Source organism: Lotus japonicus, chromosome 4 (genome assembly GCF_012489685.1).
Source record: "Lotus japonicus ecotype B-129 chromosome 4, LjGifu_v1.2".
NCBI classification, from domain to species: Eukaryota; Viridiplantae; Streptophyta; class Magnoliopsida; order Fabales; family Fabaceae; genus Lotus; species Lotus japonicus.
In genome coordinates, this window is record NC_080044.1 from 9,499,281 (window position 1) to 9,570,985 (window position 71,705).

The following is a 71,705-nucleotide window of genomic DNA, read 5'->3' on the forward strand; positions in this document are numbered from 1 at the left end:
TAATGATATATAAATGCTTTGGAAAGTTGCTCCACTTTCTATGTGGGACTTCATTCCAATCCATTCAATGCAAAATCAACACACTTGTCATTTTGGAACACTATGTAATTATTACTCCTTGAGTAATTATTACAACATATGCATGTAAATTAAAGGAACGTGGATTTAACGGCTCTTAATCCTTGGTGAGGAACTTGTGAGTGGCATGGCATTATTGGCATATAACAGATGGTTGATTCGGTTTCAGCAACCAACTATAGGATCAAGACTTTCTTCACTTGGTGTATACGTGTATGATATTTAGAGCAAAAAGATGCAAAATCAATTCCTATGATCGAGCAAGCTTTTCCACAGGGATAAGAGATGACTACTACTGCTGCATCTCTATATAGATTCGAACTAGATTCTGTATTGACTGGGTGACAACAACACTTAGTCACTTCAAACAAATGGCTAATATGTTTTAACTTATAACAATAAACGGCTAATATGCAAGCTATATTTATTTTGAACTAGTTTAGTTTTTTATTTTTTTTTGGTGAAGGTTGATGAAAAGGCATTTTCTTATTGGATAAAGATCATGTCTTGATGTCATTGAAATCAAATTTGTCACGCAGAATGACAATTATAATCTTACATATGTTAGAAATATGATCATTCATTTATTTTTGTATCCAACTGTTGACGTTTTGGGATAATATTTCATAATATTATTAAGAAGACTTTCATTGACTAGAAATATTTAAAATTAAAATAGCTCTGACTTATATGAGAAGACAATCATTACCTCTTGAGATAGTTTCTAGGGCATAGTTAAGTCTTTCAAATTTTAATATGGTATCAGAGTTGTTGTTCAAAAGAAAATAAAATACAAAATATAGTATCAAAGTATATTCGAGATTTGTTAAGTACGGAGACCACTCGTTTATAAGTCATTCGCATATATGTTCATTCATGCATGTTCTGCGCTCCCTATGTCTGTTGTTACGGCCCTCAATTCTTCTAATAATTAAAAAGGTGAATTGTAGCAGCGAGTATGTGGCTATGTGCATTGTTCGCAGATTAAGCCCTATTGAATACTAGCATAAGGAGTGTGTTAGAAATATAATATTTCATTCGACCAAATAGAATATAGATATATATGTATATATATATGTATATATATAATATTTCCTATATTCCTTATTAGTTGTTACTCTAAGGTTTTGACACAAGTATTAAGAAAGATTACTGTTGTTCTTCTTTTTATTAAAAAAGTTATTAACTTCCCAATATACCTTTTATCACCCTTCAAAATTTTTACTCCTCAATTTTTCTATCACTGATAGAATATACAATATTGTATAAGAGTCTGTACGGTTAAGCGGTCTAGAGTTCTAGTACTCACTAAATTCCAGTCAAGCTTATTGAGAGGAGAAGGATGCAAACGAAAATCAAAGATAGTAATGGAACAAAATTGAGTGTGTATCTAGAAAAATGAAGAGAATAAAACAGAAAACAAACAGGTGTCTCCAAATGGCCAGTATCTATTGCATTACACAAAAAGAAGACAAACAAAATCTATAAAGCTAAAGATGATGTATTCCATTTTGGGAATACATGGGGCGAATGGCGTTGGCATTGCATCCTTGTCATCCATCCACCTCTGTGCCTGGTCTGATAGAGATTATCTGAGAAAGAGACTCCCATTCCCGTGAAGGGCGTTTATTTTTCTGAGGTGGATTTTGTTCATGCGGTGATGATCTTTGCAAAGAAAAAGTCTGGTTCATCTTCCAACATTTGATCATATTGGAATAAGTGCATAGGCTCGTGGCTATGATTTCTTTGTTCCAATCCTTCCATCAATTAAAATTCAAAGTTCTTAAAGGGTGTTTGGTAAGGAGAAGAAAAATGAGATAATAGAAAATAAAAATACAAAAAGAAAAAGAGTGTTCATATCATTCTTTGTGTTCTCTTTCTAAATTATTTTTCTATCCTATCAAATAATTTGCAAAGTCTATTATTTTTCTCTTCTTCTCTTCTTTTCTCTTTACTTTCTTTTTTTTTTTTTAAAACAGAATATATATATATATAATTATAAGGTTGATAGTACAGATAACACACAACGTGTGAATAGTCCACAATGCTACAATGAGAGTCCTAAGACTACTACCTGGCGAATAAACACCTAAAACCTACGAGAAAAGCATCTATCGGGGACCTCGGTGTGGCAAACGTCACACAAACCCAACAAAACTAGAGCTCGACTCGACATTGGGACCCAAATAATCACAGTACATCAAACAAATAGAAACCAGCAAAGTGATCACTGCCAGCTAAATCCAAAAGCTCCGGTTACAGCACCAATAACCCAAAATCACCAAGGACGCCCAAAATGTCATCACCAACCACGGACCCTCCACACTCACGAACACCAGAAAGGGTAAGGACCATCAACGCTGCCAGGGAACTCGAATCCATGAATCCGAGCTGATCTGGCCTCAACAGGCACGCACAGAACAAGGCAAGCAAAGAACAAGCCTCTCCAGGCAGATCTGGCCTCAACAGGCACGCACAGATCACCTCCAGCCCCAAGCTGTACACCCCACCGCAATCCCAACCTCCTCACCAACCGCGGAGGCAACCGCGAACACAGATTTATACACAAATCTGGCCAAGAGGATAAAGAAGGGAGAAGATGAGGAGCACAGAATAGCGCTCAAGGCTAGCCACTCAGGGTTTAGGTCGCCATTGGAGAGCCTTGCTCTTGAAGATGAAGGCTACGCAGAAGATGATTAGCAAAACATGAGGACCCGGCGTCGGCGACACTGAAGAAGAAGCCACCAAAACGAACCACCACCGAACTCCGCACCACAACAAGACAAATCAGCCACCTACGCCGTCAAAGCAGAACACCACCCCGCGGCGACAAAAACCCACCACCAAAGACGGCGGGCGCCGCACCCTAACACTGAAACAACGGTGGATCACAAGAAAGAATCCGCAAGGCAGATCCAGAAGAAGCGCTCAGCACAGATCCACCAGAGCAGTGAATGATCCAAAACCTCCAAAACTCGAGCCTAAACACGATCTGAAAATCGCTCTGCAGGGAGAGATCTCACCAGCAAGAGGGATATCAAGCCAGATCGCTCGACAAGAACGAGCAACACCAAGTGGAAGGGAGCGAACAACAGAAGCGGCGAGGAGGGCAAAACAAGGTCTTAGCCGTCGAGGAAGGGAGAAGAAACCCAAAGAATGGCCTCTGGTGCAGCTAACCCAGAAAGGAACCGGTTTATTAGCAAAGGAAGAAAAACTAAAGGACAGAAACAGAGGGAGAAAAAAGGGGGTTGCCGTCGCGCCGGGAGGAGGCGGCGCGGCGGCCACCCAAACTGCAGCAGGTCGAGAGAGAGGTTTAGAGAGAAGGAGAGGTTAACAAGATTTTTCTTTTTTGGGATCAGATTAAATCATTTTAGATATTTTATATGTTAATAACTTTTTCTAATCTAAATATATTGACAAAGAGTGTGAATTTCATTTGATAGTTGCATTATCTGGAGGATGCAGAGCTTATTTTTTATATACGTTATATTAGCTAAAACAGAATGTGATAGAACAATTCCATGGTGGAAGATTTGTTTTTAGCTAGATGGTGGTTTGTAATTCCCAATTGAGAGGGTTGTTCTCAAACTTTTAGTATTTCAATAATAATTTTCATTTTCAAGAAGAATATTGACAAAGAGTTAAGGGATTGAGCCTAGGGATAGAAAGCAAAAATCTGACAATAAAGAGGCCAACAAAAGGATAACAAAACAAAACTCTCCAACTCCACAGGTAAACACAACCTCCTAACCACAACAAAAACAACCCTGAACAAGAGGAAAAAGTCAAAAGGAAGCAATAGATACAAAGCCTAATACTAAAAACCAAGAGAGTCCCCGACACTCAGAGCAGTCACCACTCATTTCCTTTTCCAGGATAGTCCCGACCGTCAAACGTCAAGCCCACTATATACCACATCTTTTTGGCCCGCTTCCAGTAACCATTACCCCCAACAACTCCCCAGAACAAGCGTAGTATGGGGAACCGAGGATGTGATCACTAAATAGATCGTCATCATTTAGGATAATGGCTAGAAAACAAAAGCGCCTGAAGATGCAGTTAAGAAAATTTAAAATGAAAAATGGGTTAATTAAGCTTTTGATCCCTGTATAATAAGGTATGTTTGAAAATGGTCCCTCATCATAGTAAAGTTTGAATTTAGTCCCTACACCTATTCTCCGACAAGGACCAAGTCCAACACTGAGGTATTTTCCAAAAATTAGGAACTAAATTCAAACTTTACTCCGTTAAGGGACAATTTTCAAATATACCATTTAGAAGGACAAAAAGGCTTAGTTAACCCAAATGAATCAGGCACAATGTCAAGTATTTTTATGAAATAAATGAATTCATGTACAAAATGAAGGTCCCCGTAAAATAACTCAAGTGGTAGGAGTTCGGGGACATATGAATTGGGTAGGGGAAGGTCTAAGGATCGATTTCTGGCAGGTGCAATTTATCTTTCCGATATACCAAAAAACAAATAACAAAATGAAGAGCAATATAATGGATCTCTCAAGGCTCTACTAGAATGAGTGCCATACCACGGGGTTCAGGCCAAGATGTGATCGACCAACCTAAGTAATCCATGCTCCTCCTCCCTCTAAATCTAACATTGGGCCTGCCTAACCCATAAAACTGATTGGGCCTAGACCCAAACAAACACTAGGGATAAGGGATGCATTGATTGTGGAAAATAATAAATGGTTTTAGCCACATTAGAAGAATATTGGTAGAAGTGTAATAGAATATCCATCCAGCAATGCATCATGATTCATGAGTTCATGACAATCACTGACATCCAGGTGCAATCCAGAGCATCATAAAAAAAAAAGCTATGCATATCCTAAACTCCCTGCACTAGAAATACCTTAGAAGTACCCAAAGAAGTTATTTCTATGGGACCAAAATGTTTATGGAAAAAAAATTGTCAATTCGCTACTACTTAGTGCGTTAATCGTGAAGCGATGAATAAATTTCACAAATATTGTTGTGAGGATAACTTTATTAAGAAAAATATATATATATTTAAGTTCATACCTAGTTAGACCCATCAAACTCTAATTTGAATAAGTTCTTGACGACATTTAGTAGTGTGAGCCATGATAGACAAATTTTACAATTATTGTTCTTTTGTAATGACCTTAAAACTAATTTTATTTGAGTATTTTTTGTATTTAAGGTGCATCGCCCCATTTTGAAAATCGTCCTTTGAGACACATAACTTTCTCTAGGTTCAAACTTGTATTCTCTTCCAATTTTATTTCTCTTTTTTTTTGTTACAAAAATTTTATGATGAAATGATGATGCCCCAGTCAAAGGCAGAGAAAGCTACGGAGTTTAAAGAAAATATTTCTCATTAAAACTAAAAGTAAATTTTATCGTGTTAATAGGTACATAGATATTAAATTTGACCAGAATTCTTTTTTAAAAAAAGTGAAAATATTTATTTTAACAAATGTCACAAAGTAAGAACCATAGCTTACACATTTATTTATGAATAGAAAGTGGAAATTAGAAACTAAGAAAAATTTCTTACACATTTGTTTGGATCTTCTTTTCCGTCCGATCAATAAAAATGTGTCATGTAATTTCAAAACCACTCATGTAAGATTACAACTTTCATATCCGACTTTTTTTCCCCATTGGCACATGTGGTATATCTCACTTGATCACCCTTACTACTATTATAAATTTTGGACAAGAAAATGATATTTTGTCATAGATACAACAGAAGGTTTAATTTCAAAAGTTAAACCTAAATAACTTAATCATCTCCTTCTTCTCTATTCCTCTGGACAGCTCCAAAATGTTTTACTAGTATGTCTGCCACTATGGGCACCAAGTCCTTGCAAGGAACAGCCTTCTTATAAACCTCAGCTAAGTGTGAATCACTTCCTATCCTCCCTCCCAGGAAAATATCCACACCTTCACCAGGCTTACCATTCTCATCTCTGGCCATGCACCCCATGAAACCAATATCAGCAACCTGCACTTGCCCGCAGGTGTTGGGACACCCAGTCCAGTGCATTCTCACAGGCCTAGTCACTGCCACTAGTCTCTCCACTTCTTCAGTCACCTTCAATGCCCTCGCCTTTGTCTCAATTATGGCTTGCCCACAAAATTGGCTACCAGTGCATGCCACCAGTGTTTTCATTAGAAGGGAAGGTTCAGGTGAGAACTTTTCTTTCAAGAGAGGCTCATTGAGCAGGGCACTGAGTTTTGAGTTTTCCACATTTGGGATTATTATGTTTTGCTCTACAGTGAGCCTGAGTTCACCAGTGCCGTATTCATCGGCCAGACGGGCCAGCTCGTCCATCTCATCTGCTTGGATCCTACCAACTGGAATGTGAATCCCAACATAGCTTAAGCCCTCTTGTTTCTGTGGATTGGCACCAAAGTAATCTCTTCTTTCCCATTGTTTCTGAACCAGATCTTCCTGGGATGCTCTCTCCAGCTGCTGCCCTAATGGCATTCTTTTTTCCACCTCTGACCTGAATACTTCTATCCCCTGCATTAGCCAAACATTAATCAGTTGCCAAGTAGATGCATTTAATGAGAGCAGGGACGAAGCAATGATTTTATCAAGAGAGCCAAAATCAAAGAGCATATAAGGAAAAATTTAAGTAACATGGGCCAACTCATGTCAAGGCCCCTATGTGCCTCCGCTATTGTGAAAGAAGAAGTGCATGTTTGGATCAATGTTGTCAGAAATTGATTTCAGATAGAATTGATATTGGTAAAGTTGACTATGGTAAGAGTGAGTTGAAAGTGAAGTGATTTATGTTGAATACGTTCATAATTAAATCACCCCATATAATGTACATGTTAGATTTGACTTGAGAGCAAGCCAAAGTGGAAAATTTGAACAAAATGGCTACCTACCAGTTCGTCAATCAACCACATCATTCTTGTTTTCTGTCTGTTTCCTCTGGTGCCAAGATCCCTGTACATCTCGAGGATTGCTTTACAAACTGGGATTACATCTTCTGCAGAGACCCATGCATCAAGTGGAATTGCCTCTGCACATCGCTTGGGACTAAAGAAACCCCCCACCAATAAGTTGAATCCAAAACGACCATCTTTGTTAGCAGGCATGTAAGCAAGATCATTTATGTGGGGATGCTCAAAGAGATCATGAGAACCCACAACGCATACATTCCACTTCCTTGGCCTGCATAGGTCAGAAAAATTGAATATTAGCCTGTTCAAATATAAGGCCCCCACTCCAATGCTTGCTTCACTTAGACAACAAAAATTTATGTATCATAGATGAACAGTTAAGATTGTTCTATTTATCTAAACATATCCATCCATTGCTTGTAATCATGGTTTTAAATTGAAGGTCTGTCAACGCAATTGCGATTCTTCTATATATCTAAACTTAGAATGTTTGGATCAATTTCTATTTCTTCATAATCAACTCTGACACTCAGAAGCTACTAATTCATGATTTTCAAGAAATATCAAAATCACAAGACCGTAACCACAACCCCAATTTAAAATCTTGACTGTTATCGAGATTAACTATTTTTAACCATAACATTCACTTCTTTTGTATAAATAATCTATATACACACATTCACTTACAAGTTTGAGACGGTTGGGTTGCCACGTGAATTGGCAGTGATGAAATGGGACAACAAGTTCGTGTAAGGTCGGGTATCAACAATCTCATCAGGGTCAATGCCTGCAAGAGGGTTACCCACAGGGTTTCTTACATTGTCCATACCACTCTGCAGACTAGTCAAGCCAACCTCTGCAAGGCCCTTAAGAATTTCAGGAACATCAGGTAGCACTACACCACGAATTTGCCAATTCTGCCTTGTGGTCACATCAGCACACCCATCTTTCCCGTACTTCCTGATCACACTCGCCAAGTATCGTGTCTGCGCACTCGTTGTCACCCCATTTGGAAGTTTCAGCCTCATCATAAATCTACCATCTGGTTTTGACAGCAGAAATAAATCAATCCAACAACTTTAACTTCAATATAAGAGCAAAATGCAAAGTTCTAGTCTTATGTAAATGAAAGGGTATGTAATATGTTCAAATTCACAAAACAAATACACCCCAAAAGAGAGTTTGAAGTGCTCAAGTAAATTAAATGCGTGCTTGGAAACCCTTCTACAATTGATTCTGAAGTCATAATCAATCATGTGAAGAAGCTAGCTTCGAGGTATCAAAATTGATTCTGAAGTCATAAATAATCAATCTTGTCAAGAAGAGAGCTTCTAGATTTCAAAATTGGGCTTCTAAAATTTATTCTGAAGACATAATCAATCATGTCAAGAAGCTAGCTTCTAGATTTCAAATATGGGCATCTAAAATTGATTCTGAAGTCATAATCAATCATGTCAAGAAGCAAGCTCCTAGCTTATTAAAGTGGAATTGATTCAAAGTTCAAACATGCTATAACTATCATTATCAACTACTTAATTGATGCCTATGGTTTGAGATTCATACAAGTAAAAGGGTACAAATCAACTGCTAAATCAAAACAGTGAGAAAACTATGAATGAAAATAAAAAGGAATCTTGAAGAAATAAAGTCAAACTTACACTGATGCTTTCTCCTATGAAAAAGACCAAGCCATTTGAGCCTAACATCAACATCATCCTTAGTAAGCTTAGAGCTATCAAGCTCTTCAATAGAAACCTTAGCCAACTCATCAATCCCACCTTCCATAAAAAGGGCCATAGGCTCTTTCTCCAGCTTCACCTTTTCCTGCGGATTAATGCCACCCCTGTGCTCTTCCTTCAAAACCCAGTACCCATTTCTCTCCTCCACTCTGGGCTCCAACCTCGACACCGCCGCATCGGTTGGAGCCACAGCCGGCGTGGCGGCGGAGAGACATGACTTGGGGCGAGAGGTGGAGGGAAATGGAGGAGCGAGGAAGCGAATGGAGAAGGAAGAAGACATGGTGAGGTGAGGGAGTGTGGTGAGAGAGAAGAAGAAGAACGGTGGACATGGTTTTTGTAGGATGAGAGGAGTGGAACCTTCCGTGAAGGCAAGAGGTTCTTTGTTGCTACAATGGACCTTTGGTTGTGACAAAGGGTCGTGTTTGTGTTTGATTCAACTGGAACTAGATGTCAAAGCACATGGTTAGTCAAAATGGAGGTAAATTGGTGGCGGTGTTTCTTTGTCGGAGAAAATTTAGTTATTGGGTTAAATAGGTTTTTATCCCTACAAAATAGAGAAGTATCAATTTTAGTCCTGAAATTTTTTTCTTTGAAATATCTCTTCTAATTTTGAAAATACACATATTTGAGTCTTTGATAGTGAGAGGGACTAAAACCAAAATTCGATTTCAGGATTGGAAATTAATAAAGAAATTGTTCTCTAAAATAACTATTCCTGAATGTATTGGTTTTTCTAGGCCCAATATATGAGTATTTTTAAAAATTATGTGTTTTTAAAAGAAAAGTGTTTTGAGGGACCAAATCTAATAACTCACTATCTTATAGTGTCCAGAAACATATTTAGTTCTTTTATTTAAAAAATATCCAGCTTTGTAGAGAAGGAAAAACATTTTAATAATGTTGCGCATGTGAAACAATGATGATAGTTATTTCAAAAAAAACAACGATGGTAATTGGTCCAGAAATGTTTGGGCTTAGCAACATTGCAAGGATAGTACTCAACTAGTGCAGGTTGTAACTTGATTCTGGAATATCCTTTGGACCTGGCCTCAAACACTACTTGACTAAGTCACTAGTGTTGGAGAATTGGTTAATTTATGCAACCGAATTTGTGGTGTTGGGTGAAGTCTCATGCGTGTGGCATGTTGGGAGTGAAGTTTGTTTCTTGTCTTTGGAGTCTTTGAAAATGGCGGAATAATATGGGTTTTGAAGACTCCCCTTAGACGGCTTAGGAAGCGTGGTGCCGTATTTATTATGAGCATGATCAAATTGTTTTCATCCTCCGTTCTCAGAGGCTTGATGACAGCAATAGGTGGCTTTCAGATCGTTGGGGCGCGGTGAAACTCAACATAGATGGGAGCTTTAAGGAGATGGAGATTTACATGGGTGGAGGCGGTTTGGCTAAGGATGCTAATGGTTCTTGGTTATTTGGCTTCACTTCTTTTGCTGAGGGTGGTAATGCTTTTCTTGCGGAGGCTCCTGCGTTGAGGGACGACCTCTTCCTACTTTGGGAAGGGGGGTACATGAACGTCATCTGTGAGGTGGATGAGAGCACAAGGTTCTGCCCTATTTTGAACGACATTAGAGCTTTCATGAATTGTGATTGGCAGGTTGTGCTTGATGGTATCAATAGACTATGGGGAACAAAGGAGGAAATACAATCGATTCCTCTATTTAAGTGGTTCTCGCTTCTCCTTGTTCCTGTTCCTAACTCTTCCCCAGGTAGTTCCCAATGTTTGGTACTTTCTATACTTCGTGGGTGCAACATCAACAAATTCGCTCATGATCAAGTTCATGGTTTTTGGGTTTCACGATTAAGTGTTCAATGCATTAGAGTTCAAGGTATCAGAGTTTAAGGTTCCAGGGTTTCAGAGTTTCAAGGTTTCAAAGTTTCAAGGTTTCAAAATTTTAAGGTTTAGGATTTAAAATTTCATAGGTTTTGGGGTTTAGGGTTTCGAAGTTCAGTGTTTCATAGTTTCAAAGTTTAGTTTAGGGTTTAGGGTTTCGGGTTTAGTTTATGGATTCGGGGTTTCAAGATTTCAAGGTTTAAGATTTAGGGTTTTGTGGTTTCAAGGGTTAGTGTTAGGGTTTAAAGTTTAGGGTTTAGGGTTAGGGTTTAGGGTTTAGGGTTTAGGGTTAGGGTTAGGGTTAGGTTTAGGGTTAGGGTTAGGGTTAGGGTTAGGGTTAGGGTTAGGTTTAGGGTTTAAGGTTTAGGGTTTAGGATTAGGGTTTAGGGTGGTTTAGGGTTTAGGTTTAGGGTTAGAGTTTAGGGTTTAGAGTTGGGGTTTAGGGTTTAGGGTTTAGGGTTTAGGGATAGGGTTTAGGGTTGGGTTTAGGGTTTAGGGTTTAGGTTTAGGGTTTAGGGGTTTAGGGTTTAGGGTTTAGGGTTAGGGTTAGGTTTAGGGTTTAGGGTTTAGGGTTAGGGTTTAGGGTTTAGGGTTTAGGGTTAGGGTTTAGGGTTTAGGGTTTAGGGTTTGGGTTTAGGGTTTAGGGTTAGGCTAGGGGTTTAGGGTTTAAGGTAAGGGTTTAGGGTTTAGGGTTTGGGTTAGGGGAGTCGAATTTAGGTTTTTTAGCTGATTTTAGGGTTTATGACCGATTTTAGGGTTTGGGTTTTAGAGTCAATTTTAGGTTTTTAGCCGATTTTAGGGTTTTTTCGGCCAATTATAGGGTTTTTAGTTTACAGTTGATATTAAGGTTTTTTTACCAAATTTTGGTTTCATGTCGGGTTGCGGGTCGATTCTCGGTTTTTCGACCGATTTTATGGTTTTTGTCTGTTTGCACAATTAGGGTTTTGTATCGATTTTAGTGTTTTTTTGTTAACATTAAGAGTAAAAAATTATCATTGTTTTTGTATTAAAATGAAGGAAATTCAAATTTTTTACCAATAAATCCATAGTATATACATTCAGGAAGAGATCTCAGTCCAGTCATCGCATATGTGGCATCTCCTGATTGGTTAATATATGAAAAAATCCTACATGGCACTCAAACATGCATTCCTCTTATCCTACACCATTCTCCTTATCCTTCACACATCTGTCTTTAATTCCATATATTGATATCAAGACGCGTTTTTTCCCCCTCTCTCATCTCTTTTCCTTCTCTGTTGTTTCAACCCTCAATCCATCTCTTCCAGTCTCGATTCAGGTACGTATTTTTTTTCTTCCAATTCTTCCTGTCTTGATTTTGGGTTGTATCTGCTTCTGGTGGCCTTAACTGGTTTAGGGATTCAATTTCCAGAGTCAGAGAGACATGGTTTCTTCATCTTCAGTGCCATTGCCACCGTCATCGGAGGAGGAGATGCCACTCAAGGTCAAATGTAGCGGTAAGGATTACACGGTGCGAGTCTGCGGCGACGACGCCGTCGGCGAACTCAAGCGTCGAATCTGTGAGAACCATCGTTTTACCCATTCGCCAGAAGCTCTTATACCCTAAACTCGGTTACAAGCTCAACGACGACTCTCTCTAACTCTCTCAACCTCTCTGAATTCCTCACTCAAGTTCACCATGATCGGGTTCGCACTTCGCTCTACCTTCCTTTTCTTTCCTCTTTGTTAGGGTTTCATATTCAAATAATCACTCAACAAAATCAACATCTATGAATTTAATTTCATTTGATTTGCATTGCAGGACTACTGAAGAAAATTTAATTGTTGATCCAGTGGAGGCCCCTGAGATTATTGATGATCTTGAGCTTCCTCAAGAAGAAGCTATTGACATCAAAGACATGGAGGTCAACAAGCACAAGTTGACCAGGCGCATTAAGGTACGTTTTTTTTGTTCTCCAAATATTCATGAATTAAGTTTGGGTTTTTGTTGTTCATGACTTCTGGTGGCTTTTGTTCGCATCTTGATTTCTTCGTTTCTAGGTTCCTTTTTTTCATTGTGTTGAATCACTTGCAATTACTCTAAGTTTGAATTTTTTGAGTCTATGAATTGATTAGGTTTTGGTATGTGTCAGGTATCTGTCTCTCATGTAAAATCTGTCCATTTCCTTTTACCTTTTTTTTGTGAAATCTGTACAGTTCCTTTTACCATTTAACATCCACTAAGGTGTATTTTCTTCTGTAAATAATATTTACAATGCGTGCATCTGTGCCTATTTTCAGTGCTTTGAAGGAGGTTTGATCTTTCCAAAGTGAAATATGACGTGTCTAATGGAAGGTGGATCAAGCTTCAGAACCTCTAAGAAGGTTTAATCATTGATTCCCTCTTTGGTTTTGGCTTGCAGTTGTAGGGCTTGAGACTGGATGGTGTCAACGTGAACTGCTGAAGCAGTTGAAACTGCTTCCATTTTCAGGTACTATTTTCATTTTCATTGTCTAATTTTCTTAATCCTTCTGTGCCGCCACCATGGTATGCAGAGCTACTGAAACCTTAATCATTCATTGTCTCATCTCTTAGACTTTAGTGTTTTTGAATTTGAATTTGTTCTTGACCATAAATTACTCACTCCATTAATTGATTATTTACTGATAAGTTTAATTTAATCGTTTATTAATTTTGAATTGAAAAGGATACTCAATCTCTAATTCCTTTCTGCTGATTCCCTAATTTTAGTGTCCATTAGCAAAGTTGTTGATTTTGTTTCCTTATATGAATTGCTAAATTTACTTACTTTTTTCCATTTAAAACAACTTTTTAAATTTGAAATTCTATCTCTTAATCACTCCCAATTAACTCTGATTTGTGTAACAGCTGCTCAAATGCAATTTAAAATTCCAATCCTATTTTCCCCGGAAAATTTGGCCATGCGTTTTTTTTTGTAAATAGCAAGGGCCTGTTTGATTGTGTTTTTAATTTTCTTGTTTCCAAAACTATTTTGTAAAACAATTTTTAAAAACAACTTTTCAGAACAAGAAATGAAAAAAAAAAACTTGTTTGGTAATATTATTTCAAAAACAGATTTAGAAATAAAAAAACAAAAAAACTTGTTTGATAAACTTGTTATAAAAACATTATTTAGAGGAAAGAAATCAAAAAGCTTGTTTGGTTTTATGTTTATTTATTTATTTTATGAAACTTAAAACCTTTCTTCCAACAGCAAAATTGCAGCACGTGAACATAACTAGTAGGGACGTCACCTACTTGCACCAAAATCCCTTTCCTTTATGGAGATACCCACAGCCTTGCCATTGAAACAAGAAGCAATTTTTGGTTAATTCTTCACGACTCTAAGTCAACATTAGTGCATAACAAAGCAATTTAAATAGCATTGTGCACAAGTGTTCAACAAAGATCATGTGAGCATTACTTTTTTTTTTGAAGAGGAAAGTGAGAAGGATAAGTCATAAGACCTGCTGTGCATTCACTGCATTGATTCATGCGCAGCAAAAATCAGATGAAGGAAAGGGACCTCAGAGTGGAACTATGGGGAATCAGACAGAAAACAAAGATTAAAAAGATAGCATAAATGAGACTCTCTGATTCAGCAATGGGGACAAAAAAAATCATCTTCCTCCTCCAATTTGTTTTTCTTTTTTACAGAGAATATCATAGAACTTCATCCTTCATCATCTCCCACCTCAACCCTGGCAGTTGCATATAAACCCCATGAGTTTCACTACAAACCATTTTCTCTCTTCCAATAATCAACTCTGTTCTGCACAAAACCTTCAACCACCAAAACAGAGCCACAGCCGCCCCCCATCACAAGCTTAAACCAGTACCTGTCTGCCTCTCATGGCAGCCCCTTTCCTAATCTTCACTGAATCACCCATTCACCAGAAACCACCATAAAAAAACCGACCAAAGAGCCTTTTCCCCAAATTGATAAGCCACCAGTAACTCATGATGAAACCAGTGACCCAACCCCTCTTTTCTCCGCCGGAAACCTCAGCACCACTGTCCGATCCACCTCGCCCCCTTTGCTCTCCTCGCCGCCGTGCGCCATGCATGCTGCCACCTCCTGCTAGCCGCCCTTGGACCCTCGTTGCTCCCTCGGAGCGCAAGCCACAGTGAACGGCCGCCGACCACAGGAAGAGAGCGACAAAGAGGAAGAGCGTGGGTTCCTTGCGTGTTTTAATACTCTAATTCCGTTTAATTACAATCATGCCATTAATGAAAAACAAGAAAACACATTGTTCTCCGTGTTTCATTGTTCCAGAATAAAAAAGTTGAAAAATAGAAAACAAAAACAACTTTTTCTTGTTCTGATTTTTCTGTATTAAAAACAAAAAAATAGGGAACAGTTTTTAAAACAATTCTAAGAAAATAATTTTATCAAACAAGTTTTTTTGTTTTTTAATTTTATAAAACAGAAAACTGTTTTTAAAAACAGAAATCAAACAGGCCCCAAAGTCCTATTTTCATCCCTCCACCCCTTCCCTTCATCTGGCTCCAGTGTTTTCTTTTCATTTGCTTTAAACTCTTTTTTTTACTGTTGCTCTCTATCTAGGATTGTTTCAGATTTCTGGTGGTGGTGCTCGCTTCAATGCAGGGGCAAGAAAAGAGAAGAATCGACATATCAGAGTTGCAGTTTAGTTGTTATGAAAGAAGGTATGGCTATAACAAAATAACAAAATAATCTCAAAGCAAAGGTAGCCTCACTGTTTGCTCTATGGTTCATCTTTTACAAACCTGTCATTCTTTTATGTGTTTTCTTCTTTTATTTTCCTAGCTGTGTTTCCTCTCTGGCTTATTACCTGTGCATTCCTTGCGTTACTGAAGCATTAGTTTTTCATGACTAATGGATCTGCTCATATTCATATCAGCTAAATTCTTGTGCTGCAACTCTTAATTATAGTTAGCTTTTCTCATGTTTGGTATTTGATAAAAAATACAGATTGTTGATGGGGGAGGGATAATCTGTACTTGGTTTTTGTATTGCTGATCTGCGTTGGTTTCCCTTGCAATAATTTGCAAGATAAAGTGCATAGATGCACCGATTAGTGGCTCAAATCTTCATAGTATGAAGCACCCATAGGAGCAGCTTGGCTCTCTCTCTACGGTCCTGAGGGCTCGACCAAGGCTTCCTCTTTCGCTTGCATCGATCAGTAATCTCATGATCGATGAGATTGGTGTTTGCTTCATTGGTATTTAACCTTTTGATTCCTCTTTCCTCCACCCTCTTATGTTTGTTTTCCTTGCTATAATCATGCCAACCTCTTATGAAGAATTGTTATTCTGCCTCTAAATGTTGCTCCTTTGTGCAGAAAAGGCCAATTGTTTGTGGATGAAAAACATTTTTGTAACTCTTAAATATTGGCTCCTTCTAGGTAACACTTTTTCCACTCGATCACCTTTTTCTCCCCTTCCGATTCTTCTAGGTAACATGTTGCTTGCACTCACTTTATGTATACTAAAAAAAGACTGCTTAAACTAATAGCATTGGAATACTAAAATTACATTATATAAATATGAATACATTTCATACAGCAAGAAGTTTAGGACCACCATCAATTTAATATGTCAAATAATATATTCTGAAGACCACATGGTGTATTATACTGACGAACTGATCATAGTCTAGCTAGCACCATCCACTTCCAGATCATATAAATACTAAGTTAGTAATTTAGTCAACAAATTCAACCAATTAGGCATTGGAACAAGGCATTATAATACTATGGTCAATAAGAATTGACTATTTATTGTGTTGAAGTGTTTGATGCCATGTTAGCTTACTATCAAAAAGAAAATCAGATTATTGACTACTACTATAAGGCTTCTTTTATATATAGCCTATATTGACTTTATGTTCTTAATTGATCAGACTAATCACACAAAGCTGAAGCCTCCTTATTTTGATCCTCTTGAATGTTCTAAGTATTGCTTAAGTCATTGGTTCTCAGGCCAGTCCATTACTTTTTTTGCATTTCTGAGAAACAGGGTTTGTCCTTTTCATTTATATTAATTATCATTCATATTCATTTTTTTTACAGCTTCTTCTTACATCAATTCTTAGTGATGCATTCTTGGTTCCTATTCTAATGAGCCATATGGGAACTGATGATTTTGCACTTTTCAAGCCTACTTTGAGGTTGCTAGAGTCACAACTCACAAACAAATTGTTCAGTGTATTCTCACATGATCTCAACAACGTTCTTTTTGGTTTTGTTTATATATGGTTTTAGTGGGCTGATTTTTTCCCTGATGATATATGGGAACAAAAATGTTCTGTGTTACCTAATCGGAAGATAAAAAAAAGTTTTCTTTTTTGACCCTGATGGTATTGCCTTTAAATTTTGGCAACTAAAATGCAATTTGATAAAATGCTTGCTTTGTATATCCCTTTTTTTATATGGTTCATCCATGCACCAAAATAATGTTGTGTACTGATCATGGCTATCATTCTGTTCTAGGACCAACCCAAATATACTCGGTTTAGGGAATCATTTAGGGAAAGGTAATTCTTTTCATTTATAATGTTTATGTTTGATTGAATGGACTTTTTTTCAGGTTTTAATTTGATTTTTTTGTTATATTGAATGGATTTTGATTCATGATTCATTTTTATTTTTAGATTTCATTTGTTTTATGTATACTTTATTTTGTTTCACTCTTTATTAGTTCTCTTATAAGTTCCACTGTTTAGAATTTGTCCTTTTGTTATCATGATTTACTGGAGTCTATGGCGCAATAGACATTAGTATCATGTTTTGAAAATATTGTCTCAGATTTATCTTGATAAAAATAATATATGAGCTGCAATACATCATACAAAGCTAATTACATATCCATTATGTTTCATTTTCAACTTCCGTCTTTGAGGTTCTTAATATATATATCTAATAGTGCATGTAATGAAACAAACCTGATTCATTTTTGGACAATCGAGTGTCAGAGCATATTTTGTCTGTAAGTTCAGTCCTGTCCTTTTTGTTTCAGTGCTTGCTATTACATATGTTGTTCATATTTCAATCATGGTTGAGTGATGGCAAATGTTTTAATGATTTCCACACCCTGAGTTGTAATCTACCATCAAAGTGTTTTTTTCTGCTTCTACATCCTAACTTTGAATATTCATTTGCTATCCTCATAAGCCTAAAGAGTAATAATGCTAACAGAGAAACAGTTGATCAATGAATGAATTTTTTATGGTATAATGATGTACTAAGTTTGTCTAAGTCCATCATATGGGATTAGGCTTGATTATTGTTGATGACTAGATTTTACTCTGGTCATAACTTAAATCGAATTCCATCTTCTATAATTATTGGCACTGGCTTACATTATGGTAATTATAATTGTAAATGTCCCTTTTCTTGAACATTAGGTGAATCAAATTCTTCATTATAATTGTAAATGTCCCTTTTCTTGAACATTAGGTGAACCAAATTCTTCATTATAATTGTAAATGTCCCTGCATCGTGTTGTTATTTGAAAGAAAAGTACCTTATGTTTTAAAGTATATTTGGGCTTTTGTGAAGTGGTTTTGTAAATGAAAATTGGATAATAGATTTGAATTTGATCAACACTATGCAGGAGGCTAGAGGCTGATAGGTTCTTCGCAAGCAACTTAAATGCGCATGTATACTCTAAGAAAATGCTAGAATGGGTGAACACGTCCAAGAGCCTGAATGATGTGATTGATGAATTTGTTCATCTATTTGCCTAGACCAATAAGTTTGGTCAAGTTGTTAGAACCATGTTCACTGATTAGCTGGATTATGTTGTGTTTATGTAATTCTTGCTCTGGCAGCATTAGAGAAATATACATGTTTTCATAGTATCGTTGCAGTAATTATTCTCTTTCAAGAGTATCATTCTATCTATCAGTATATAGAATCAATGTTTTGCTTTAACCATCATCATGTTCTATGATACATTGGACTCTCATATTGACCATGCATGCATGCAGGAACATGGCTGTATGCCATCAAGAAGAAGCAGCAGCATGAAAAGAGGGTAGATAATTTAAACTAGGAGCAGTGCTGATTGGTCCCATAATTTGAAATCATCAAGCTGCTAGAGGGTAGATAATAATCTAAGATATTTGTTCAATTAAAAAATCAGTGTTGGGGTAGCTAAATTAGTGCGCACTTTAAGTTCTAATGTATTGGTGATCTATCTAAGTGAATAAGTGATAATTGGTGATTTTGTTTCCTTCTCTCTTAATGTGAAATCTGCCAATGGGTTTCAAATTCTTTATGGTTGTTTGTATAAATTTTCTCTATCTTTTTAGTGCTAAGACTTAAGGCTGGAACCTCATTCATTTTGCTATGATGCTTTGATCTATGATAATCTAATATATTGTACGTAGATTAAAAAAAACATATATTTGACATTTTTTATATTTAAAATATAGAGTAAAAATGTCTCACAGTGAGGGGGAATACTTTACTTGAGATTTAAATTTACATTTAAGTCTAAAAACAATTCAAGCTTTGTTCTATGGAAAGTTCAGCAAAGTGTCTTTCATTCAAACACTTATGGAATACAAAAAATCTAAAAATAAAGAAGTTGAGACCGTTATTCGCTACTTTGCTATTCATGTGCACAATGAGTCGACCAAATTTTGTTTTGAATGCTACGTGGAGATTACTAGCTGATGGAATTTTTGCATGAAAGAAGGTGAATACTTCAAATACCAGGTTGTTCCAAAATATTATTTTTGTGGTTTTTTTATTTTATTTTATCACCTCAGTTATCTAATTTTGTTTGGAATGCTACATGGAGATTACTAGCTGATGGAATTTTTGCATTAAAGAAGGTGAATACTTCAAATACCAGGTTGTTCCAAAATATTATTTTTGTGGTTTTTTTTATTTTATTTTATCACCTCAGTTATCTAATTAATCATTTTAATTTGAATTTAACATTGTCATTTTCAAATCTATGTATAGACGATGATCAGTTGCAAAATTTGTGTTTGTTTTTTTATTGAAAAAATACTCCAACGAAATGGTAAATTTCTAAAAGATCATAGTTGTTTACCATATCTGATATTTGATGATGTGGATTAGTTTCAAAACAAGTTCATAGTAGAAGAGCTTAACTACAATAAAGAAGAAATTGCAACTAAACATGCATCCTTTCTAAATATGATGATAGTTGAACATAATGGTGTAGATGATAACATAATGCAGTGAGTGTTGTCTAATAATGGTGGATTTTTCTTTTTGTATGGCTATGGAAGAACAGGAAAAACTTTCGTCTGGAATACTTTATATTTAGCCATTCATTCAATGAGTATGATTGTTCTGAATGTAGCTTCAAGTGATATTGCTTCATTGTTGTTGCCCAACGGAAGAGCAACACATTTAAAATGTTGCATTCCTTTGCAGACCGATGAAAGAACTACTTGCAACACCAAACAAAGTAGTATAAGAGAAAATTTACTTAAGAGGAAGCTCCTATGTTAAATGAAGCTCCTATGGATGAAAGAACTATATTGCTTCATTGCGTGCTAAATTGATCATGTAGGATGAAACTCCTAAGTTAAATAAGAATTGATTCGAGGCACTAGATAGGACTTTGTGAGATATAATGAGAAAAGAATATGAAAGCAACATGGACAAGCCATTTGGCGGTAAGGTTGTAGTTCTTAGTGGTGACTTCAAACAAATTCTATCGGTCATTCCAAAAGGGGGAAGACAAGACATCGTATCGGCTGCGGTTAATTCTTCTGATCTTTGGAAACATTGTAAGCTTCTAAAGCTTACTAGAAACATGAGATTAGGCACAGTAGGTTCACCATAACATGCATCAGAGATAAGAGAAGTTGCTGACTAGATTCTCAAAATCGGTGATGGTGATTTCTATTCAAATGAGCGTGGTGAATCAGATATTGAAATTCTAGCAGATCTTTTAATATTCAGGTGAAAATCCTCTTCTCGATCTGGTTGATTTCACATTTCCCAATTTGGTGCAGAATATGAAGATTGACAAGTTTTTGGAGGAACGATGCATATTGTGCCCTACCTTGGAATCTGTTGAGAATGTTAATGATTTCATCCTTGAATTTCTTCCAGGTGATATTGATGAGGACACCGAAAACGAGTCAAAGTGGTTTACTATTGAGTTCTTAAATGATATTACATGCTCTGGAATACCGAATCACAAAATAACATTGAAGGTAGGTGCTCCGATAATGCTTTTAAGAAATATAGATCAAGCAGCCGATTTATGCAATGAGACGCGACTAATTGTGTCTGATCTTGAAACAAATGTTACACGTGTCACTGTACTAACACGAACTAACAATGGAGATGACATTTTCATTCCAAGAAAGGACATGGTGCCATCTGACTTAGGTTACCTGTTTAAGTTTGAAAGACGTCAATTTTCGATCAGTCTGTGTTTTGCAATGACTATAAATAAAAGTAAAGGCCAGTCATTGTCTCATATTGGCTTATACCTTTTTCACCCGGTCTTCACACATAGTCAATTTTATGTAGCTCTCTCAAGTGTAAGGTTAAGAAATGAACTCAAATTATTAGTTATGGATGCAGAAGGAAAGGTGACAAACAAAACAAAGACTATGGTTTACAAAAAAATGTCTGACAATATATGGGATTTGTAATCGTTTTGCAAATTTAATAATTCAATTGTCTATTTTTAGCTGAATTATCCAATACAAATTAGTTATATCAAATTTCTCACCATTTGTTATCTAATTTTTAAACTTATATTATTTATAAGATTATTAGATTTGAACCTTTTGTATATTGAATTTAAAATAAGATAGATGAAGAATAAAATTTAGTTTATTTGACTAATAGATGATCATTTATTTTGGCCTAAAAAAAATTTCTAATAAGAAAATTAAAGTGATTGCGTAGAAAGAAAGAATTTTTTTAAATAATAAATAAATTTATTATAATTTGCAAGATTTACAAAAACCGAAATATTTTTTACAAAATAAACAAACTCTTAACTAAAAACTAAATCTTTTTGAATGTTGAGATTTGGTTTAAATTTTAAATAATTTATGATTATCCCATCAACTTATTTAAAATAGGATGCCAAGTCAAATCCGTAATTACTATTATATTGATGATAAACTATTCAAACCATTAAATTAAATTTTGAATGTTAGGATTTGGTTTTAATTTAAATAATTTCAAAATGAATTACGGCATAATGCACTTTAATGCACAATTTGATGGGAATTAATACTATTTGACTATTTTATGCATTTTTTTTCTCCTTTGGCTACCAGTCTCCACGGGGGAAAGGGGCCCCACGTGACTAATCTGGCTCGAGATACGGTAGTCATGTCCCTGGCCAGAAATTATTGTTCCTGAAGGAAAATATGTCTTTTTTAATATGCATATTAGGTGATATTTATATGATAATTTCAATATCTTTAAATATCAATATATATGTAATTTACTTAAATGAGAGAATAATTATTTTTAAGTTTTAAATTTTTCGTAAATTAGATTATTTTTTCGTTTAGATTTAATACAAAATTATTGGAAGGAAAAATTTTGTTTTAGTAATTTTTTTAAAGGGTATAATGAATTTAAAGCATAAATTGATTATAATTATTTTGGTTTAAATATTTTATGAATTAAATGGCAGTGACAATTTTAAATTTGTTTTAAAATGTGTATTTACGAAGTTTTTTTTTCGAATCGTATTTACGAAGTAAGTAAACATAAAATTTCGTTTGTTTTTGTCATGATTATCATGGCTTTATAAAAATGGAAAAGATATACATTACTAAATGTGAATTGAAATTTGAAAATTATTTTAATTCTGAATCCTTTTTCAAATAAATAAAATATCAAATATTTAAAAAAAACATTAAATTTAAAAATATGATATATAAAATCAACTTATGACTGAAACCAATTTAATTCACTTAATTTCGTATCTAAAATCAACTTATGACTGAAATTGTGTTCCTATTTGTTGAAAAATTAGTCAACACATTACATATTTACATAAATTACTAATCAAAGTTAATCAACATTTCAAAGATTTAGAAATATTTTAAAATAATCAATATAGAAACTTTAAAAGGAAGTAAATTTAATTGAATTATGAAAATTTAATTATACGTTAATATTCAGTCAAAATTTCAATTAACTCTATTATTGACTGTTCTATTCTTTAATTAGTTTTAATTTATTTTATTTTAGATTATGGATCTTAAATAAGCATTATAATTTTTAAATTAGGATTTAAATTTAAAATTAAGCTAATTTGTTCTTTTTTACTTAATTTATTAATTTATTCGTAAACTTTCTTTTTTAGATATACATCATATTTTCTAAAATACTTGATATATTATAAATATATTTTTAGATAAAATTAATTATCAAATCTTAATTTCTAAATTAATATCATAATTTTGAATTAATTAAAAATTATCATGTATTTAAGTAGAAAGAAAGTGATAAATAAAATGCTTAATATTACGAAAATGAAATGTGCAATTGTTATGTGGCATCATAATATCATGGTTTTAGCCACTATTTTGAATTCTTCTCTGTTTAAATTATTTCTACTGATTAGTCCTTTCTCATTTCGGTGGTTTCCCTGTAACAAAAGTTAAAAGACATCATTATTTGGACGTGGCAAGGTAAATGCAGAGGAGAAAAAGATCGAGGACGAGAGGAGGTGAGTGGGAGCGTAGGTGGGGGAAGGGGAAGGCAGGTGGGGGAAGAGAGAGGTGGTGGGGAAGGGGGAGATAGTGGAGGAACAAGGGTTGAGAGAGAGGAGCATGGGAGGAGAGGTGGAGGGGAGGAGGGCATTTTTGTAACATTCCTTTTTTTATTTTTTTCTCAACAGGTCACTACCACCTGCTATAGCAGGTAATTTAACTTTTTTATATGTGAAAAACTTGTCACTATCTTTCATCCTAGAACCCACTTTTAAATAATATTAATTTTGAAGTCTGAGAATATGAATTTATTTCATAATTTTGAAATTACCTAAAAAATCATGCAATAAGAATGAATTCACTGTAATTAAAAATAAATAATTATATTTCAAATCGAGTAATTAATAAGAATGTATTTATATCTATTTGAAAAAAGAAGATATTTATATCTTATTATCTGTTTGTCAAATAATGAATGTGGTAATTGATCGTCTTAATATTGCTGAAGAAGATGAATTCCCCAAACTTTTACCACACACAAACATTAAAATTTTAGTGGAGTGCAAATCAATATGTTATTATCACTTTTAATAAATATTTTATTTTTTACTTAAAAATGTTTTAATCCATCTATTTATTATTTACAACGTACTATATTCATTGTGTTTGAAACGATTAAGGAAATTGTTAGTGCTGATGAATGGTTCTATCATGATTGTAAATGACTAAATGTCACAGAGCTGCATACTCTGACATAACACTTTTTTTTTTATTCAAACGATAACATGCACATCAATCCTACCACCCGGTAAACTTCAATTAACTTTGTATCTTAATTAATTTGTTTTATATTCAATTTGATTTTCATTTATGTTTTTTACATCACTGGTCTTATTCGCGATAGTTATGCTCTGTTCAATAAAAAAAATCAACGAAATACTGGAAAAAATGAAAAAAGTGAACATATCCATGTATATACAACTTCATTTCAATTTATCAATAAATTAATTAGATATTGATTTTTTTCGTTTGTTTTCACTTGATCTAGAACGGTTGCATGACACACCCTCCTAGATAAATATGTGATTTAATTCACAAAAAATTCATGTCCAAAGTTGACGTGAATGACAAATTCGGGAGGACATTTGATTCAGCATTTAACGTTCTGAAAATTTTCAAAGACCCAAGTTTAATTTCAAAATTCAATTCCAATGTTAAATTATATTCTTCTATTGCTAAATCATGTCTGTTTAGATAATGGTTGCAGTATTGATTTTTTTTTATAAATATTTCATGTCATTATAATTATTTATCTTTGTTGTGAACATTATAGAGTTTTGAACTTGCGTTTGGGAAAAAATTCAGAAAGTTGTTTGCACATTTTATCTAATTATTTTTTGGTTTTTCTAGCATTTGAATATTAACTAATTTAGTATGGCATGGCACTTTATGAAGGGTTCATTATTTCAAATGAATGTCTATAATTAGCTCAAGGGGTAAGAGTTAGGACATAAGGGTGGGGAGGGGAAGGTCCAGGGTTCGAATCCTGGAAGGGCACTTTGAAGGGAATTTCTAGCTTACTAACAACTAACCACTAACATTTGCCTATAAAAAAAAAAAAATATTGTTATTTAACCACAAGGGGTGACACAAGTGGTGAATGTGCATTTTCTTAAGAAATTTCTCCTAGACTTCTGGTCTGGGTTCGATCCCCCCTGAGGTCAAAAATTGAACTTTTGTAGCTATGGACATCACTACCGTATCACAAGCCAAATTAGTCATGTGGGGCCTCTTTCCCTTGTGGTGACCGGTGGCTAAAGCAAAACAAAATTTATATTGTTTATAGTAACTTTTGTCATTAAACAAACGGACAAAACTTAAGTACACTTATAAAGGTATTGTTTTTATTATTCTCTATTTATGCCATGTCACATGTTAGAAAGTAGAAAATTGAGATAAATTGTCAGATTAATATATACTATGAAAGTGGAAGAGTGGCTTTTTTATTGTGCAATAGAACAAACAATACCATTAAGTTTTTTATCCGAAACATTATATCACTTGGCACACCAGAAGTGAGAAAGGAACCATACCAAACATAAGTGGTCACTGCCCCACATAGGGCTGAACAAGTTACATGGTGGAGCCGGGGATAGACCTTACATGGTTGCCAAGAGTCAGCTCATACACTCATGTTCTATCTCTCATCGCCACATCCTGAACCAAAGTATGTGGAATTAATAATTAACAATTTCATGTTAGCTTCCAACAATCACGATCAAGTTTAATTGATCCCTCACCTTTTTGTAAAGGGAAAGACTTGCACTTCTGAATTGCTGAACTAGCTCTAGATTTGAGAGTATTTTCTAGGCTTAATACACCATAAGGCTCCTGTAATTGTAAAGAGAATTAAATCCAGGGCCTAGAAAATTTTTGCATCAAATTGGGTCCCTAGAAAAAAAAATTTAATTCAATTAAGACCAAAGTGTGTCAGCCCTCAATTTTATCACAGTCATCAATTCCACGTGGCTTTTATTATTATTTTTTAATTACAAAAATAATAAAAAATTATCTTTAATTCCAACTCAATTAAAAAAATTAAAAACTTAATAAATAACCTAATCTAATAATCCTTTAATTAACAAAATCAATTCCCCTCAAATCATCTCCATCTTCATCAAAATCAAACCCATGTTCATCTCTCATCTGAATCAAATAAAAAATCTCAATATGCTTCCTCTCTCTTTCCAACACAATTCTTCAACTTCTAAAAAAAAGTCATAATCTTCCATTAATTTGCTGCAAAACCAATACAAAAACAAGGCAGAAGCAAGGCGCATCAAGCCAAACAACAAGAAAAAAACGATCTCCCCCAGAGAGGATTCCTTCACGCAGCATATCCTTGGGCTGGAAACCAGTGGAAGAAAAAAACATGATGCCAGAGCAGAGGAAGAGGCAATACAGTGCAGAGAAACCAGTGAAAACTCACTCACATCTTCATCTACCCAAATTCATCTCACCATTCTACCCTAAACCCAGCCACCTGCAAGGCTGCAACCTCAACCCTAACACCCACCACCTGCAACCTAACCCTCACCCTCACCCAACTGCAACCTCACCCTCCCCCAAACCCCAACCCGTTGCAACCTCACCCTCACCCACCAGCAACCTCACCTCCACCCCCAAACCCTAACCTGCAACCTCACCCTCACCCTCACTCGCACCCCCCAAATCTCACCCTCACTCGCACCCCTAAACCCCAACACCCACCCACCTGCAACCTCACCCTCACTCGCACCTCCAGCCCCAACCCCGCAACCTGCAACCTCACCCCCTCACCCCAACCCGAAACCCAACCCCCATCACGAAAAAGAAAAAGAGAGAAAGAGGAGATCTGGGTCTTTAATGATGAAGGAGATATGGGTCCTTTGTTGATGAATTAAAGGATTATTCGAGAAGGGTTTTTATTAAGTTTTTAATTTTTTTTCCTGATTAAATAATTGAGTTGGAATTAAAAATAATTTTTTTATTTTTTTAATTAAAAAAAAATTATAAAAGCCACGTGGAATTGATGACTGGGATAAAATTGAATGCTGGCACACTTTGGCCTTAATTGAATTGAAAAAAAATTCTAGGGACCCAATTTGATGCAAAAATTTTCTAGGCCCTGGATTTGATTCCCTTTACAATTACAGGGGCCTTCTGATGTATTAAGCCTATTTTCTAATATGGTTCTTTTAAAAAACTGACCCAAGTTTCCCTTTTGGAATTTAAAGTCTCACCCTAGGTTTTGTTTGAAAATTTATTGTCTTTAATGAGTGTAAATCCGGCCGGAAAACCGCAACAATTTCTAACAATAAAATATTTCCAGAGTTCAAACATAAATTCTCACTCTTACGAGAATCTAATTTATTTATCTATCATTAGACCAACACGTGTTTGTTTTAAAGAATCTAAACATTCTTAGAGAAGAGGATTCAAAAGGCAAATTTCATCCTTTTAAAATGGGTATTTATCAAAGGATAAATGGTCACTTTGGTCCTTGAAAGTGTCCACCGACTTCACATTCGTCCCTGAATGAATTTTATTCATCCTGCGGTCTCCCAAAGTGTCAAACGTCCGTCACTTTAGTCCATCTGTTAAAAAAAGTATAACGGCCGTTAACAATTTCCTTTTTTTTAGGCTAAAAAGTATTTTTGGCCCCTGATGTTTCAAGTTTGTGCAAATTCTGCCCCTACTCTATTTTTGTCGACGTTTCTACCCCTCATGTTTTTAAACAGTGCACCGTCTACCCCTCCGTTAGTAAGGCTTTCTCAGGAGAGGTTCCTGAGTGGATTGGAGAGATGAAGAGGAGTATATGAAGTTGATGATGATCAAGGAAATGATATAAATTAAATTTGCTTGATGTATATATCAATTATGTATGTAATTGAACTGGTTAAATGCATGTTTTTCTACTTACAGGTCTTGAGTTTGAATCTCTCATGCCGCCTTTTTCCAATTTCACTTGTAATTTCCACGTGGCAGGTCAAAAAAAAATATGTAAAAAAAAAGCCAAATCAGCTTATTTCGTTAGTTTTTTATCGTCTGACTGACGGAGGGGTAGACGGTGCACTGTTTGAAAACATGAGGGGTAGAAACATCGACAAAAATAGAGTAGGGGCAGAATTTGCACAAACTTGAAACATCAGGGGCCAAAAGTGCTTTTTAGCCTTTTTTTAATAAAATAACAAACTTTTAATTATTTTCTTCATCTTCATTCATCTGAATCTTGATCTCACTCTTCATCTTCTTCATCAAATTCTTCTTTTTCATTTTACATCAGACTAAACAATATCGTTACTCTTCTTCTCCATTTTCTTCCTATGCTTTGGTCCCTCTGGACTAACCCCCACAAATAGATCCCTTTGCTGCAGATCCCAACCACCATCGCAGTTACCATCTTCATCGTACATCAGTAGCCTCGCCAACAATCTTTGCAGCAGACCCACTAGTGGTCTCGGGTCAAAGGCAAAGAAGGGAAGAAGAAGGTTGTTCAGATAGAAGGCCAAATCCAGAAATCATACAGATTGAAGGAAAAATCCAGCAAAGTTTATCCCTTTTTTGTTCAGATCTGACCATTGAACTCAGAAATCTCTCTTCTTCGACCCGGAAACCCTCTTCTTCGATCCAACCCAGATCTGCGCCGAACATGAAAGATGATCAGTGAATTATCTGGTTCATTGGAAAATGAAGAAAATAGTGTGGATGAGTCGCTAGAGAATATGAAGTTGTGATGGCTTCCTCTCCCTTAAACTCGTTGGATTCAATGGGTATGTATTTGGGGTTTATTTGAGGGAGGTTGATGGTGGTTAGAACTTAGAAGCTTGTCTGTGGTGGTGGGTGGTGGTTTCGTAGTGGTAATTTGAGGATGAAGATGATGATGAATAAAATATTGAAGATGGAGTTTTTAATGGATTTAGTTGTACAATCTGGGGTTTTATGGGTGTTGTTGTTGTTGAGGATGGGGATGAAAAATGTTGAGTGGATTTGTTTTGAAAGTTTAAATGTTCTTGAAATCTGGGTTTATAGGATGAGATCTGGGTTTGTGGGATGAGATGTTAATTTGGTTGGGGATTCTAATCTTCAGATGAATGAAGATGAAGAAGATAATTAAAATTTTATGTTATTTTATTAAAAAAAAGAGAAATTGTTAACGTCCGTTATACTTTTTTTAACTGAAGGACTAAAGTGACGGACGTTTGACACTTTGGGGGACCGCAGGATGGATAAAATTCATTCAGGGACGAATGTGAAGTCGGTGGACACTTTCAAAGACCAAAGTGACCATTTACCCATTTATCAAATATTCTCCCACAGTTCCTTTATTCCATCAACAACCCATCAACTATAAACCACCATCAACAAGGACTGACTAACTACCACTTTGCCTCCCTATAACCCTCCTCACTATTCTAAAAACCTGCACTACCCCCAAATGGGTTTATTTCCCTCTTATTTTCTTTCCATCGCTTTTTTTCCTTATCCAAACAAACAGTTAATATATTCATCATGAATAGAATACCCATTGTGTTTCAATTAAATTTTCACTCACAGTAAGTATATAACAACTGTTGTTTAAAATAAAAAAGTATATAACAACTGTCTTGCTCTCCATCCATGTCATTGTATATCTAGATTCTCAAATAAAAACTCTATAACTAAACATTAAATACGGATCTTCACTTGATATCTCGCACAAAAACGAGTTCAAATGAAGTCAAATATATTTCAGATGTAAAAATCCTCAACGAGAGCACTATAAAGCCATGCCAATACCATTGCCATGCTCATTCCTATAACCTCAGCCCTCAGCTTGAGTAACATTGCTAGATATTCGTGTAGAGCAGTTAGTTAGCACATACTAGACAAAAATGACTTCGAACTTGGCACAAGGATTACTTTCCAAGTGAGTCCTGAAATCCGCATCGCCATTGAAGTTGAAGGTGAAAAGAGCTTCTCTCTGTGTCAACCCAACAGGGTATATTTTGTGAACTTTTAATTCATTGCCCCATCTTAGCTTTTCGGGTCGTTCTGGCTTCCATACAGGTTCATGATTCAGGGATTTGAACTTCAATGCAGCAGCAGATTTCAAGGCCTCCAGGGTTAAATTGCTAGACCTGCGAATTGATGGCATAATAATGAGTGATCATCCTGGTAAATATCTCTTGAAATTCTTCCTAAAACGATGGAATAAGCTAAAATTGGAAGATTAATAACAGATATTCAATTGGTCTGGCTCTGACCAAAAACATCTATATGATATTCTTTTTTATACAGATTGGCTCATAAAGTGAGCGAGTCATTTCAGAGGATAAAGTAAGTCGGCAAAACCATTGAATCAAAGTCTGAAATTGTGATCAAGTACTTGTTCATGCATAACAAACTATAGTGCTCTCTGATCAACCATTAATTTCTTAATCATTGCACTTTGTCCTTTAGGGAAGATAAATCCGGGCAGCTATATACAGCTTATGAATTACAAGCAGCCAGGCGATGCCAACATGTTTGATTAAATGTCCTGAAAGCCTAGCATTTTCATACCTGATTGATTATAGCTTATGTAGGATTATAGCGTAAAGAATAAATGACTAATCAAACTAAATAGTATACCTCAAGTAAATGGACTCCATCTCAAATCTTCCCCTTTCTCTCACATAGATATGATATACAGTTTCTGACCCTCGAGTGCATTTGCAAGGGCGTTTCTTAAAACTAGGGCTCTTTTCTTCCTTGTCTCTATTTATTGTGGCCAAGTGAATGCAAAGGCGGCAAGATGAATGTACAGCTGCCATATCCACAAGGGCCTTGAAGGAATCAGATGGACCCTCATACTTCCACCTATTAATAAGATATTTCAGGATGCATTCAGATTTTCAAAAAATGAAGAAAGAACACAACACAAAATCCATTCACATTTTGAAACCAGATAAACTCGATGCCCGCAAGATACCATGACACTGCCCAGATTTTATACTTCAGTATTATAGGATTCAATTTTGGTGTTAAGTCATTGGGAAGAATTAGAAAACTAAAGGAACTTCATTTATTTTCTTTGTGTAATTTACCTCAGCGATTCATTATATGCTTTAGGGTTTTCTGCTAGGTATCTCATGGTCTTGGCAACAGACTCAGCATCCTCCAACTCTTTAATGTGTAAAACTGAACCAGGAGAAGGGGCGAAATCTAGAATATTTGGAGCACCAACAACCACAGGGATAGTTCCTACAGTAAGAATAATTTCAGGAAAGCAGCATCGTGAGCAGATATTTGTACAAGTTTACATGGAAATGCATACTTCTTTTTCTACATATAAATTCAATGATGGAGCATCCAAGAACAATAGACTAATATGACTCGATAAAATATTAACATTTATCATTTATTGCATTGACATATTAGAGAAAATTTTAATTTTTAGGAAGTTGCTTTCACCATCTATATGTGTACAAAATAAATTTGTAATCCATACCAACAGTACCAAACTATCACAAATGTACCCTGCACACCAGTCTATTTTAGGATCATCACCTCACACTTTTTATTTGGTTCATCAGTCATCACCTCAAAGTTCGTTCACGAATGCAGAGTGATTATGCAGGCATTGCAGACATTGCCAATAGGCACAGAGAGTATATCAGATTCCACTGAGTTTATAATTTATAACTAAATATTGTATATTATCTCACAATTATAAAAAGGACAGGTTTATAAATAAGTTTTAGGTCGGAACAATTTATTATCCTTAATGTTAAAAAATCCAAAACTGAGCATTCAACTCCAAATAAACTTTGGAAATTGCATTCCTGATATAGAAAATCTTGGCGATTGATGGGATTAGGTGGGGTTAAAAAAACGATACTGATGCAAGAACCGAAATAAAGTATTTCTGAAGGCCGTCAACAACTAGTTTTACATTAATAAATAAATGAAGATAAGACAGAAGGAAAGGAGATAATATATTTCCATACCAGCAACAAGCGATTGGAAGAATTTTTCAGTTACATAATCCTCCTCATTAGAATTTTCAAATGCTAAGCTAAACTTGTAGCGCTTCAGTGCTTCCACTTTGTCCACTGTTATAAAATAAAATAATAATTATAATAATATACATTAACAAATAACAGCATCACCACCTACTCATCATTACTTCAGATGTTATTGTCGAACAAAAGAATAATTTCAAAAGACTTAAAACAATAAATCATTCAAAAGTTAGACCCTTAGTGGATTTTACACAATAATCATCATCATCATCATAAAAAAATTGAAATTGAAATTCTTGGTGAAGGCTAGCATGAAGTGAAATAGGTTCCCCAGCATTCTCTATTAAGTAATTTCCATATATACTATAGTCAAAGAATCCAGCTTATTATTATTTTTAGGGGTACATAATTTAAATTAATACGTATCTACAATAACAACCGTTCAATTTATGGAAATAGCAGGAGTGAAAGTAATTGAAAATATTTTTGCAGCAATATTATCAGTTTTTTGAATGATCACATTTTAGCTGGATATAAACTAATGAAAACATTTTAGTGGCAATATCCACTGAAGCAGTATTTTAGGGGAGGGAAAAGAAACTGATTATCTTACCAAAATACAGAACTGAGTTCAATTTTAGAGCAAGATCGTTGGAAAGATCTATGTGACAAACTAAATGCCAGAAACTTTTTTAGAAGAACCAAAATACGATTCTATGTAAAATCAAAAAATATGGTCAACCAAAAATCAAATTATAAGCATTAGTTCTTCAGTATGTGTCCAAGCCTCTCACTGAGTAACTTAGATGAGAAAATCTGGTGATCAAATGTTTGCAACTTCCATTTTTATACTACTATCTAGCAAAAGGCAATTGGTCAATTTGTGCTCAGATCATACTTTTAGGTTCAACACAACATTCATTAGAAAGTGTTTCATTGATATAAAAGATAATCTTAGAAATATTGAAGTGTTTGCGGGAATATTAGAAGTTAGAACCATGTTACAGTCATTAAATGTCTAAAATCTGGAACCAAATGTCTTTGTTCCCTTATATAACCAAAAAAACACCAAAAGCGTCAATAGAGAAAGTGCAGTTGCTGATAATAAATAAAATCATAAAGGTAGAACCGAAGTGATTTAAATTTGGGAAATTCAAGAAACACTCAACAGTATCAGCATAAAGGGGATACAACAACTACACTATTCAAAAGGAAAACATCTGTTATAGTGTACCTTTTGAACATGAGACACTGACAGACACAAATGTTTAAATATTTTAAAATTATTGTAGTGTACCTCTTCCATCACGATTCCTATGACAACCGCCATAAGAGTCGATCGGGATTTTTAGTTTTTCAAGGGCTTCAAGAGCTTGCAACCGGAAATTTCGAGCACCACAATTGGAAATGAATGCAGCTGCAAGAGCCTTTTCAGTTTTTGGCATTACTGGAGCCATGAGGTCATACTCAGCCCATGAAAAATATCCCACCGGAACATCAGATGATAGACTGGTAGTCATTACAATGTTATATCCCTTCCTGGTAGACAAGGATATTGTATATTAGTTTAATTATTGAAACTCTTTACTAAATTTGAAGAATGGAAAATTCTCTACACTAAAGAACAGGATGAAAGAAAAAATCAATTGAAGAAAGTAAAAGCATAAAAGTGAGGATTATGCAATAATTATCACTTGCAATGAAAAGTAGACATAGTTGCAAGTGCAGTGAAGAAAGGGTAACAGCTGCAATTGAAACCCTGCACTATATTAGCTTATAGGCTACAGGTTAAGTTCACCCTTTATCGGGTCCACAATCCCATGACATTAAACCAGTAAAATTTGTTCTCTGCATTGCCAACATATTTCCATGGAACAGTAGAAACAATGCACAACCAAGGTCTAATTGAATGAATTAACACTTTATGACAGTGCTTACCCACCGTCGTGCCACGGAAATATCATTCTCGAAATAGTATTGTGCTGATTCCATTGATCGCAGAACACTAGCTGTCCCACCATGCTGAGGTAACCCAAATGCTGCATCAGGTCTCTTGTCCCCACCAAACCCAAATTTACACCCGACTGAACACGATTTCCACTCCTGCATTTGCGTGAACTAAAAACTTTAGATGGACAAGAAGAATAACACATACTTCTTAAGAACAATTATCAGGTTACATATATGAATTACTTTTTTGACCTATCAATAACAAAACAAGCATGACAAAATACACAATCATTAACTACCCTTTCATCCAGTAAAGAAAAGCAAATGCATAGTTGCTGGAAATTATAAGAATCGTTCAAAAGCGTTAAAAAAAATAACCAAGAAAAAATATAGTGTTCTCTCGAAATTCCGGGATTCTAGGCCAAATGTTATGAATGTTCAGTCTGGACTCCAAGAACTGTATAAGAGTGAAGATCCCTATTCAGTTGAGCTAGGCTCCCTCTTAAAGGTTTCTTGTTACCCATCGAGTTCTCAGTTCGCTTGAAGTAACTCTTACAACCTCCCATTGCGGGGTCTTTATGAGGTTTTTAGTGTGACATTAATGTAAGAATCATTGTTGGGGAAGTTAATGTCATTTAAGCGCGCCTTATGACTCGACTTTTGGTGCTTGCAACTCGTAACTCGTGAGGTACATACAGTAAGAATCAGAAGATGCTGTATGAACAAAGGCAATCCTTTTCGAGCCGGGTGGGACATCTGTGCAATCCTGTTCAAGCTCTTCCTACCAAGTATTTAACACAACTACATTCGAGACATTTGCTTAAACTAGAACAACATAGTACCAAATGCTTAAACCCTTTAAAAAATTGTGTATAAGCTATAATTCTTTCAAATAATTGAGAACAGCTACTAATTTTGTCTTAGCATATAAAAAAGGAAAAAAAAGAAGATGAAAATGGTAAAAAATAAACAAACCTGATCACCTCCAGAAACAAAAATAGGTTCCTTGGCAAAGTCCCTTGAATATGTGACAGCATCTTCCCTCTCCAACCATTTCTCACAACTCTCTGATTCCAGATTCGGATCACCAACCACCATATCCAACCCCATATCATCACCTTCAACCGCCGCCACAGCCACACGGGACCGGTAGAACAAGTCAGCCACCATGGCTGCGTTCTTCGCCATATCCAACCTACCCAGAAACGCGATCTCCGCAATGACCACAAGGGCCACAAACAGAGGCATCAGGTTAGACCATCTCTTCTTGGGAACCACAGCACCAGTGGAAATTGGTAAACCTTCTTTGGTGTTCGTCTCATTTCTCGAGCCTCGTTGATTCCAGACGAGACCCATCAATGAATTCTACCTCCAAGTTCCAATTCCTCGATTTCCCACCTTTCTTTTGCCCAGAAACTGCGATTGAGAAAGGAAAAAACAAAAGGGATGCGGTAGTTGAAATAGGTGCCGTTACAGCCACGATTCCATGAGCTTGATTGGTAACGGAAGAAGAAGAAGATTCTAGTTTCGCCGCCTCCTTCAGTTTGCAAGGTTTTGGTGACCAGAGAAGCATGAATTTTCAAAGTCTTCGGAGTTCTAAGCTCAACTTTACTCACTGAAACCAATGTGAACACAAAACGACGAGGAAAACTAGAACAAGAACAAGGCCTTCTATTTTGTTCTATGTTTCTGTTCTGTCCATTTTATTTTGGGCTTATTGGGGCATACTCATATCAGGTCCAATATATACTTTTACAGTTTTATATTATGTACTTTTGGCAAAAAAAAAATTGATAAAATAAAAAAAATTAAGTAAGGGATAGTGTCTCGAACTCTCGGTCCAAGGCAGGTAAAGTTGTCGGACTCAAAAAGTACTTACATATGAGTTACATTTCTCTCATTTTAAAGGCACGAGTGAGGTATCAAACCTGCAACTTGTCATATACGAAATTATGTCATGCTCTACTAAACTAATCATATGGTTCAGTGTTGGCATCTCTAGCTGAAGTTGTCTACTTGTCTACTCATATTTGCTTAGATTTCAAGTAAGGTACCAATACCATTAGCAAAGATAATAATAACTATTAGTTATTTTAATTATTGTTGCTATCAACATTTCAAAAAAAAAATTATTGTTGCTATCAAGGTGGTGGAAGTGAAAATGGCTTTTGCAATTTCTCTTTTGCTGATGGAAATTGAAATGTTATCTTGTTGATGGATTATTTCACAGCGAAACATAGAGATTCGGATGGTTGTCTCCCCTCAACTTTTCACAATAATCTAGCTGCATTTATCTGTTGATTGATGTATTAGATGACACGAATGTTAAAGAAGAGAGCAACTAATAGCACTTGGAGCATGATACCAAAGCTTTATGTTAGGTAGTGAGACGGGTTAGTATATTCATTTCATTGAGTTGATATTGTTAGTATTTCATATTAACGAAGGAGTTGGTCACCTAAAAGGTATAGTACAACTAAACTTGCTGAGATTTGCCGTTGGAAAACGTGGGAGGACAAGCACTTCGATCCATGAATCGAGGGACCTTCGATCCAACTACATTAAAAATTAAATAAATATTCTGTCTTTTATTTTTGTATTTTATTTTAACTCTTTTTCAAATGGGTTTGGCATAAATAATTCGTATTTACCGTTTTTCTAAAATAATGCTCTTGATTCTATGCGGGGTGGTGAACGGTTCGGAGAGGATTATCCATCATGGTATTATGGTGTTGACAAGACAAGAGGAGGTACCAACAAAGAGTCAAAGATATACTTCGACACTAAAGTTAGTAAAAGATCAATGAGATCAAAGTCCAAACTCAAAGAACAACAATGAGATAACAAATGAGTAATTTCTATATAAATGTGAAACATCTATTTATAGGCATAGTAAGGGTGGTACTGGAGGTGTTATGTCCTAATAAAGTCATGGTGTTAGCCTTCTAAGACAATGGTTGCATGTAAGCAATCTTGCAATGGCGTTACAAATGTATTTGCTTGAGTTCGCTCGACTATGAATTTGGATAAAATAAAAGTTGTTTCTAGTCATTTCAGTTGGCCATCATGGAGTCCACTTAATTGTGAATCATCTAGGCCGCTTCAGACGATATTACGTGGGTAGCCTCTTGGGCAATCCATAACATACCAATTATCTCTTCGTTACACTAATTAAAAAACCATTAATAAATAAACATGATTTTGTGGATAAATTTCATAAATTGTGGAACACTAACATACATAGAAACTCAAAAGTCTCTCACATTGCAACCTCGAGAGAGAGTGTGTGCTATTTATGATACAAGTTGAAAACATAATAATCATAGGCCATGCAGTTAACATCATATAAAGTATAGAGAAGAAAACTAATCTCATGAAGACTCTGTCGAAGCACTCCAATGATCCCCAACTGTGAATCTTAAATCCGAGTTCGTGTTTCGGTCTGCCTCTCAGTCTCTATCTCACCTCTCCTTTTTACTGACCTTGCTCTCCTTTAAATAGAATGTGATTAGGGCTTTATGCTTAATCTAGTCGCACCAACATGCACAATCGTGCTCCAATGTAGGCGTGCTTTTCAAATTTAATTAAGAACCACTATGCTCTTTGTGCTACACGGCTCCCCTTTAAATAGAATGTGATTAGGGCTTTATGCATATATTTTTTTTTTCATTTTCCTTTTTTTTTTCTTTTTTTCACTTTTTCCACCTGTAATTTGTCGATTGCGCATTTACAATGGAATTAATGAGCTATGTAAAAGTAATGCAATATGCACAAAATCATAAGAAAAACATGGTAAACATCATAGACACACATCATCATCATTGAGTTCATCGAACGGGGAGATCAGAAGGGAGCAGAGTGAGGGGTGAGGATGCGAGCAGATTGGAATAAGAGAATTGTGGAGGAGAGAGAACATATACACGTGTTAAAATATTATAGGACCAACTGAGAGTAAAATAATTTTACCCAATATTTACGTCAAGTGATTTAGACAACTCCATAACAAATATATAAATTAAATGTAGATGATTGCCTATTTATGTTGTAAACTTGTAATAGGCAAATAAAGCTATGTTTTGACACATGCTATGCTTGCATTTCTTGCATCCACAATTCATAATACATAGCATTGCTCTTTGTACAAACGAATCACTCCTCCATATAGAGGGGATCTAAAAAGAGGTATGTAACATATTACAACAGAAGCTAGATTCACATAAAAGATATACATAGGCGGCATTCACGAAGAAAGTAGGCCAATACTAACTACTGCCAAATGATTGCTACCTCAGAAACAAAACCTAATAAAAAAACTACATTCCATGGTCAAAAAGCTAGGTCAATAATAACATGTTTGGATTAGTTTCTCTTTCCTCAGAATCAATTTTGTAATCCAGAAACTGCTCAGTAAAGCTTCTCCGCATAATTGATTCTGGTTTTAGAGTCAATTGTAAAAGGATTTACAAACATGCACTAAGTCTTGAAAGACAGTTTATTGAACCACCGAATCAAAAAACAATGGGGCACACAAAGGGGAGAAAAAGGCAGTGAACCATAGTTCAACGAACAAATACAGATGCTGGAACCTACATAATAAAATTTTATGGATAAGAGAGAAAGTTCAAAATAATTGAACTGCAGCAGAAACAATTTGGAGTATGTACAATGAAATACAGCAGCACTGCATCAACTCCAACTGAAAAATGCAATTTAATGGAGGTTCACATATTTGGATTTCTCTATCTTTTCAACTATTAAAGAGTAAACGTCAATTAGATTAGGTCTGTCATTTCAGTTATTCAAAGGAAATTCATAAAAAATTACCTAAACTGTAATTTATAGTCTAATTTGGTTCTTGAAAAACATATATATACTACTTAGTTCATACTTCATATCAGTCCCTAAAGTGTCAATTTAAATTCATATTAGTTCTTTAAAGCTAACATCAAAATTTACATCAGTCTCTAAGAGTTAATATTAAAATTCAAAACGAATGAAAGCTTTTGCATGTAGGGACCAAAGTGACAAACAAATTATACATTCAGAAACTTTTTTGATGAGTTTTCTTCTATCAGGAACTAAAATAACAAAAAATGGCATTTTACTCACTCTTTGAAGCACAATTGGAGTAAGAAAACTTGAGGAAGCCTAGTAAGGAAATGTAACACTTACCTACCTAAACATTCGGTCAATCAACCAAAAATTCATCCCACAAAAAATCAAATGCAATCATATTTTTTACTATGACTGTGGATATTGCTATCAAAAGATTCTTCCTCACTATTTTACACTAAACAACTTTAGATAACCTAACCAGCACTAAATTCCATGTACGATTTTCCTTCACGCAAGTCCCTCAACAATTTTCTTGAAACTGCGCCATGTTATACCAGCATCCACCATAAAACCTGAGGCCTTAATTCTATGTTGCATATACTTACCTACCCTTTAGAAAGTAACGCAGATCAGACTTCGGGATGTGAATGCTCGCTCGGAGCTCCGATTGCAATTCATGTTCTTTCTTTTCCGAGGTTGCATTTGAAACATCTGATGTGTGAAACTTTTCAAACGGCACAACCTGAACATCAAAAGAAATGAAAAGCTCAGCAAGCCATTAGAAGTTAATTCAGATTGTTAGATTATATAGCATAAATTCCACCCTACTTGATCTCTACTTGAACCATCTGCTGCAGCTGTCTTCAACCTTTTAGCCATGGGCATGGTGCTTGAACTGGCTACTTCATCCTTGAAATTTTGATCGGTGACCTCTACCAAAAAGTATAAAAAGTAAAATAATTTATATAATGCCAAACAAATAAATAACAGAAGAATACAAATATTTTAATCTGACTCCAGTAGTCCAGTAAAAACGATCTCAATCATGTCATTCAAACAAGTCATAGCATTTTATTGCCAGTGTCGAGCTGTCTCACAACAATGGTTTAAAAGCAGAGGGAAGAACCAAAGAAATGTTTCTTTTCTGTTAAAAAGTACTGACTTTAAGGACCAACCCAACTCATATTTGATAGTTGATACACATTGTAAATCTTGATATTTTGAATATATATTGTTTCTTAGAAATTACGATTATTGCATTAATAAACGCTCTTTGCTCTGTCCATGGTGTAAAAAATTAGTTAAGTTATTCTTTTACATCTCACTGAAAGGAAAAATACATGTAAAATTGTACAGTAACAATCGATTTCTGTCAGTGCCGATTCAATGTTCACTTTACTGGATCCAAGCACTGTAAGGAAATTATGTGAAACCAGTGGTTTGTAAAACATGTTATGACATTGTTAGCAATATCTTAATTAGAACTGGAGAGCAGGGACTCAGGTTTCATAGTAGTTCGGTTTCAGTATAACAAATAAACAACTTAAGAAAAATCTTAAATGCCACATGGTTATGCAAACAAAATAAAACAGCAAAATTATACAGTGGCAAGAACATGACAGAGATGCACAGAGAGATTTGAAGTTATATCTATCAAGTATCAACACAGGAAAGATGGCAAGGTTGGTTTATTCTTAGTTAATTCCATCTAAACAAATTTCCTTCATCAGCCATACAAGGATATGTAACGCAAGAAGATACATAGCTACTTGGACATCCCACATCATCATCAACGGCAAAAAGACATAGCGGACATGCCTCGTCTAAAGTGAGCAAATAAGTCTACATCCATAGTTGATTTAATTTAAACTTGTATATCATAATTTAACCCATGAAAACCTAAGGGTGGATACATCCTTACTTTCTCACTATATAAACAAACTCACTTTAAGTCTTCTCCCTATATATCACTGTTGCAAGGTATAAAACTAACCAAATGGTTAGATGACCACTTACAAAATGTATTTGCAAAACATTAACTTCATAATTTAACTAGCTATCTTTAACCACAGTTCCACAACCAACAATGCAAATGAGACAAACATTAATGAGCCTTTACAGAAGGTGAGTTCGGAATCAATTAATATGCAGTGTCCTTTAGTGTATAGCACTGTTGCAAGGTATAAAAATAACCAACTGGTTAAATGACCGGTAAAAAATGTATCGCAAAAAAGCTTCATAATATAACAAGTAATTTTTAACCACAGGTCCACAACCAACAGTGCAAATGAGACCAGCATCAATACGCCTTTACAGCAGGTAAATTCAGAACTAATTAATATACAATCTCCTCTGTGCCATGTTTCAGTTGAATGATCATGTAGACTTCCCAACAATTGACTGAACTGAGTAAACCGATGTTCTGATAACTTAAATCTCTGAACACCAAAACTTGATAATGCAATTACTAATGAGACTATATATGCATGTATTTTGAGAGTTCGCACGATAAACATCAGCATTTGCATAACGTGCAAGAAAAGACAGGGTCATAGAAAGTATCATTATCTAGCCAACAGAACAATCAATATGCGAGAGAAAAAGTAGTTCAAGCTACCTGCAGAACTGCAACTTGATTCTGCATGGAATGAGGGGAAAAGACATTGCTTCTTCGCACTACTTCTTGGTGACTTGTTGGTGAATGGTAAACTCCCTTTAGCATGAATCTCCTCGTCACAAGGCAAGTCATGGTCATAGGTATGATGCTCTTTCAAACTGCAAGCTCTATCTATAGGTATAAGTCCCAATTGACTTCCTGCATGAACATGAGAATCAGCTGTACTTTCTAACATAGGTGCAATTCTTTCAAGTTTGGTCTTCTTCTGGCAGCCATCTTGGAGAGCCAGAGACTGAAAGCAGAAAATAAATAAGGTTAGATTATATAGGTAAAAGTACAAAATGATGCGCGCGCACACACACATACAAAGGAGATGCTAACTGAAAATTATCACTGACCTGCTTAGGCATATTAACTGACTTTTGCAGAGTTCTATGTTTATATGCTCCATCTGTGTTATTTTGAAAGCTCCAACCACGTAAATTTATAGAACGATGCAATTCATTCACGAATGAGGCCTCTAAAGAACTGAGATATAGACTGTGCTGCTGATCTGTCCATCTAGCCGACTCGTCCTGGTAAAAAAATTTGCAGTAAGTATATCCTTGCCAGCTAAACGAACAGAAAAGTTTTCATCTTCACAAGCACTCTAAGACAAGGTCGCGACTTGGAATACAATTTAAAACTTTCATTTTTTAACTTATTATATTTATTGGCAGGCAACAGAGTGTTAAGTCTATATATATAACCTTCTGAAAAGTAAGCTATGTCAAGCAATAGGAGATTTTAAGTTATTATAGGAACTAAATTAGTCAGTCTATACAATTAATCAATGTAATAATAATGCCAATAACCAAGACTAGATCAATTCAGAACTATTAGAAAATCAAGTGGAAACTCTCCTCTCTTAATCTAGCTACTTCAAGTATACTTTTCAAAAACTGTTTGTTATTTTGTTGCTTCTAAAGCTCCTTGAGTGCGTTCCGCCATGAAGATAAGAGCACAAAAGAACTTGCATATTTAACAAACAAAGGTGATTACAAGTCATCAGCAACCATGACCAAACCTTAATTAGGCCAAACCAATTGCATATTTAACAGAGTAAATCATAATTACATTTATGTTATTCTCTAATTTTTCTTGCCCCCGGTTCTAGATTTCAGATATTCTCGACTAATTTATAGCTTAATTTAGCTAACAAATTACTTAAACTAGCTCGTTACATGATCTACAAAACACAAACCCAATCCATGGAAGCTTGAACGCATGCAAAGCATTAAGAAAAACTCAAAATCGCTCAGAGTCGCCAAATTCAGGCACGGAACGATCCAGACACGAAAACACTCCGGAATCAACATCTGAACTCAGCAATTTGAAGGAAACAAAATAGAAACGAAGGCGAAATAGGAAAATCTGACATGTAGTAAGGAATTCCGAAAATAGAAGAAGGTGAGAGTGAGGGAGATTCTATTACCGGAAACGAAGAGTCCGTGCAATTACGCGAGAACTCCTTGTCAGCGGTGATGGCGGAGGAGCTGGAGGCGGAACCGGAGCGAGTCAACTCAGGATCGGACAGAACCGGAGGCGACTGAAGGTCACGGTGGAGACGGAGATCTTCTTCCATGGCGGTGGTGCGAGAGAGTGATCGGAAATTTCAGCGGCGGAGGAGGAGGTGGTGAAATCAATTCAAACCCTTTGGGTTGGTTGCGGTTGTGTATTTTTCTTTCTGGATGCGAAAAAAGCTCCACATGGCTACGCTTTTACACGTGTCAGTGGTGCCACGTCATCAGGGACAAATATCTTGGGTAATGAGAGCTAGATATTTTTGGAGATTGCGTGTAGTTAAGTGGCGCGTGTAACTCATGTCCGAGTCTTTTGGACCCACTCTACGCTATGGCTGCCTCATCTTGAACTAAACTCGTCATTCATGTTATCAAATTCTTGTCCAAAATATATTGTCACATGTCTATCTATCTCCAATAAATTTATATTAATGCATTAATTTCTCTGTGTTTTATTAACCAATCTGTTTTTCGAAACATTTATTGAAAAATGACAAATTCTTCTAAGTTTTCTTTTAAATTCATATGTTATATAATAAGTTATTAACCATACACTATATAATTCACAGGGTTAATTTATTATAGAAGTTGGGGTTGACGGGTGGAGTGTATATTTTAGGTAAGAATGAGATTAAGGACCCGTTTGGTGACCAGGACAGGATAGGATAGGACAGGATAATAATCATATCCTGTTGTTATCTGTTGTTTGTTGCGCCAGCAGGATATGATAACACTATCCTGTCTCATATCCTATCCTGTCAATCATGTGTAAAAGTTATCCTGAGGGGGAAGCTATGATAGAGCAGGATAGGATACGAGTTATATATTTTCTTTCAGTATCCTAACTCCAAATTAATTTATTTTAATATTATATAATTTATACTCCCTCCGTCCCTAATTATAAGCTAACATTGAGACTTTTTTTGTGTCACTAAATATAAACTAACCTTGCAAAAGTTAATATTTCTTTCCATATTCACTCTTGCATTTATTGGTAGTGGAGCACCACCATTAGTAGTACAATGATGAAAAAGTGTTATCATAAATAGGGGTAATCATAGAAAGTTGTACATTTTTTTTGAAAACCAATGCATCAATTAAGGCTTTCTTAATAAGTGTGATTTTTACAACTTTAGCTTATAATTAGGGACGGAGGGAGTAATTTATAATAATATTAATTAATAAATATAAAAATATTAATTTAACTAAAATAAAAAATAAATAAAATTACTATTCATAAATAGTAAAATAGACTACTCACTTACAAATATTGATTTATTAATAATAATAGACTAATTTAATATTTTCATATCCTATTATTTAAAATTATTTATCTACTTATATAATAATTTAAATATAAAGTATTTTTGAAATAATAATATTTTTAATTTAGTTAATTTTTATTGTTTATCACGTGTCACAACTAAGTGAAAAACATTGATTACAAATATTGATTTTTTTAATAGTAATAGATTAATTTTTTATTTTCATCTCATATTATTTAAAACTACTTATCTACTTATATAATAATTTATAATTCAAATATAAAGTACTTTTGAAATAATAATATTCTTAATTTAGTTAACTTTTATTGTTAATTATCACGTGTCACAACTAAGTGAAAACCAATCGGTTAACTGCATAATTTTATTTAAAATATATGGCATCTTCAAAACAATAAAATAGGCTAATTAATAAAATTTAAATTAATTTTATTTATTTTAAAATATAGACTCATTCATGAAAATGTAAAGAAATTAAATTTAATAGAATGATCAATTTTAAATGTATTTTTTATTCAAATATAAATCTGATACATTATTCATAATCATATCATGTCCTTATCATGTGCACCTCAAACACAGGATATGATAAGAGTCTATCCAGCTCTTATCATATCCTGTTGATATCCTATTCATATATCATATCCTATCATATCCTATCCTGACCACCAAACTGGCCCTAAGTGTTATGGTGACAAATTAACCTTCAGGAAAGGGAGTGTATTTAAGTCTCAGTTTTTTTTGTATAATTTCAAATTATTATTTTTATAATTTTAATTTATTTGAATATCATTCATTGTAAAAATTTAACTTGAATATAAAATGTCTTCCTTTGTGAAAAAATAAATTATATAAATTTAACTTAGGTTAAATATGTTTCTGATCTCTGGTTTATACACCATAATCTAAAATGATCCCTATAAAAAATTTCATAATTTTTAGTCCCTCAAAAATTTTATTTGATTGAAAATAGTCATTATGACGTAATAAAGGGTAAGATGACAGTTATTCATAGTATAATGTTACTAAAGTACCCTTAGTTAATATGTGACAGAGAATTTATTAATAGCGCGTGGAAAAAATTAGCAAAAATGCATTGACTTTCTAAATGAGAAAACATTTAAGAATGTTGAAAAAATGCCTAAAACAACCATCTTTCTAAAACAGAGGAGGTATATTTTATGGGATATCAATTCACTATGATTGAAAATGGGAAATGCACATCTCACTTTACACCTAATAATATCTACGGGAAATGGACATCTTGAACGGATTTTGCAAATACAAGAAGTGTTGTCGGGAAAGGCAGAGGTAGACAAAATTCAGAGCTCATCATTTCCTTCATTGGTGTGAAAAAATTGTGATGGCTGACTCTATTCAAAAATCCATGTATCCATTGGTATGTTGATTTAAGCAATTACTATTCTTTGACATTCATAACATACAAATTTTCATAGTAGAGTTGTTGATCATCCAATATATGACGAAAGCAGATGATTATGTGTGTTTGGGTCCCTGTTTGTGTTGACTCAAACCTAGAAGCAAGATTTTGACATGTTTGACATGTCACCGTTGAGATCAACAGAAATCCAAACATACATAATACATCAATAAGTTAAGTCAACTGAAATCCAAACATACATAATACATCAATAAGTTAAGAAGTCAACTGCGCACTTCCTCTCATCCCATGAACCTATCACAACAGCAACATGCACAAACAATAATACAATGAGCAATGAACTCTGTTCTTGTGATACATAATTTGAAGCTGTATTATTATTATTATTATCATAATAACACGTGCCCTTGCAGCAGATCAGAATAAGCCCTTGCATTCACATTGACCAGGTGATTTATTTTTTTCATCAACCTTCCTCCCAGTCAACGTCATCATCTTCATCGTCATCATCTGCTGGAACATCATCAGCTTCAACATTCAAATCCACCTTGTATCCTACATTTCCATTGCCTTCAAAATACGCCCAAAGCAAAAGTGAGCAGATATAAACACCAAAGGAAACAAAAATAATCAAAGAAGGAACCAAGTTACTAACTTAAAAACAGAAGATTCAATCCACAATAAATTCAGAAAAATAAGGTGGTGTTCGGATCAATGTAAACAAAGTTCTACTCAATAGCCCCGTCATTAACATTGTAACATATGGCTCTAGTGGAAAACCAGTCTTCTAAATAGTTTTATCAATTTGCTAAACCAAGTAACAAGTCACAGAATATCATTGAAAATTGCAACCAAAGTCATTTCTAACAGGGTCGATGTCAATTTTCACAGAATATCATTGAATATCATTGGAACTAACTTTTACACTGGTCCAACTAACAGTCTAACACCAGTCAGTCAAATATGATGTAAACCAAGAATTTAAGCGGTGAAGTGAGTCGTTTGACATTACGAAACATCCCAATTGCAAAAAAGCAATTGCAATCATATCACACTGTGCTTGTGGATTGCATTAGTTTGAAGTGGCTGCAATGCAATGACTATAAATAAAGCTTGAAACTGAAAGACTGGCAACCAGCCTAAGCAAACTAATTAAAGAAATTATTAGTTCTTGGTACCCGTTTGGATGCAAACCAAAGAGCACTTATTAGAGCTTATTCAATGCATTTTCTAGTAGATAAACTCCAATAAGCTCGTATCCAAACGGGCTCTTGGATGACTTGAGAACAAGGGCAGAACCATTACGAACTTCTTTTAACATGGATTTAAAATTATTATACAAAATTATAGTAAAAAGCATATCATAGCCGAAAAAATACACTCTAAACAAGATAAGTACTAGTAGATCTCAACCACTCAATTATTCAAAAATATTAACTCTTGGTTCTATTTGGTTTAAGAAATAAAAAATGAACACAAATAGCATATATCATCTCTGCTTAACGAGTTTAATCAATATTATATTTTTTATGACTAAGTATCACTAGGAACTTCAACCCCAATTGACCTCTGAAACATGGGCTTCTCCCTTTAACTAATCACTGATCTGTCTTTTTCCCCAACATTTATTGAATAAGATGATCAGTATTCCCAGGCAGCTTATCATAAAATTACATGTTATAAAACTCTAGACATGGGATCTATGGTGATGCTCAAGCCTATCAAGAATATAATTTCAATTATGGCAGACAAAAACTCCAAGCAATATAATAATTAAACTCATGTATATGAATGTTTAAAATATGTCATCTTCTAATTTTGACTTTTAGATGGGAAGCAAGTGAGGCTAAACATATATGTCCAGGTATTCAATATTTTAACTGGTCCAAATATCAGTCTAATCTTGAAAAGACTAAATGTACCTCCCAGCGGAGCCTCTTCCCTCTCAGTACCATCGTCATCTTCCTCACGTTTTGATTTCATGCCAACCTGGCGACCGAAAGTACTGCTAGAAGGATCATCTGCAGCTTGTGTATCTACTGATTGTTGATTTTTTGCAACTTCTTCTTGCTGCTTAAGCAAAGCAGCATAATAAGCCTTAATATACTCATCCTATAAAAGTAGGCAAAGGAGAAAAAAAATTAGTGAAACAAAAACTTTCTTGAGTTATCTTAAGACAGAAAATTAAAATTCATCTTATTTTATATGCCTGTATATTCTTATTATCATCATGCCCAATTGATGATTTCTTGTCATCCGTGTACTGTGCGGCTGTTGAAGTTGAAGTACCGTCCATCTTCATTTCCTGCTTCACCTCTCCACGTTGTTCCTTTGTAAGATTCATCCCAGACGTAATCATCCATGGAGGTAAAACCTTTAAAGATGTATCAGCTTCAGACTTAACACCCTCTCCTTTGACTTCGGTACCATTGAAGTCAACTACAACCTGTCCATATCCACAATAGACTACTTAGTGCTTTTAAAACAATTTAAGAAAGATAACACTCAATGTTAAAATTAAAAATTGCATAGAAAATTCAGTATAATATATCTTGAGAGCAACCAAGGTGTTGTCCTTCACATGCATTCACTTGTCACATATTTCAAGATAAAAGAAGAGGTTAAATCCACTTTAACCAGGAGCACAAACAGAAAATAGGGAGAAGGAAAAACATACATAGGACCACGATAATCAAGCAAGTTGGAAAAGCATGTTCCTAATACAATGGACACATCATGATACCACCAACTGAAATGGATTCTCTCATGCTAATTTCTCATGACACAGACATGTGAAATTTCACAATGAGAGGATTCATTCTCTACTACCTGCACAGTACATTCATGCAGAGATCCTATTTACATTCATGTCAAGCCAATTTTAGGTCTGCTCTAGTATGATTGCCCTATATAGGTTAGTCCTTTCAGCCCATTTTGTTTCTTAAAAAGTTCATATAAATTCAAAGAACCACCATCTTAAATTAAAAAGTATGTAGTTATGTACATCCCATTTTAAAGCATGTAGCATGTCTGCTTGGTCTCTCTCTGTTAGAATGCACAACACGTAGGTTCTATGAGTTAACCAAATGCCAGCCTAGATGGCAAAGTTAGTCCCAAAGTTATCTCTTGTATCGGAAGAAGGTTCAGTTCAAGTTTTACAGCTATGGAATATTTTAATTTTCAAATAATACAAATTTATCATCGCCTCTCCGTATTTTCTTTCTATCATTTTCTCTTGCTTTCTTTTCAATTTGTGGTTCCTAAAAACTGTATGCCAGAAATGATATCTTCCTTGAAGCAGTATAATGTTTACCTTAGTATCTCCGCTGTAAGGCATTGGAGCTCCATTATATCCCAGCTGAGAATTTTTAGAATCACCACCATTGATATCTCCATTAGCAGCACGCGCTGCCGCACTAGCTCGAGCTTCCCATGCTTGAAGACTGCCAAATTCTGGAACAGGCAAGTCTTTTACCCGACTGAGTTGGTCCATTAAAGGCTTGAGTTGTACCTGCACCAGCACAAGGATTAAGACAGACATCACATGCAAATTAAATTGTAACTTCAAGCAATCTAGTGTTAGTTCTAGCAATTTATCATGAAATTCAGATGAGAACAATTATGACTATAGCCAAGTTTGTAAATAATTATTAGACTCATAAACTGGCTAAGTTTAAGGCTCTAATTAGTACTTGCCCCAACAAAATCTACTTAATGCATAAACCCACGGACTTCTAGCTCTAACCAGTGGTTCAGTACTTCCTCAAGCAAAATCAGCTTATTACATATACAAACATGGACTATAACTATTGTCGAAAAACTTAAAGAATGGTTTAAGATTTGGCTCAAAGATTTTGGTTTTTATGTTGTCAAATAGTTAAACTATGGAAATAGATGGCGAGTGCTTGATCGAATAGATCGGATCATGCAAGAGCAAGGTTCAAGTCTATCGATCTGTTAGGAATAAAGGATGCCTCAGTTGCATACACCAGTGCACTTCCACTAGAGTTACATCTATTTTTCCATTTCAATTCAAGAGTTCTATGGACAAATTCCTTTTATAAGTGTAAAATAAAAATAATTTTCACATGGTTAGGAGAGCATCTTCCTTTGGGAAAATATGGTCTGGAATATTAAAAACATTCATTTTGACACTCATCGACACTGATAAGTAAAATGCAAATATATGCTTAATATGCTTAGCACATGTGTCCATCACACACACACACACACTGATACGCCCATATTAAACATACTAAGGAGACATATATATCTATAAAGAACCTTCCACATAGTACCAATTGGTATGGTTAGAATATAGAACTAATTGGTGCTCGAGCAGCTGCGTATGATAAGTATAATGATTCCACTGAAGTCATAGCAGCATAAACACAAAGGAGAGGTCTAGTAATCAAGAAACCATCTTCCAGAAAACTATCAATTGATGCGGGTTAGAATATAGACCTAATTGGCACTCAAGTAGTTCTATGTATGATAGGTACAGGGGTTTAGATAGTTAGTAGATAAGGATTGTTAGTAGTTGTTAGTGAGTTGGGGAATTAGTTAGAAGGTTAATGAGGCTTGTAGCCTATAAATAAGGGTGAGTGAGAGTTAGTGAGTATCTTGTTATTCAGTTTAGGAATTGGGTTAGAGAGAGAAGTGGTTCTCTCTTTAGGCTTGGAAAGGGTGTTTGGTATCCCTTTCTATTGTATCTCTCCCTAGTTTGCAATTGGGAATTAGGGTTTCTATCAATAAAAAATCAGGTTTCTATCATTGGTATCAGAGCACCGATGCAGGTGCCCTGGCCAAGAAGATTCAACTGCAACAGCATCCATGGCTAGAGGATTCATGGATTCATTTTCACGTGAGGAAAGGAGGGAGATATTTGCTCTTGTAGAGGAATTGCAGAAGGAGTTTGCTGAGAGCAGAAGGGAACTAGAGTCAATGAAGAATCAGTGGAGGGAACTTGAAGAAAGAAGGCAGAAGATGGAACAAGAAAGGCAAGAATCAGAGGCGACAATCGAAGCGGACAAGCATCTGAAGAAGAGGAAGACCCAACCTCTGCAATTCAGAAACCGAATCTTGGAACAGAGGGTGAATTGGAGACGACGGCGTAGGAAGAGCGAGAAGCAGCGGAGGCAGAGGAGCCGTTGCGAAGACTCAATCTTGAAGCGGTGGAGGAAGAGCGAGTTGCGGCAGAGGCATCGCCGGCGAATGTTGAGGCCGCGACGACGACAGATTCAGCGGTGGCGGAGGCGATTCAGAACCTCAATTTTGAAACAGAGGTTGAAGGAAGATATGGTGGGGTGAGAGAGGCAATTGCGACACGGAATCAAACGGCAATCGAAGGTTCATTAATGGAAGGATTACAGAATTGCAACCTTCGAGGTGTTGAGAAGGAAGGATTCGCCGTTTATCCCCAAATTGTTGATTTAGGGTTCTTCGACGGAACAAGAATTCTGAAATTGGGGGTAGAGAGAAGCAGGACCCAGAAATTCAAAAATGGTAGTGGATTCCGTCGATTCTCCATGCCGTCAAAGAAGACTCATCGAGGGAGGGTGGCGAGGCCTCTCCCACCACCGCAACCGCCAGACCGAGAATTGTTGGCAAAGGATTCTCGTTCACCGGCGAAACCACCAAACCAAGGATGTACGGTGGCCAGAGTTCTGATGGAAGACGAGGTAAACCCACTTCTGTTGATAGATCTTCTGATCTGCGACTCTCTTCCACAGTTTGCAGCTTTGGGGAACAGACTTACGATAGCAAGAGTGAAGGAGATAGGTGAGTCATGTGTGTTGTGTCTGATTTGTCAGACTGGTTTGGAAGCAATGATTACATGTTGGCAGGAAGTAAAGGCCCAGACAATTTTGGACTTTCTGTGCCAAATTCAACTAGCAGGAGTTGTTGAAAACCTTGGAATATATGTTTGGTTAAAAAGCTATTTGCAGTGGGATCCAGGTGTCTTGATGGCAAAGTCTTTGAGTTATTTGCTGGCAGCTCAAGGAGGGAACAGCAAATGGGTGAGTTTGGTGAGAGCAACATGCAGGGGATGTACACTCCAACTACTTAATGAACAAATGAGCCAAGGCCATTTTAGAAAATGGGTTCTGGAGACACGGAAACCCCAGGAAAATTTGGATTTGGTCTGGATTTATCAAATTCAACAAGCAGCTGGAGTTGCCCATGAGAGCTCAAATGGTCGACTATATGTTGAAAATAGCTTGGAGTTTTACCACGATTCAGACCTTACATTGAGTCAGGTTGCTATTCCAAATGAATTCAGATTTGGTGAGTGGAAATTCATGGGTACTGAGATCAATTTGCTAAGGTGGGAACATGAACAGATTTGGAGGTTTGCATGTTGGGAGGTGATAAAAATCTGGGTTTGGGGAAATTATTTTGTTCCACCATTTCTAACACAAGGTCACTCAAGTTCTTGGTCATGCCAACTAAATGTTTCTGCTGAATTAGTTGCTGGGTTTCAAAGTTTAGATTCTCATAGTGCTAAGCTCAATGTTTTGGGTTGGAGACATGAGCAGAATTGGAGGTATCAACTTATTTGTGAAAGTTGGACCTTCACCCAACTTGGGTCACATGGAGGAGGCTTGGATTTTAGTTCTCATTCAAGCACGCAGCTTCTTGAGGACTTCATGGTTTGTGCGGGGAAGCTGCTTCCCAATTTTATTTTTAGTGTTGATTCACATATTGGACTGCTTGAGACTTTGTTAGCTAGTTTTGGGCACATATTTACCAATTCCAGTATTGGTCTCTTTGAGCATCTGTGGGCTGGAAATGGGGAGATGTTTACCCACTCTTTATCAGCTGAGTTTGCTTTTGAAGTTGCTGTTCCTTGGCTATTTCTAGTGGGAATCTGCTGGAATTTCTGCCATATGCCTCTTAGCAGAATGTGTTTTGGGAGCCCAGGGAAGGTGTTCAACCATTCATACATGACTGAGGCTATTTGCTTCATGCTATGGGATCCAGGTGGAAGATGGGTGGTCACCATTGATTCTTTGGCATAGCTGTTCATTTAGATTGCTTGTATTTTGTCCTTCACCTTGAGGACAAGGTGAATTTTCAGGGGGGGAGTATTGATAGGTACAGGGGTTTAGATAGTTAGTAGATAAGGATTGTTAGTAGTTGTTAGTGAGTTGGGGAATTAGTTAGAAGGTTAATGAGGCTTGTAGCCTATAAATAAGGGTGAGTGAGAGTTAGTGAGTATCTTGTTATTCAGTTTAGGAATTGGGTTAGAGAGAGAAGTCGTACTCTCTTTAGGCTTGGAAAGGGTGTTTGGTATCCCTTTCTATTGTATATCTCTCCCTAGTTTCCAATTGGGAATTAGGGTTTCTATCAATAAAAAATCAGAGTATTGATAGGTACAGGTGTTTAGATAGTTAGTAGATAAGGATTGTTAGTAGTTGTTAGTGAGTTGGGGAATTAGTTAGAAGGTTAATGAGGCTTGTAGCCTATAAATAAGGGTGAGTGAGAGTTAGTGAGTATCTTTGTATTCAGTTAGGAATTGAGTTTAGAGAGAGAAGTGGTTCTCTTTCTACGGTTAGAGAGGGTGTTTGGTATCCCTTTCTCTTGTATCTCTCCCCTAGTTTCCAATTGGGAATTAGGTTTTCTATCAATAAAAATCAGGTTCCTATCAATGTATGATAAATTCTTATGGTTACACTGAAATCCCCCCCCCCCTTGAAACAGCTTTTAACCCATATATACATGATTCGACCACATCAAACATAATAAAGCATTCATTACATGCTAGAAAACTACTTTGGTTAAGAAATTTCCTAGTTCTAGCAAAGAATAATGATAACAATCATCAGCAACAACAACTTTAAATATAGAGATCTATCATATGAAGTCACAAATAGAAATAAACATCACAATGAGATCATATAATAACCTCCATTTTTTGAAGCATGTCCTTTAACTTTTCATGCCGTCGTCTTCTTGCATTATCATCCACATCTCCACCTTCTTGAGCAGCTATTTTATCACTTTCAACCTCTAGTTTCCCATTACAACTTTCACAATGGAAGTCCTCATCTTCGAAAGATATTAACCGCAGTGCATCCAAAGCATTGTATCTAAAATAATTCAAATTTCAAAATATTATGGAAAAGAAATACATCAATACAAGTAGTTGTAACAGATTACGATATTGATATCACAATGAATGACATAAACCTTTTTGCACAGTTTGGACATATGTACTCCTGAAGTGTATTTTTGTTATCCAATTCATCTTTCAGTTTATGCTTCATGCGATGCAGTCTGTACCTAGTCACATCATATATCTGCAATGAAATTTGACATAAGATTTTCTATACACGAAATGGTATTTGGCTATGCTGACTAAGAAATTGCCCGAAAAACAAGCAAAATAAAATTTATTTTCCCCATTTCTCTGCAATTAAACACCCCAACATCACTGATAGAGCTGAAATTATAGAATAAGTAGAGTGAAAGATGGACCTGTGCATAATCTAAACAGCAGTAAGAGTGTGTGTGCAGTTTGACCTTTTCTTCTCCCTCTTTTCCTGTCTGTTGACTGTCAGCTGTAGCAGCTACAGCAGCACTATAAATTTTTGCACCTTTTGCTGTCTGTGGTAAAATCATACAATATGCAACATATGTAAAAAATGTACATGACAAATACATTGACCCACAACTCCCAAGCATGCCCAAATTTGCCAATGAAAAAATATCTAGAAAATAAACAAAACAAAAAAAGCACACATTAATGGATGAATAGCACAAATTGAAAGTGTTAGAGATATGTTTGATTGCTGTGATTCCACAATAATAGTTGTATGAGTCAAAAACTTGTAGTTAAGTTTGTTGTATCTTGTAACTGATTAGTTAGTTTGTAATAGAGCCAATTATGAGTCTGTTAGGGTGAAGAATGCATTTAGTTTTTCAGAATTAATACGAGAATGCATTTTTCTATGCCTATTTTGGATTTCTATCAAGAAGATTCTAGCCACGGAGCAGGAACAAAGAGTATAATGGAATCTATAAACAACAATCCACAATAAGCATTTTATGTTTGATTAAATGCTCTAGTGCACTGGGTCCAATCGTAACTGATTGTGTTAGCATGATAAGCTCATTCAAATCATAAGTGTGTCACGATCAAACAATGGATCAGACAACAGAACGTGCCTATTGTATCACTAATGCTTTTCGGTCAAGTAATTCACAAATTGCAGCAAAATAATGCATTCACAAAATCGAATAGTTACCTCTCTCCTATGATCTCGAGTAATAATCTTTTCTTCTTCAAAGAACCGCAGAGTTCGACGAAGTTGTTTAGTATGCAACTTGAGGTCCTTTGCCAAGTCCTCTTCTCTAACCCATTGTCGTCTGGACACAACACCAGTATAATGAAAACTCAAACTAACTAAATAAATAAATAGACCTGCTATTTGTCAAATTCACACAGTCAACTTTAAACTCGTATCATTTTTGCCTTTCCTCACTACCCTCCATCATGGTATACAATATACACAATATTCTAGACTCCACAAAAGTTAAATATCAAAATCCATCTTTTCATGACAGCATGCTTAACAATAACAACCCCAGTTTCCAGGTTCACAGGTCCTAACAAACTTACAGGTCCCAATTTGTGAATTCTCTCTATTTCACTTTAAAATTCAATAAAGTTAAGTTCCCCTTCCTTTCTACTTTCATATATGTAGTAGGCTTGTTAATAGCCCGCCATGGCGGCACAAAAGCGCTATAGTGTAGCGCCCTGGGGTTCACCGCTACTGCACTATTCACTGCTATAGCACCGAAATAGCACTCGAAATTGCGTTTTTTGGGCTTGCCGCTACACTACGCTATCCGCCATTAACAACCCTGATATGTACTACATTCAACTATGATGATAAAAGTTTTAATTTTGAATTGAAGTGTGAATGCTGTATGACATTTCAATATGTATATTATGGAATATGAATAGTGATAAAGGCATATATATATATATGTGAAAAGGTTGAAGGAACCTTGTGAGTGCATCAAGAACGACAACAGCTATTCCTCTGTTATCACTTCTTCCTGATTTGGGTTGATTATCTCCTTTGCTGGTAAGATCATCATAGAAAGCCCTTGCTGCTAGTTTAACCAACCTAAACAACAAAATCATTCAAACAAAATCAACATTCCCGATTCGAATTCATTCGTTTTTTATGCAGATAATCAAGAGATTGAGAGAGATAGAGAGAAACTCGTACTTGTTGTAAGGTTCAATCATTGCATCGAGCTAGGGTTAGGTTTAGGGTTTTAGTACCAGTTCGCTCGATTGAATCGGAATGGGAAAATCTCTGACACCAGAAATTCAATTCTACACGTTAGCTAGCTGGTGTGCGTAACAGTGAGGGTTTGTGATTAGCGAGAGGTGAAGAAAAGAGTTTAGAATTGTGAAAATTATTTTCATTTATTTAATTAACATTGTAGTGATAATACATGAGTTTAAGTATTTTTTTTTTTGGTTACATAAGGAAAGAAAAGGAAAAACTACGCTATAGCATCTTGCACAAGTAAAGCACTAACACCAACAGGTGGATGTCGCCAGTAGCATCTAGGAGAAACTTCCCGGGAAGCTTGCCGTGCTAACGAGTCCGCTGCAGAATTCTTCTCACGAGGAATGAGCTGCATAACCACCCGTCAATCTCGACGGAGCAAACCTTGAACACGGCGAATAACATCGCGAGCCCAAAACTGACCAACGCTGGCATCAACCTGCATGACCTCCACCACCATAGAGCAATCTGTGCAGCACATGACTTGTCGCAGTCCCATATCCCAACAAGCCTGTAAACCAAGTTCCACTGCTAACAGCTCCGCAAGGAAAGCATCACCCGCACCATGGCTTTCAGAGGCTCCCAATAACCACCGGTCCGCAGCATCAAACACGTACATGCTACAGCCCATGCGCGAAGTCTCTGGATTCCAACTTCCATCGACAGTAAAGCGAGCCATACCTTGAGGCCGAGGTGCATCAGTCAGGAAGGACGGTAAATCACTCACGCCAGGCCAGCGTTTCCAGCTGCGGACATCTCCCATGACTTGCCGCGAGACATAGCTTATGTTCCAAGGAGTATCCCCAAACACACGATTGTTCCTCCACTTCCAATCCCACCATAACACTGCCATTAAGTATGAGTCATCAAGAGTTTTTTTTTTCGATCTACTAAAAAAAATATGTAAGATTGGTTTAAAATAGTTTACACTCACAAACAATTACAACATGTCATGGAAGAGGAATACTTTCGCTTTCATTTTTTTGATTCAATTGTACTTTTCAATATTATGCATATGTGCAATTTGAATCTTCTTTGTTTAAAATGAGTAATTTGGTGTATGAACGATAAATTTGTTATGATTGGGTCCTTTCGTCAATATGTCGTCAAATTGCTTACGTTGTTAGCATGATGTAGATCTGACATTTTTGTCACTGTGATGCCACCTCACTAAATAAAAAATTAATTAAGTAAATAAAAAAGGGTTTGTTTTCAAATTAGTCCATGTTTTTCTAGCGACTTTTGAATTTAGTCTCCCCATGTAAAATATTACGCGATACCTCCCTAGTATTTCATGTGTTTCGGTATTGGTCATCGCCGAAGAGCGAAATCAGAACTAGTTCCCCTTGTACCCCTCCTAACATACACCCTTGTCATGCTTGGTCTAGTATCACTAAGTTTTTTTTTGAACTTCTAGTATCACTAAGTTAGAATTAACTAGTCTGCATTGCATTAACTGTGAAATCACATTTATAACATGTAATTCTATAGTAATAATAGTAATTCATTTCCTCAGTGCAATAAGCAGGTAAAAAGAAAAAAAAATACCAAATCAGCACACATAAATACACAAAAGAACAAATTATTGGAATACAATGAAAGGAAAAAGTTGTAATGTCCTAATTTCTCAATCGGAAATCACATTAGTAACTTAACAAAGTCTAGGGACTAGCTCTGTATTTTTTCCAAAAAAGGTTATATATTTTCGAAAATGGTTAAATATGGTTTTCGTCTCTGAACTTTCAGCGAGAATTGGATTTCGTCCCTTGCATGAGTAAAAGCCGAAAAGAGTCCTTGAACATAAGGAAAATAACTGGTTTTCATCTCTGCCGGCTGCCGGAGGGGTGGCGCTGACCACTGTGGCCACATTTGTCGGTGAGCTTACGTGGCCCTGCCACGTCAAGTAATGAGGATGGATCATTTTTTTTCTTTTTTCATTTAAAATAAATATTTTCTTAAACTCTAATGGGTGAACCTGCACTGTCATGCTTTTTGAATCCTTGTGTTTTCTGTGCCTGGTGAATTGTTGCAGCAGAGGGTGAAGTGTTGTTGCCATGTTATGCAGCTGGTATTAAATTGAAGATTTTGTATCTGACTTCAACGTTGCTGCCGCGGGAGAAAGTGTGATGTTGTGCTGGTGATGCTGTCTAAGATGGTTAACATTGCTAATTTGATGTGCTTGTTGTTGCGTATTTGTGACATTGTGCAGATGCTGGATTTGGAACTTTGAAATTGGCTTGTTGTTGTCATGTAATAGTTGTTAATGGTTGATGTATTAATGTGGGAATCACAAATTTGGTTTCTTATAGATGTGGTACTCTTTTTTCTTACTAGGTTTTTTCTCATTGAGTTTTTCTTAGCAAAGTTTTAATGAGTCTCATTCATAAGAATTTGCTAAACCAATTTATGTGGGATATCTTACGTGAAGGCTATGGTAACTCCCATAAAAATGGGAACACGGTGTCCCCCAAAATTTTTTATATGAGATTACAAATATACCCTCTGTACAAAAAAAAAACAAATATACCCTCTTATTCTGGAGAGATTTTAGGGGAAGATTTTCCACAACCAAAATCAGATACGTTTCTTCTTCTTCTTCTTCATCACTTCTTCTCTTCTTACCCAGGAAACCAACTTCTCCTTTGCAAATCAAAATTCGAAATTTCTGTGTTTGGCTTCCATCTCCTTTCACCAACATCAAAGTTTGTATTTTTACCCAGATCCACACCCTCAGTAATAACATTTCCAGACCTTCGAACCATTTGGACAGATCATAAAATTTGTAAACAGAGAAAAAGAAGAACCTTCCTCCATCAAGATCTGACACCGACCCATGAAGGTTCTTGGAAGCAAAGGCACCGACAGAAAATCAAGTCTGATAAAAATAAAACCCAGTAGATCTAGATCTGAACATTGCTAACCTGCCTGATCTACCCTCAAAACAACAGGTGTGAAAACATATGCTCAATACATTAAATATCAATGGTCAAGTTACAATTTTTTGCAAACTCAAAGAGGATGCAGATGTAAAAATGGGACCGTAAATTCTTATCTTGAAGTGACCCAGATAATTCTTCTGCTTGCAATCTCTTTCTCACCAGCCCCTGAACTTGAAGCACCAGCCCTCCAAACCAGAAAACACCAACTCAATAATTCCCTCCTTCCTTCCCAACGAGACACACAATAGAGGCACCCAACAACCAAAAACCACTGCCGTGGATTTCCTCCTTGCCATCTCCCCTTCCCTCGCCGCCGCCGGTGCCGACGACTTCTCCGGCCTCCAGATCCTCGACCTTGAGAAGGGCCATGTCAGGGAAACCCTCAACTGGGAAAACATCACCAAATATGGATCCACCGTCCAAGCCATCAGCGAGGTTTGAGGATTCTGGGAGCGTTGAGCGTTGATGATGACGGCGACGAACCCAGATCGAGGTGAGAAGAGAGATCTGATCCATGGCAAAGGAAGGGAGGTTGAGGATGGTGTTGTGGTTGTTCGGTTATGGCAGATCTGGTGATGGTGGTGGTGAGAGAGGATACGATGGTGATCTAATTTGCAGATTCAAGAGAGAGATGGAGGAGATGAACTGGAGATGCAACTCCTTCTTCTTCCTCCAGAAAGAAGAGGATGTTTTTTAATGGATGGCAGGGCAATTTAGTAAATTTGCATCTTTAATCTAAACCGTTGAAATATTTAATTAATATATCTATGGTCTAAAATTAGTATTCATACAATGTCCCCTTTTTTTGAAAGTTTTTGTGTAGGGGACACTGGTGCACCCCCTTTTATGGGTTACACCATAGACGCGACCGATATCTTAGGGTGGTGATTGTTCTGTTGCATTGTTTGTTGTACTATGTACTTGGTCATGAGTCTTTATATCTCATGAAATTTTCATTTATTAATAATATATCTATTTTCAAAAAAAATTATCTACATAATCACGAAAATAAAACTAATTATAATTATTTTAATTTATCAAAATATATTTATCCAATAATATTATGCGCATTCAAAATCAAAATAACACTTAAGTCAAAGTCAACCAAACAAGTCAATAGAACACAAAAGTCAACATTCACCTAATTATTATCATAATAATAATAATCATAATAATAATAATAAATAATAATAATTAACTGCCAAAATATAGGGTCTTACAAAAGCGTATAAAAAAATTGCAAGGAAAAAATTCTTCACCCTCTCCTTTCTCTCCCCTCAATTCTTTCACTCCCGCAATCCACTCCACTCACACAATGATTATGTTAGCCAAATCGTAACATAGATCAATGTTTCATCAACTATAACATACAACACAAATTGAAGATACAAAATAAGAAAAATTAATAGAATAAAATCACACACAAAGGAGAATCAGAGTGAAGGTGAAAGAGAGAGCCCTTGAATTATTCTCTAGCGTGACTCTGTAAAAAAGAGTAAAATGAGAGAAACGAGAGATCGAATCAAATATTAGTAAACTCCAACCGAGTTAAAGCTTAAATATTTCCCCTAATATATCCATCAATCACCTATAATCTTTCACATACTCATTGAATAGCAAAGTAGATGGGCAACAACACGTACATTGAATCTCGATTCTCAACACCATGGCCATGGCAACAGGAAGCTTATACGACAACGGGCAACGACAACACCACACTGGCGGTTAGAAGGACAAGAACAACTACAACGAACCCAGCGCCAGAGATAGAAGGGAACCGGTAGCAGTAGAATTTTGAAAGTGAAAATGAATAAATATGGGGATGCAAGGTTGGGAAAAGTATATGAGAGCTATTTGATTGGCCAGAGGGGCGACATTAGGCAAAATTCTCTTGGGGGAGAGGTTGGGAAACATAGTAAATGGGAGGTTAGATTTTCAAGCTGATTGAACTGGAAATTGGAAAATAAGGGAGATGAAACATCAGCATGGGTAAGGGACAACGAAGGAGGCATCGGGAGAGGAGTAAATGGAAGTGGTAGGGTTTTATGCTGAAGGTATTTGAAATTTTGGAAGAAGAAACAACAACTCGGTCGGAGACCGTGAATCAGGCATCTCCTTTGGTGGATGAGTGCCACACGAAAGATGATCGAAGAAGGAGGAGAAAGGAGAGATTGACACGTAAGCAAAGAGCTGAGGGATCCAAAGAACTGAGAGCAAGACCGTGGAATTCCACTAAAGCTAATATTGCATGAGAGAGCAGAATGCACCAGGTGATGACACCTCAGTATTGGATTCTTATAAGCTTTGGTGTTTTAATATATGTATTGATTGATTGATGGATTAATTAATTGGAGTTTAGACTTTAGACTAAACATTTCTAATGTTTGTTGTAGATTTTCAGAATTTGAACACAACACATTTTTTTTCTAAAAAAACAAAAGAATTAATTCAACAAAACATTATTGCAAATATATCATTGTTTTCTAGAAAAAAAATGTTCCCGTTCTAGATGAGTTTTTGTTTTTAGTAAGAAAAATGGTCATGTGCTGACAATATGAAAAATTATACACAATTTGTAAATCATATTAGAGAGAAGTGAAAAAATTAGTTACTCATTCCGTTCCTTAATATAAGAACCAAGTAACCACTTCACACCCTTTAGGGCCCGTTTGGTGCGACGTATAGTATAAGGCCTGATAGTATAAGACCTGATAGTATTAGGCCTGATAGTATAAGCCCTGATAACTTTTTTATACTATCCAGCGTTTGGACATACTCTGTATAGTTTACCATATCGTTTAAATTAATGCAATTTTATGTTTAATGAAGTATTGAATAATGGTATATAATAAAAATCAAATATGGAGGTGATTATAACGGTGGTGGCGGTGGTGATGGAAGTAGTGGTAGGTTGGTGGTGGTGGTGGCAATGGTGGTAGGCTGGTGTTGGTGGCGGTGGTGGTGATAGTGGAGATAGGTTGGAGGTGGTGGTGGCAGCGATGGTGGTTGTGGTGGTGGCGATGATAGGGTGGTGGTGGTGGTGGTAAGGCGGTGGTGGAGGCAATGGTGGTGGTGGTGGCGATAGGGTGGTGGTTGTGGTGTCGGTGGTGGCAATAGAGTGGTGACGACGATTATGGTGGTGGTGGCGATAGGGTGGTGGTTGTGGTGTCGGTGGCGGCGGCGGTGGTGGTGGCGGTGGCGGCAACATCGGTGGTGGCGGTGGTGGTGATCGGATGGTGGCAGCGATGGTGGTTGTGGTGTTGGCGACGATAGAGTGTGGTGGTGGTGGTAAGGCGGTGGCGGCTTAGTAAGGTGGCGGCGACGGTGGAGGGTGGATGCAATGGTGGTGGTGGCGGCGACGGTGATCGGGTGGTGGCGGTGGTGGTGGTGGTGGCGGTGACGGTGATCGGGTGGTGGCGGTGGTGGTGGTGGTGGCGGCGACGGTGATCGGGTGGAGGCAATGGTGGTGGTGGTGGCGGCCACGGTGATCGGGTGGCGGCGACGGTGGAGGGTGGAGGCAATGGTGGTGGTGGTGGTGGTGGCGGCGACGGTGATCGGGTGGTGGCGGTGGTGGCGGTGGCGGTGACGGTGATTGGGTGGCGGCGGCGGCGGTGGTGGTGGCGGCGACGGTGATCGGGTGGTGGTGCCAATGATGGTGTAAGTTGACAGCAATAGAGGGTGGTGATGATGGTGACTTATACATCACAACCTTATCATGCCTTATCCATCACTCACATGATGGATTAAATAATACGTCATTTTAACGTATAAGGGGACTTTGATGGATAAGCTTATACAATACAATGTCATCACCAAACAATGAATAAACTCATAATGTATTGTATAAGCTTATACTATCATGCCTAATACGGCGTGCCAAACGAGCCCTTAAGAAATTTAGCTAATCAAGATAATTGCAATAAATTTGTTTTCAATTTATATCAACTTTCCAAAGTTACCCTCCACCCATTATTCTTAATTTTTATGCATCATTAATGCTATAGCAAGTGAAAAGAGAGAGAAATTCCATTAAATAAGGGCATTCTTGCCTAAAAATAATTAATTCTCCACAAACTCTAAGTTGGTTCTTATAAAAAGGACCAAGGGCATTTTCTATTTGGTTCTTATAAATAAGAACGGAGGGAGTATTTAATTTTATTAAATAGTTTATAAATTTAAATGATGATATGACATATATGTTAAATTTGATTGGTTGATAAGGTAAATTTTATTTATTTATTAGTGCATATAAATATAAATTATACTCTTTCAGTAAGATTATACATTCTGCCCAAACCCTCCTCAATTCTCTAATTTCAAATAATTTGACCTTCACAAACATAAAAGGGCACAATCAGGTAAAAAAATGACTTGCATGAACAATAAAATCCATCAATGATGAGTAGCAAAATTTATATTGAAAAGTATTAGGAGACAGTCAACCATGTATATTAAAATCAATAAATAACCAAAATTGAATAAATCAGAAAGAGACCATTCAAAAGATTATCTATTGATTAACTTGATCAGAGGGGAACGGACCAGTGGAGGTGGAAGATTGGCGCACCGCACAAGCAACCACCTTCGCCCATTGTTTCAGCCGAGTCTTCTTCGCATCCAAATCATCACCTTCACAAACATACACAATATTCACTCAAAAAATTAAGTTGAAATCAGAAAAGATAAAAAAAAGTTGAGAGAAAAAGAAACATGCACCGCAATATCATTTTTTACACAGTTAATCAATTAAATGTAAATGATGCGCCACATTATTAATTAAGTTAATTAAAAAAAAAATTTAAAATTTAGATGATTAACTGTTTAAAAAAATTATATCGTCAGTCTATAAAAATTACACTAAAAAAAAAGTAAGAGTTTAATTTTGATGCACCTACGGTGTAAAGTTTTTTTACACCGTCAACCAATTAGATTTCAAGGATGTGTCATATCAATTAATGAAATTAAATAAAAAGAGAGATTTTCTCACATCCTTGAAATCTGATTGGTTGACGGTGTAAAAAAACTTTACACCGTCGATGCATCAAACTTTTTCTCAAAAAGTAAACATAAGAACTTTATTTCTTCAATTATACAATCAATTTTCAAAATTATTGGATTAATAACAAACAACAACTAAAAGATAAAGACTCAAGTGGTAAGAGTTAAAAGACATATTAGTTGGGTGGGGGAGGTACAGGGTTCAATCCCTTGAGTGTGCAATTTATCTTTCCAATATAAAAAAAATAAAGGCTTAGGTAGATTGTTGGTCCTTATAATTTTAGTCTTTCACAATTTTAATTGCTCAAATTAAGTCTTATTATTTGCAAAATTTATTAAATTTGGTACATATATTAACTTATCATCCAATAATTAAATAAAAAGTTGATGAGAGTCACAATTTTTTACTTAAATGATAATTTAAAAAGATTTATCTCACCTCTTTCAATAAATGTGATATATGTAAAAAAAATGTCAGATATTGGATGATAAGATAACATTTTGATTAAATTTGTTCAATTTTTAAGTAGAAAGACTTAATTTGAGCAATTGAAATTACAGAGACCAAAGTCACACATTCTTGAAACTAGAGGGGAAAAATGAGTTAAGCCTAAGACAAACGAAAGTTAAAAAAAAAACAAAAATTGATATGATTATTTAACAGATTAATCAAATTAATTACCTGGATTGAATATAGTGGTGGTGTTTGCAATGTTAGTATCGGAGAAAATGGAAGAGGAAGAAGAGGAGCGAGACAAGCTATGATTATTGTACTGTTTATTAACAGCATGGAACAACTCCAAAGCAGGGATGGTGCTGGAAAGTTTCGGGTCGGTTTCCGGTGAATCGAACCCAAACCCGAGTTCGATGCAAGCTTTCAATTCCTGCAGATCATCCTCCGAGACACTCTTGCTCAGCCGGCCGCGGGTGGCATGATCTTCCTTCCGCCTCTGCCATGCCACTTCCCGGAGCGTGTCCGACGACCATGACTTTTGCTTGTACAGCGCCGGTGGCGGCGGAGCCTTAGATCGTCTTGGCATTATTTTGTTTTTAAGTTTGGTTCAAGAATTTGAGTTGTGTTTTAATTGTGGTGGATGCTAGTGGATTGGAAGATTCATGCTTTAAATCGTTTCAATTATGTTAAATAAATAGTATAATTTATATATTTACAACAAAATGTATAAAAAAAGTTTCCAAATTTATAAATTAATATTTTACTCAATCAAAATATTAAAATTTTATCTTATCTTATACTATATACTATTTTTGAAACCAAAATATAATAATTTCTATATAGGTGTCACCCCCTCATATTTTGCTTTTCTTGACTTTTTTCTCTCTCATATACTATTCTTAGTAGGTAGATGATGTTATATTTTATTTTTTAAATTTTAGTAATTTTGAAAAATCAATTTTACCTCATAAAACTCAATTACTAACGAAATTTGAAATTACTTTCCTTAAATCATAATACAAATTGTTACAACCAATAAATAATTGATCTAAATCTTTACTAGTGTAGAAAATTATTAAAGTTCCCCCCAAAATCTAAGTATTTTAATTATTCACCTTAATATTAATTAAATTAAAAAATTAAAAAATTCAAAGGTTATATTATAATCAATGTGACACATATTGAGTCAAATTTTCCAATATACAAAAAAAAAACACATATGAAGTCTAATTTGAATTTAAATGATCATTTTTAGATCAAAAGTCAACAAAACAATAATGCTTTATTTTCTTTGATATTAAATGTCAAAAAAAATTAATTAAAAGTTATTTAGGATTTTTTTGCTTCACCAACAATTTTTGTTTTACAATAGATCACTGACAAATATTTTAATCAATGTCACACATATACGAGTTTAATTTAAATTTTAGGCTTAATAACTCTTTTAGTCCCTCGCTTATCACGATTTTGCACTTTTGATCCCTAATAAAAAATTAGCACTTTTGGTCCTCCACATTGCTTAATTGTTTGCAAAAATGGTCCATATTTGGGACTAAAACGGCAAAAGTGTGTAAATATGAGTGGTTAATTTTTTGAGGGACAAAAGTGCAAAATCGTGATAAGTGAGGGACCAAAAGAGCTATTAAGACTAAATTTTAATGGTTATTTTTTGGGTAAATACTCACTTCGGTCCCTGAATGTGTCACTTGCTGTTAACTTCGTCCCTAAACTTTAAAAAGTCATCCCGCGATCCTTGGAAGTGGCAGACGTAGATCAAGTTAGTCTCTCCGTCAGTTTGGTCAACTAACGGAGATGACGTGGCTGTTAAATGCTGACGTGACAAATTAATCTCTGAATGTGGCAAACATAGCAATTTAATCCCTACGAAAAAATCACAAATTTTACAAAAAATTGGTTTGAGGGGGTTCAAACCCATAACCTAAGGATAAAAAAACAAGTCATTTGCCAGCTGAACCACTCAATTTGATGTGTATGATGTGAAATCAATTATATTTATTTAAAATGTTAGATGCTAATTTGAAATTAATATTTAAATTATTTTTCTTCATATCTTCACCTTTTTTTTTGAAAAAGCAAATTTGTATTAGAATAGAGTACTAGGGGTACTCTAACCCAAAAAGATACAAGAAAATATATACAAAGGAGAGACAGGGAAAACCAACACCAGTAGACAAAAACCAGTGTTGGTATAGCAGTCCAAACCCAGTGTCATTTACAGAACAAAGCAACCCTCACAAAGGTCCCTAATCAGCCAGCACCCTCAAGACACACCTTTGGATTTGTTGACCACTCATAGAATGAGTAAGAGAAGCCTTTTAGCTTGCCTCTCAACCAGATCCAAGATTTCAATTTAATCACCTCTGTTAGTCTTTCTTTATCAGCAACATTAACAGCATGTTTAAACACCATTTGGTTCCTAGCTAACCATATAGCCCAGATACATGAACACCATACCACTAACCAGCCAATTCCCACGCTCCTCCTACCTACAGACATGTGCTGTTCGAAGTGCCCTTTACAGTCATGTGGTAGTGCTGTTTGAATCCCCCACCAATTGTAGCACCACATCCAAACTTCCCAAGATCGTTTACATGAAAATAACACATGACCTGTACTCTCTTCCTCCTCTTGACAGAATAAGCACAAGCTGTCCTGGCCCACAGCGATTATATTTCGCTTCCTCAAGTTTTCGCGGGACTGAATTCTATCAAGTAACGCTTTCCAGGGAAACGCCAAAACGTTCGATGGAGCTGGAATTTTCCACAATGCCTCAAATGCCTTGCTTACCTCGACCAGCCCTTGATCTTGCAAATATTTATAGGTCGATGCAACCGAAAAACCTCCACCCTCAAAAACCACCCAAACCCATTTATCCTCTTCCGACACTACAGGTTTGAAGTTCTGTAAAGAAGTAGTCAGCTCATCCAGAAGCTTCACCTCCCAAACAAACAAAGCTCGTCTCCAATTAAACCGCCACACCCAGCCTCCATCCACCCATAGTCCCATATCAGATATGGGATTCTGTTGTTGGTTAGAAACGTCAAACAGTCTCTTGTACTTCAGGTTCAGCTTAGTCCCTTCTCCCCCCCAAGGATCATTCCAGAAAGAGGTATTCCTACCATTCCCCACTTTTCTAACCACACATTCTTCAAACCAGTTATCCTCCTCCGCACAACTCCTCCACATGTCCCTCCACCACCCTGAAATTGCAGCTGGTCTTTGTACTGACCATTCAGATTGGGAAGCACTGTACTTTGCTCTCACAACCTTACACCAGAAACTGTCCTCGTTATTCAGTAAACGCCACCTCCATTTGGCCAGTAGGGACCTATTGAACGTTCTCAAATCCTTTATCCCCAACCCCCCTTCCTCCTTAGGCTTGCACACAACCTCCCACTTTACCCAAGCAACTTTACTCGCACCTTCCTCACCACCCCACAAAAACTGCCTCATGATTTTATTACACCTAGACAACACACCTGCTGGAATTTTAAAGAATGACATATAGAACAAGGGTAGAGAGGAAAGAACACTTCGGATAAGACATATTCGCCCACCAAGCGAGAGAGCTTTATGTTTCCAAGTTGATAGCCTCCTCTTCAATTTCTTGATCACCGGCTCCCACGTTACCACCTTCTTCGAATTTGCTCCTACGGGTAACCCCAAGTAAGTGAACGGGATTTCCATCACTTTGCAATTAAGGACAGCCGCAAGACCTTGAGTTCTTCTATAGTCCACTGAAATTCCAGCCACCTTACTTTTATGGAAGTTGACTTTGAGCCCGGACATAAGTTCAAAGTGCCTCAAAATGCTTTTAACTACTAAGATGTTCTGGTTTGAGACCTCTCCAACAAACAACGTGTCGTCTGCGAATTGTAGTAGAGAGACGTCCACTTCCTCTCTACCCACCTTATATCCCTTAAACAAGTTTGTGCTACATGCTTGCCTCATTAGTCCACTCATGCCCTCCGCCACGATTAAAAAGAGAAACGGCGCTAATGGATCGCCTTGTCTCAATCCTCTCTGAAGACCAAATTCTGTAGTTGGACTACCGTTTACCAGAATAGACACCGAAGCTGATTGCACACACCCCTTAATCCAATTCCTCCATTTCAAACAGAAGCCAAGTCGCCTCATCATATACTGCAGGAAATCCCAACTTACCGAATCATAGGCTTTTTCAAAGTCAACTTTCAGTACAAAGCACTCTTTCTTCTTTCTCTTTGCTTCCTCCACCACTTCATTTGCTACCACAACACTGTCCAGCAAGAATCTTCCTCCTACAAACGCAGCCTGTCTTTCATCAATTAATTTTCCCATTACACTGCTCAACCTTTTAGACAACGCCTTTGATACAATTTTATAGAGGCACCCAACGAGAGAAATAGGTCTAAACTGTCCAAGTTCACTCGGGTTTTCCACCTTCGGGACCAGCGTTATAAAAGAGGCATTCCCACCCCTCGGCCATACCCCATTTCGATGAAAGTCCTCAAACAGCTTCATCAGATCACCTTTTAGTATATCCCAAAAAGACTTGATAAAACGGAAATTAAACCCGTCGGGCCCCGGGCTTTTATCATTACCACACTCCCACACAGCTTCTCTTACTTCTTCGATGCTAAACGCTGCCGTGAGCTGGTTATTTTCCCCCTCAGAAATCGTTGGGAAAGGAACACCATCAATCCTCACACCTTTCCAAGCTTTCTCTGTGAACCTTTCCTGAAAGTACTCTTTGATATTGTTCTTTACAGCGAGAGGCTCCTCTGTCCACCTCCCATTAATCGTGAGGCCCCGAATAGCATTCACTCTTCTCCTCCAATTAACTGTGCCATGAAAGAACTTCGTGTTCGCATCACCTTCCTTCACCCATTTGTCCCTTGACTGTTGGCGAAGCAGTGATTCATTCTTTATTGCAAGCCTCCAGTACTCATCCAGTTTCTCTCGTTTTAATTGGACCTCCACAGCTGAAAGGTTACGCTGCTCCTCTTCGACATCCAGCTTATTTATTTCTCCTGCAAGCACCAAGCACTTCTTCCGAATATCTCCTATAGCCTCTTTATCCCAACTTCTCAGCACTCCTTTCAATACTTTCAGTTTTTCTTTCATGACAAACGCCCCCCACCCCTGTATATTAGCTTCTGACCAAGCCTTCTTGACCAGGTCTGAGAACCCTGGTTCAGCGAGCCACAAATTCTTGCTCTTAAATGGTTTTGGTCCCCAATCAACGTTGACATTCTTCAGTAACAGCGGGCAATGGTCCGACACATCTCTGTTTAGTACATATTGAGCACTATTAGGCCAAGAATTCCACCAGCCTTGAGATACTAAAAATCTGTCCAGCCTACTCTTCGAATCTCGGTTCGGTCTATACCAAGTAAACTTTCTCCCCACCATCGGAATGTCTTCAACCTCCATTTCATCTATGAAATTATTAAACTCTTGTGCCTCTCCCGCATTAAACCTGATTCTTTGTTGCGAATTCTTCCTCTCTTCTGAGTTTCTCACAGAGTTGAAATCACCTGCTATGCACCATAAGCATACTGTACTACCCCTTTTTATTTGTAGTAGCTCATTCCACAAACTTCTTTTATCCACAATTGAACAAGGTGAATACACATTCACCAGCACGCAATCTTCTCCTTCCCACTTACCTTTGAGGCCCAAGTAACCCAGCCCAGAAAAGCTTTCTTCCCTTGTAAACACACTCCTCCTCCAAATGCATAATAATCCCCCCGCACTATTTGATGCAGGTTGATCTCTCCATTCCATGTCATAATCACCCCAAATCAATCCACAAATGCTGGTACTAACTTCAGACAGCTTAGTTTCCTACACAAAAACCATCTCAACCTCATTTGAGCTTATCAAATTTCTCAGGGCTCGCCTTTTTATCGTGCCCCCCATCCCTCTGATGTTAAAGCTTAAAATCTTCATAAAGCCACATTGCCACCCCTGCACGAATCCGCTCTCCTTGAAGCTTCAACCTCCTTCTCATCTCGTCTTTCCATTGCCAAAAGCTCCAGCAATAATTCCTCATGACTACCAACTATGTTGACTCCTAACTTCTGACCAATTTCAAGAATTTGTTTTGCCTCCCCTTCTTGGTTCCTCTACCATAAAATCTTGTTGCAGTTTGAAATTGCATTATCAGAAACAGAGTTAGTCATTGAGAGGGCAATTTGTCGTACCTCCTTGCGCTTCCCAGGATTCCTCCCCCAGCCAACACTGGACAACGACGGATTACCTTGGTTTCTAGTAGAGCTTGAAGCCGACGACACCATACATTGACCCACCGGATTACGATTCACACATGGGTCTTCTCTTCCGTCGTGACCACCGCCCCTTGTGTTTCCGACCATCACCGATCCTGGTTCAATGGTATCGCTCTCCCCTTCCTTATCCACTGTTTGTGCTTCATGTATTTCCCTCACCTCCTCCTCGCTCACCTCAGTTTCCTCCACACACTCATTCCTTGAGCTTAGGTCACTCACTCCCACTGTTTTGCCTTTGTTTAGCCCAGACCCAGTTTCAGGCACTGGGTCGTTTCCTGAGATGATTCCTTCACTGGACCCAACCCGGTTTAAATTTATTGCACTACCTGAAGCCCCATTAGCCACTTCAGGCAGCAACAAAGGTGAGACATCATGGGCCAGGCCCAACCTCTCTCCAAAATTACTTGGACCTGCCCCACTAACCCTATTCCCACTTAAATTCAAAAATCCCACTTGGACCGTAGGTGACGGCGCCCCCCCACCTCGTTGACTGTTCCCCAACTGACTAGCACCACCAGATTTGACAGGATTTCCGTCAGAAAATCCCTCCTTATCCTGGTTTTGCAGACTTTCATTAAATGCCACCTGACAATCTACCAACTCCCCTTCCACCGCAACTTCTTTACCCGGCCGCCATACCTCACCGGTGGTTTCTGGGACTATCTCGTCCCAATCATCCTTTTCACCCAGGCCACCACACGCACTCAAGTTCTCAAAATCCTCAAGATGGATGCTTGATTCTGTTACCGAACTTGAGGCCTCACTACACCTCCGGCGAACACAAGGGCAGGATAAATTGCTTGTTTCCTCCATGAATCTGACTCCGCACAGGGTATTGTTTATCTTCACCTTCCTATAATAGAAGATAGGTTCCATCCTTGTTGTTCTTACTCTCAATCTTGCATAGTCTACCCTTGAAAAAGCCGCAGTACCTTCATTAATGGTAACAACTCTACCGAATGGCCCAAACACTCGATCAAAGCATTCTTTTGTCCACAAGTTCAAGGGCACGCCCTCGCAACGGACCCAGGTAGTTCTGTACCCAGATGTATAGTTGGGAGTCCAGGGATGGATGTCTTCGAACACCATGCTCAGCCACTCCTCTGCATCCTTCAGCATTTGCCCGATGTCCTCCTTAGGCGGCCCTGACAGTAGTACTTGGTTATCTCCCAAGTGGCGCACACGAACATGCCTGAACCCCTCCATGATAAAGCCCTCATGCAACTTGTGAATGTTCTCCGTGTCTTCATATCTTCACCTTCATCATACTTCTTCTTCTCCTTCATCATCCTTCTTCATCTTCCTCCTCGTTCACC

At 36.5% G+C, this 71,705-nt stretch overlaps 6 protein-coding genes across 6 annotated transcripts; 1 reads left to right on the forward strand and 5 right to left on the reverse strand.

Annotated features, from left to right (window-relative positions):
* Positions 1–5,539: 5,539 nt before the first annotated feature.
* Positions 5,540–9,040, reverse strand: LOC130711053 (ferredoxin--nitrite reductase, chloroplastic). Its single transcript, XM_057560492.1, has 4 exons — positions 8,640–9,040; positions 7,669–8,023; positions 6,964–7,252; positions 5,540–6,589 (listed from the first exon to the last, which is right to left on the reverse strand). Exons 1-4 carry the CDS (start codon positions 8,998–9,000, stop codon positions 5,846–5,848), a joined length of 1,749 nt encoding a protein of 582 aa, XP_057416475.1. The 5' UTR covers positions 9,001–9,040; the 3' UTR covers positions 5,540–5,845.
* An 11,110-nt stretch (positions 9,041–20,150) lies between these two features.
* LOC130712253 (uncharacterized) lies at positions 20,151–21,186 on the forward strand. Its single transcript, XM_057562086.1, has 2 exons — positions 20,151–20,307; positions 20,483–21,186. The coding sequence occupies exons 1-2, from the start codon at positions 20,151–20,153 to the stop codon at positions 21,184–21,186; spliced, it is 861 nt and encodes a 286-aa protein (XP_057418069.1).
* Positions 21,187–29,317: 8,131 nt separating this feature from the next.
* LOC130711874 (glycoprotein 3-alpha-L-fucosyltransferase A) lies at positions 29,318–35,395 on the reverse strand. Its single transcript, XM_057561649.1, has 7 exons — positions 34,668–35,395; positions 33,685–33,845; positions 33,040–33,281; positions 31,728–31,832; positions 30,825–30,981; positions 30,370–30,597; positions 29,318–29,876 (listed from the first exon to the last, which is right to left on the reverse strand). Exons 1-7 carry the CDS (start codon positions 35,046–35,048, stop codon positions 29,621–29,623), a joined length of 1,530 nt encoding a protein of 509 aa, XP_057417632.1. The 5' UTR covers positions 35,049–35,395; the 3' UTR covers positions 29,318–29,620.
* A 3,319-nt stretch (positions 35,396–38,714) lies between these two features.
* On the reverse strand, positions 38,715–42,893 carry LOC130715362 (cold-regulated protein 28). Its single transcript, XM_057565448.1, has 5 exons — positions 42,620–42,893; positions 41,544–41,720; positions 41,146–41,437; positions 39,357–39,460; positions 38,715–39,270 (listed from the first exon to the last, which is right to left on the reverse strand). The coding sequence occupies exons 1-5, from the start codon at positions 42,767–42,769 to the stop codon at positions 39,130–39,132; spliced, it is 864 nt and encodes a 287-aa protein (XP_057421431.1). The 5' UTR covers positions 42,770–42,893; the 3' UTR covers positions 38,715–39,129.
* Positions 42,894–45,366: 2,473 nt separating this feature from the next.
* LOC130711242 (transcription initiation factor IIE subunit alpha-like) lies at positions 45,367–55,820 on the reverse strand. Its single transcript, XM_057560774.1, has 10 exons — positions 55,637–55,820; positions 55,409–55,531; positions 54,644–54,764; positions 53,874–54,002; positions 53,586–53,695; positions 53,302–53,485; positions 48,706–48,903; positions 47,602–47,838; positions 47,315–47,504; positions 45,367–45,962 (listed from the first exon to the last, which is right to left on the reverse strand). Exons 1-10 carry the CDS (start codon positions 55,654–55,656, stop codon positions 45,859–45,861), a joined length of 1,416 nt encoding a protein of 471 aa, XP_057416757.1. The 5' UTR covers positions 55,657–55,820; the 3' UTR covers positions 45,367–45,858.
* Positions 55,821–63,154: 7,334 nt separating this feature from the next.
* Positions 63,155–64,682, reverse strand: LOC130712254 (uncharacterized). The gene is made up of 2 exons (XM_057562087.1): positions 64,325–64,682; positions 63,155–63,273 (listed from the first exon to the last, which is right to left on the reverse strand). The coding sequence occupies exons 1-2, from the start codon at positions 64,680–64,682 to the stop codon at positions 63,155–63,157; spliced, it is 477 nt and encodes a 158-aa protein (XP_057418070.1).
* Between the last annotated feature and the right edge of the window lie 7,023 nt (positions 64,683–71,705).

Excerpts from the sequence above, each read along its gene's own strand:
- LOC130712253 (XM_057562086.1), top strand. The coding sequence starts at position 20,151 with ATGAGAAAAGAATATGAAAGCAACATGGACAAGCCATTTGGCGGTAAG. Across the intron at positions 20,308-20,482 it reads TTCTGATCTTTGGAAACATT|GTGAAAATCCTCTTCTCGAT; the intron begins GTAAGCTTCTAA and ends TTTAATATTCAG.
- LOC130711874 (XM_057561649.1), bottom strand. The coding sequence starts at position 35,048 with ATGGGTCTCGTCTGGAATCAACGAGGCTCGAGAAATGAGACGAACACC. Across the intron at positions 33,846-34,667 it reads TTGTTTCTGGAGGTGATCAG|GAGTGGAAATCGTGTTCAGT; the intron begins GTTTGTTTATTT and ends ACGCAAATGCAG. Across the intron at positions 30,982-31,727 it reads CTTCCAATCGCTTGTTGCTG|GAACTATCCCTGTGGTTGTT; the intron begins GTATGGAAATAT and ends TTCTTACTGTAG.
- LOC130715362 (XM_057565448.1), bottom strand. The coding sequence starts at position 42,769 with ATGGAAGAAGATCTCCGTCTCCACCGTGACCTTCAGTCGCCTCCGGTT. Across the intron at positions 41,438-41,543 it reads CAGTTAATATGCCTAAGCAG|TCTCTGGCTCTCCAAGATGG; the intron begins GTCAGTGATAAT and ends TTCTGCTTTCAG. Across the intron at positions 39,271-39,356 it reads ATGGTTCAAGTAGAGATCAA|GTTGTGCCGTTTGAAAAGTT; the intron begins GTAGGGTGGAAT and ends TTTGATGTTCAG.
- LOC130712254 (XM_057562087.1), bottom strand. The coding sequence starts at position 64,682 with ATGCCAAGACGATCTAAGGCTCCGCCGCCACCGGCGCTGTACAAGCAA. Across the intron at positions 63,274-64,324 it reads CACCACTATATTCAATCCAG|GTGATGATTTGGATGCGAAG; the intron begins GTAATTAATTTG and ends ATGTTTGTGAAG.
- LOC130711053 (XM_057560492.1), bottom strand. The coding sequence starts at position 9,000 with ATGTCTTCTTCCTTCTCCATTCGCTTCCTCGCTCCTCCATTTCCCTCC. Across the intron at positions 8,024-8,639 it reads TCATAGGAGAAAGCATCAGT|ATGGTAGATTTATGATGAGG; the intron begins GTAAGTTTGACT and ends TGTCAAAACCAG. Across the intron at positions 6,590-6,963 it reads TGTGGTTGATTGACGAACTG|GGGATAGAAGTATTCAGGTC; the intron begins GTAGGTAGCCAT and ends TGGCTAATGCAG.
- LOC130711242 (XM_057560774.1), bottom strand. The coding sequence starts at position 55,656 with ATGATTGAACCTTACAACAA. Across the intron at positions 54,003-54,643 it reads CTCGAGATCATAGGAGAGAG|ACAGCAAAAGGTGCAAAAAT; the intron begins GTAACTATTCGA and ends ATTTTACCACAG. Across the intron at positions 48,904-53,301 it reads ACATGCTTCAAAAAATGGAG|GTACAACTCAAGCCTTTAAT; the intron begins GTTATTATATGA and ends GTGCTGGTGCAG.